At 41.2% G+C, this 72,089-nt stretch overlaps 1 protein-coding gene and 2 long non-coding RNA genes across 5 annotated transcripts in view; 2 read left to right on the top strand and 1 right to left on the bottom strand.

The window, feature by feature from the left end:
• LOC109200040 (uncharacterized) overlaps positions 1 to 60 on the top strand; it is a 5,436-nt gene extending 5,376 nt beyond the window's left edge. For both annotated transcript variants that reach the window (XR_003218148.1, XR_003218149.1), the window contains exon 2: positions 1 to 60. This exon is cut by the window's left edge and continues 485 nt beyond it. This is a non-coding gene — a long non-coding RNA (uncharacterized LOC109200040).
• Positions 61 to 9,039: 8,979 nt separating this feature from the next.
• LOC112845332 (uncharacterized) lies at positions 9,040 to 9,398 on the top strand. Its single transcript, XR_003218151.1, has 2 exons — positions 9,040 to 9,110; positions 9,318 to 9,398. It is a non-coding gene; the product is annotated as an uncharacterized LOC112845332 (long non-coding RNA).
• An 11,585-nt stretch (positions 9,399 to 20,983) lies between these two features.
• Positions 20,984 to 54,759, bottom strand: LOC102077725 (homeobox protein NOBOX-like). 2 transcript variants are annotated; one of them, XM_019355428.1, is made up of 11 exons: positions 54,666 to 54,759; positions 44,528 to 44,596; positions 44,262 to 44,417; positions 44,052 to 44,177; positions 37,730 to 37,880; positions 37,507 to 37,612; positions 37,167 to 37,303; positions 35,963 to 36,099; positions 34,573 to 34,834; positions 33,753 to 34,045; positions 20,984 to 21,972 (listed from the first exon to the last, which is right to left on the bottom strand). In XM_019355428.1, the coding sequence occupies exons 6-11, from the start codon at positions 37,507 to 37,509 to the stop codon at positions 21,650 to 21,652; spliced, it is 1,155 nt and encodes a 384-aa protein (XP_019210973.1). In that variant the 5' UTR covers positions 37,510 to 37,612; positions 37,730 to 37,880; positions 44,052 to 44,177; positions 44,262 to 44,417; positions 44,528 to 44,596; positions 54,666 to 54,759; the 3' UTR covers positions 20,984 to 21,649. The 2 variants fall into 2 exon arrangements, with proteins under 2 accessions (XP_019210973.1, XP_019210974.1); XM_019355429.1 differs by having other exon boundaries at positions 44,307 to 44,417.
• Between the last annotated feature and the right edge of the window lie 17,330 nt (positions 54,760 to 72,089).

The raw sequence follows: 72,089 nt of genomic DNA, 5'->3' as shown, positions 1-72,089 counted from the left end.
TGTAATATCAGTACTCTCATCACTTGCAACAGAAAATGCCAGAAATGACTCCACTTTGCGTTTCAGTTGGCTGTCCAAATCTGCCGCTTGTTCCGAAATCCTGTCTGCCACGGTATTTCTCGTCAAGCTAATATTGGCAAAAGCTTGTCGCTTCTCAGGACACACAATTTCAGCAGCCTTCAGCATGCAGTTTTTGACGAACTCCCCCTCAGAGTACGGCTTTGATGCTAATGCTACTTGGCTAGCAATTACGTAGCTGGCTTTCACCGCAGCATCACTGACCTCTCGGCTCCGGGTGAAAACAGATTGCTGTTTCCTCAGACCAACCAACATTTCATTTACCTTCTGTTTTCTCAGTTCTCCGTGCAAGCTGTTGTATTTTTTACCATGTTGAGTTTCATAGTGGCGCCGAATATTGTACTCCTTAAGCACCGAAACTTGCCGCATGTACACTAGGCACACGGGTTTCCCATTCACCTCCGTGAACATATAGGAAGTCCATTTTTCTTGAAAAATCCGACACTCTGTGTCCACTTTTCTCTTTTTTGACAAAGACATTTCGCTGATGAGGGTGCCCGTTCCAAGAGAAAAAGCGGGTAAAGCGATTGAACTGACTAAAACACAGCGCCCCTAGCGAACAACATAGGAACTGAAGATTTTAAAGAAAATGAAGTTTATTCTTTTTTTTAATAATGCAAATTTATCCCCGGGCCGGACTAAACCCCCTGACGGGCCGGTTCCGGCCCACGGGCCATATGTTTGACACCCCTGGTATAAAGGCTGCCAGCAAGAATAGATCTAAACAATATTATCAATTTTGGTTGAAATAATGGTAGATGCCTTTTCAATGATGCTTTTGACAAGGAAAGTCTTTCCGCAATTACTCGGTCCACTAATAACTAAACTAAAAGGGTGCTGGAGCCTCCCATCTAAGGCTTGATCCTGATCAGTATCCATAAGGGAGTGTTGTATAGTCAGGCAGCACCCTTCTCTTGTTATAGACCACCTGAAATTTCTTTTACAACTGTTTCATTCCCAAGATGAAACCTCTTCATATTGCGTTTGATGGTGTCGGACTCTGCAACTAAATGCGCATCCCTGTTGTCAACAAATGCCCGGACTAAGCCTTTCAATGATTCGTGGGTAACAACTTTAGACTTAACATCAATGAGTGTTACACCTTTACACTTAACCTGAGTCTTGCCCTGTTTTGCGTAATAAGCATAGCATTTTGGACCTCCAGAGACAAACTCGGTAATGGGATCATCCTCTCCAGACCTGCCATCATTGAGCTCATCAGTCAGGGTCTGTAATCAGCTCGCAAGATGGCATGTTTGTTCGCATGGAGAATCGACCCCACAGAGTTCAGAGGTCTCACGGTATATTTTACAAGCCATTCTCAACACCTCGCCATCATTAATGCAGTACTTATGCATTTCTGCCTGTAAATCAAATGGTTTCTTGCAGGCAGGCTTGTACCTTGCCATATTTTTCTCCTTTTCACTTTCAGGCATTTTATCATACCTGTAAAAAGATGGGGCAGGATAAGGGCCTACATAGAATTCGTTAGCCCTTGTGTTAAATGTGTGTGGGAAGAAGCCTTTTTCAAGGTCCTGGAATCCCAAGGCAGAAGGTGTTTTGGCCAGACGCATGGGCAGAAAGCTAAATGAGTCTATCCATCTCTGATCATAGGATTTGTCATACATTAGAACGACACAACTCCCTCTCATTGTTACACGCGGAGCAATACCTTTTTTAACGAGGTATTCCAAGAGAATATAGCTGTCAAAACCCGAAGAATTATGGGCTATAAATGTATAGCCACGGAATTTAGGCCTTCTGTAGTGTTCGACAAATGCAGCCACACACTTTAACGTGTTGAAACAGAATTTCTTCCCATGAATATCCATCGCACACAAAAAAACTGCCTCATGCTTTCCGTCGTGATACTGGTTCTCAAAATCATATATTATGTAATTTTCATGAGGTTTTTTCATTTCAGCAGGTTGAATGAAACACTCATGAGCCATGCCACTGTCCACCAAGTGCTCTCCACAGAGTGTACACACACGGGGTACATTTGTGTTCTGCTTTGTCTGACTTCCTGTATACCTTGCCGCATGTTTCACAGTATTTTATACTGTCACATGCGGCAAGGTGATTGTAACACGCATTGTACATCAGTTGCCGCAGTTCTCTGGAATTAAAATGAGACATGTCCCTAGTCCTAATCCCACCGCTACCACCACCAATCTGCACAGTGTGACTTTCTTTCACGTAATCTACAGCAACAGCTGCATCAAAACCATCACTAGAAGGTGGAAGCTCATCAATCTCAAAATGCCCAACAGAGAGGGCTGCATCAAGATTATCAATTGCATAAGAATGGTCAGTAAGGGGCGATTGGAGGCCATTAAATGTCAAAATCTCAATATGACCAGCAGAGGGGGCTGCATCAAGACTGCCAACTGTATCAGAATGCCCAGTAAGGGGCGATAGGATGTCATCAAATGTCAAAATCTGTATATGACCAGCAGAAGGAGCAACATTAACACTGTCAGTTGTGTCATACCAGTCTACAGAGTGTGAAAGAAGCTCATCAATGTCAAAATGCCCAGCAGAGGGCATCAATATCACCAATTGCATCAAACCAGTCTATAGAGGATAATCTGTGATTACATTCACCGCGACCATCACCATCATCACCAACATCATTAGCATTGCCAACATGTGAATTACCAATCTAGCAAACAGCTGAAACAGGACCCGAGAGATACATCTGGGCTTTCAGTTGATCCATCTACTGTTTATTGAAGTTTCATCAAAAATGGTCTCAGTGAAAGGGAAGGCCACTTATCCTTCCACCTATTCAATTCAGGTTCACAGGGGGCCTGGAGCATATCACGGCTGCCACAGAGTAATAGGCATTAAGTGTGAATGTGAATGGTTTTCTGCCAGTGTGTAGTAGACACACTGGCAGAAAACCATTCACATTCACACTTAATGCCAATTTAGAATCACCAGTTAACCTAACCCCACTAACTGCATGTCTTTGGACTGTGGGATGAAGCCAGAATACCTGTAGAGAACATGCAAGCTCCACACAGAAATGCTCCAGCCAGGTTCAATTTGGATTTGAACCCAGGACCTTCTTGCTGGGGCAACAGCGCCTAACCAGCCCCATTGTGCTACTCTAATGATGAATCACGCGAGTGGTGTTGAACCTCTTTTCAAAATTAATGTAATTATGAACACAGAAAAGTGCTGTCAGAATTTGATTCACCATGCAATACCATCTGGAAAGCATCTGAATGGCACCAGCTTCATTTTTCAGCGTGACAATGATGCCAAACACACTGTCAATGCTGTAAAATCAAACCTGGATAGAAAAACACACAATGCAATGCTATCAGGAGTTCAGGTTGTGTTGAAGAATGATAGCGGTCTGAACAAATACCGACTTTCAAGCTCATTAGTATTGTACAAACTCTGTTTTTCCCTTATATACTGTATTGCATCTATATAAATCACTGCACCTTAAGCAGCTTGAGGTTTACTGCACAGCTAACAGCTGTATAATGTTTTTCCCATTTTCTTTTTTATGAACGTAATTCCTCAGATCACAAACTATGCCTTTCCTCAATATGAAATAGGTAATTATTATTATATGTATAGTATGTTGATAAAAGTGATTTCTGGGATTACTTGAAATATTTTTGCTGTAGTAGGTTAGATGGGACGTCTAAAACAAAATCATTCTGTGTATCATGTAGCTTATTTAAACTAGATCATAAAGACAAAATGAATGTTTTAATATAATCACCAAGGCGCTGTAGTTTAGATGCAGATTTGTTACACCTCTTAACATACTAAACTCTAAATGCAGGAAAACTAAAGCCGTGGCTTTGCGGGGGAACCATATGTAGTTTTTAGTTTGAGATCCCGTGCAATAAAGACACATGTCGCTGCTACACATTGTCAGCATTTGCAAATGTATCTGAAAGATGTTTTATTTTTTTTCAGCTTAAATTAATAATCATGTAATCTACGCTGGGACTCCTCATGGTTAACCCAACCCTACAGACTGTTAGTTGAGGATAAACAGCCCTGATCCCTTGAGCTTCTTATTCCACAAAGGTCTAAAAAAATAAGCCATTGTAAAATCAGACACAAACGCACCACAGCCTGCTATCTGTATTTTTGTAGTATGTAAAATTACAGCTGAAAATAACCAGGTTAAAACTGGGTAGTAAATCAGGTTGTCTCTGCCATGGTTGTTCCTCTGTTACCCAGCAGATGGGGTACTGGTTGGACCCCAGGCACATCAGCCTGCTTCATTCAACCCCAACTGTATTGTGCAGCTTTGGCTCGGCTGTTCCACCCCTCCCACAGGAGGCTCACACAAGGAGCACTCAGCCTCTGTGCAGAGGCATATTTCCTCATCAGCAGCCCGCTCTCCAAGGCCAGAACAGTTTGTGAGCTTTGCTGGATGATGGCCAGCTGCAAACCCACTACTCCTTCACATCGGGTGACCTTGGTCTCATCTGGTCTCATGCTTGAAGAGCAGGAATAATCTCCTTTCCTGTGTGTTAGTTTGTACTCACAAATCCCCACAGACAGTTTAACTTTCAGTGAAGAGGGAAGGGGGAAAAAAGGATATTTTTATGTGTTGACTTAAGAAAAATAACATCTCTGTCTGTTTCTCCGTTGTGGGCCCACAGAGTTAAACAAGTGTAAATGAGGTGCTAAGAAGCTGTGATCATGCAAATACAAATACAGCATCTCTCTTAGATTAAGCACAGAAGAGAGGAGAGCTGCCTCTAGTGTCAGCGGGTCGAAAAGAATGGCACACAGGCCGAGCTAATGCTGGCTGGTGTGTGATAACATGGAGGCAGACTTTGTGTCTGCATGCAAGCGCCTTTAAATGCATGTTACTGAAATATATTCATCTCCTGTTTCAAGTGTTTCGCTGCTGAGTCATGAGTGGACTCAAGAATAAAGCCTGGACCTCAAGTTTGAACAATCTTCTGCCGCCAAGGGAGCTGAGTCACATTTAAGACCAAGATATTAAAGGAAAAGTTCACCCACATTACAACACTACATGTGATCACAATAAACTCATTTAAGCTTCCTGGTTTGAGGGGATTATTTGGGATTTTTATGCATCTCCTGCAGCAAAATGGATACAAATGGAACTTCATGTGCCCGGCCCACAATGTAGAAAAGAATTACATCTAAATAATTCAACGGTAGCCCGTCTTTCGAGCAACATTGTCTTGGTGGGTAATCCACAGACTACAGTGACAGTGTTCACTGTAACCAGAAGAAAGAGCAGTTTGTAACCGCTGTGAGCACTACAAGCTGCAGACCGCATTGAGATGGAAGTGAAGGGTTGGGAAATCTATAAACCTGGATCAGAGGAGGAGAGGGCACTAATAATGAGGTCAAAACACTTAAACATTACTCTGGTAGAATCAGAATTAGCTGCGCCGAACAGTTAAAAGTTTATAATTACATCTTCTGAAAGACTTTTCCAAGTAGCAGGTACATTTGATGGCAGCCTGTCCTAGCCTACAATGAGCGAGAGGCGGGCACAAATCTGCGGCCCAATTTATAGGTGGTGAAAGAAAACTGGACGAAAGGAGGGAAGCCATACAGTCACAAACCGCCCCAAAGTGTCACAAACGCCTCACCGGAAGAGCCGATTCAACCCTAAACCTTTTTGATGTGATGTGCATTTAAAATACTTCATTAACTGAAAGCAGACTTGCTGATTGTGGAATGTGCAGAGTGTTTGCTTATGAGGGAAGATGCATTATTACATATAAAACCAAGGCTGGATTACCTCGACCCCGAGGGACTGGGAAATTCCCTGGTTCATTGAATGTTAATTAGTTTTGGTGATTTGATTAATGGTGCGTTTGTTAGCAAATTAGCACAGCTAAAGTACAATATCTAAGAAAGTGGGGGGTGGTAAGAAAGTTCACCTGTATGCACCTTTAAAACTAACGAACCTGACCAAGAAGAGTACCCCTGAAACTACTACTGGTTGTTTTTACACTCTGTAACTTGTATTTTTAATACATATACACAACGTAATAGTTTGTGAACTTTACAGGTGCTGGTGTGCAAACATTAAGGCTAGCTGTGTCACCATTTCCAGTCACAACTATAAGCCCAGTGGCCTATAGTTTCTTATTTACTGTAAGAGAGCGTTCTCAATCTTCTCCACTAACTGAAGTGGTTTCTTCCTAATCTTAAATTGACCCTCATGCATATTTTACTAAGATCTGAAGGCAGGGGGTCAAGGACGTAAACAACATGAAAGCACAAATCCATCCTGCCTTGTATTAGTGGTTCAGGTTGTTGGTGGTGTAATGGGGTGGGGGATATTTTCTTGGAACACTTTGGACCTCTTCAGTACTAAATGAGCATTGGATAACCTATAACCTACATTTATCTACAATAAAGAGCAACAATACAGCAACACCTTGTTCATCCCATTATAACCATGGTGTACCATCTGCTTTCAACAGGATAACACACCATGTCACAAATCTTAGATTATCTCAAACTGGTTTCTTGAACACGACTGTAATCAAACGACCGCCATAGTCACCAAAATCTCAATGCAGAGAGCACCTTTGGGTAATGGTCGAACAGGAGACATCATGGATGTGCTGTGTGATGCTATTTTGTCAGTATGAGCTGATGACTTTGCAGAATCTATGTCACAAAGACTTAAGCATCTCTGAAGGCAGAAGGAGGTCTGGTACTAGCAAGATGTACCTCATGAATCAGTTAGTGAGTGTATTCATGTGTTGTTGCCATAGTTTTGTCCCATCTGCATTTTTTATTATTACAGCATAGATTTATCCATTTATAGCAGGTTATTTTTGTGTCTCTTGACTATGGGTCATTGACCTTTAATAAACCTCAGGTTGAGAACCACTGCTGTTGTGAGATTCTAGATCATTACCCATCAAAAAGACAGCAAAGGAATGAATTGCACAATTTTAATGTCACACAGTTATGTAGTTCCTTGGTTGTTTGTGTCATTAGTCACAAATTCTTGAGAGGAAAAGAGACAGTTTTTTTTTTTAATCTATTTCAGTTTAAAAGAAGACAGGAGAGGACACATTTACCCAATCAGGTTTTTTATTTGGAACAGAGTGGAAGAGAAAAAAAAATCATAAGGTGAGGCATGCAAAAGGGTGTGTGCATTTATGTGTGTGTGTGAGAGGGGTGGGGTGGGGTGGAGGGGGTTTATTGGATGATGGTGGGACGTGGAGTTGTGCTTTTACACAAACAGACCAAACTTTAAACCAACCGGCAACTGATCAATAACTAATCAATAACATTGAAACCACCTGATCTTGCTGGAAATCACAAATGATGACTATCACTATGACGACGATGATGATGGCGATGATGATGGTGACAACGACGACGAGGGATTCGATATGCGCTCGTGTGATATGATTTACAGTCTACTTAATGTCGGCGCGGTGTGTTTCAGTGCGCTGCGAGTTTTATTTCAGCTGTTGTGTGTTTGGTGTGTGTGTGCGTGCGTGCGTACGTGTGTGTGTGTGACAAGAGCACAGCTCATCTAAAGGGATGACGTGATGTGATGGATAAAAACTCTTCATGGTCATGTAGATGGTTAGTGACGCCAGAAAGGATACGCTGATATTTACATATAAAGCATAAAACTCCTCCTGCTTGTCCGGTTTCTGGTAGGTGACGGTGGCCTGTTTTGGTTCCTCCAGCGTGTAGCTGCCCTTGTCCTTCTTCTTCATCCTGTACACCAGCAGCATCACCAGGAGGCAGCGAACAGGGCGCCCACCACGCCTCCCACTATCACCGTTGGAGCGAGATGGAAACAAGAGTGTTAGTTGTGTCAAATTTGCAGCAGATTAGATGCTACAAACACTCAAACACACGCAGAGACAAACACTAAAATGCCATTAGAGCCGCTGGCACGTCTACGGCCGACTATGACACAACACGGAGCTGCTTTAGAATAACTTCTAGCAAATCTACCACAGCATTACTACCACCTTCCTGCTAAGTGAAGACGGATGAGCCCGAATGTGCCAAAATACATTCTGTGCTGCCAACTGCTTTGTGTTAAAACTGCAGCCCTGCACTGCCACATAGCAGTTTAACCCTGTGGGGGCTGCCGGGGCCAATCAACAGCAGCTGCTTTTTTCCCCACCGTCCTTTGCTTCCTCTGCTTATCTTGTCGAAATGGTTAAAAACGCCCTCATTACAGTGACTGGCATCCACGCCAAAAGCGGGAAACAAGTGCTTTGTTTCCATTCTTTGCGTCGGGAGAATTTACTTTGTTTATCTCCGTTTCTGCTGAAGGGATTTAATTAATACAGTTTTTCCACCGCGCACTTTCACCGCAAAACGTATTCCCCTCGTCTGCCTCGTCGCACCGTTTTACGTAATTAAATCTTCTATAAGATTTCAGTCGGTTTTATCTTCTTTTGCCCAATCATCCAGTGCGTAACTACAGTCTGTGCGTTTCACCGTGTCTCTTTATCTCACCGTCTCTGATTTTATTTATACTCAGACTTAAGGAATGTTCACTGTACCATTTCAAGTTGCTGTCAAGATAGCACATAATGAACCACTTGTCCGTGAATTCCTAATATCAAGTAATCATTAAGACGAATGACTAAATCAAGGATTTTAGTCATGCTGGTGGGGCTGGGCCATGGATGGCATTCTCATTCAGCCCATCTGTCCACTGCTTTTATCCAGAATTAAATTGGACAGAATGCAGTGGCGGAGCGGGGGGGGGCTTACTGGGCTGAAGCCCGGGTTGTTTTATCAGAAGCCCGGGGTCTTTTGGAGTGTAATTTTTTTCATAGTTAGATGCCTGGCTAACAACTGTATAAAACAAAAAACTACACACAATATTCGAAGCACATAGTGCACACTGTGGGAATTTACGACTGTGCGTAAATCCCCCCTAATATTGGTATGATCCGAGCTCAAACACTAAGCACTGAGCGAGGGGGCGGGGGCAGCTGCTGCCTGCAAGTGCGCTGTTGGAGAAACGCAGCCAGGCAGACAGAGGAGAACTGAAGTTTGACCAGGTACCAAAGCAAATCATTCGTACTGTACAAATAATGTAAATATGACGGTGTTTCACAAAAGATTGATATCAAACTGATCACTTGACCCATGTTACGTTACTTGCTCTTCAAGTGAATCAACAAATGGCCAAATGAAAAGCCGAACAACAACAATGCTGTTTCTTTAGAGAGTCTTAGCTTACATGTATGTTTATTTCATATTTTCAGTTGTTACCCTCCACGGCTAAATAAATCGGTTTCAGTAATGTACTGATATACAAGAATGGACATAAGGGACTCCTTTCAAAGAAAAAACTCTGGTAGATGTCATTTTATATATTATGCTTTGTATGTTGTTCAGTATATTTCTATGCAAAACAAGAGGGATTTCAATACACGGCAGTATATTCACAGTTGAAACCAGATATTTACATACACTTTTTTTACTGTACAACATCAATTTAGAGTAAACTTGTTTTGTTTTGGATAAATAAATATTGAAATATCTTTTGAATTTGTTAAATGTCACAATGAAGAGAGAGCTGTCTATTTTTTTTATCACTTTCATCAAATTTAGGAGTACAGATACACTAAGTTTATTGCGTCTTTAATTAATAAGAAAACTCCAGACGATTCCTTTCTGAGCTGAAGAAGCTTCTGATAGGTTAGTAGAGTCCATGTGAGTAAATTGGTGGCACACCTGTGGATGCATATAAGGCAAAACACAGAGCCTGTTTCTTTGAAATGGGAAAATCAAGAGATGTCAACTGTTACGTCCCACCCGAAGGGGTCTAGGCATGCGAGTGAGGGGACCAGTAACAAATGAGTCCAGAACAGAATGAAAGGAGAACAGACAGGTGTTTTCAGTAAATAAAATAGTCTTTAATAGTCTAAAATCTTTCAAACATGCAGTAGTGCAGCCACTGCTTAAGAAACCTGGCCTTGATCACACAGTTTTAGCGAACTATAGGCCTATTTCCAAGCTGCCTTTAGTCTCCAAGGTTTTAGAGAAAATTGTTTTTAGTCAACTGAAAGATTTTCTAGATGAAAATGGCATCTTTTGAGGTTTTTCAATCAGGTTTTAAAACCCTTCACAGCACAGAATCTGCATTATTAAGGGTTTTTAATGACATCCTTCTGGCATGCGATTCTGGTAACCATGTTGTTCTTGTCTTGCTTGACCTAACTGATGCCTTTGACACCGTAGACCACAATATTCTAATTTCTTGATTACATGATGTAGTGGGTATTGGTGGCACTGCACTTAATTGGTTTAGGTCTTATTTGTCAAATAGAACTTTCTCTGTCAGCCTTCTCGGTTACGAATCGTCTTCTGCTCCTCTGTCATGCGGCGTCCCACAGGGCTCAATTTTAGGGCCACTGCTCTTTTTACTGTATCTATTGCCTCTGGGTTCTATCCTTAGAAGGCATGGGATCTCATTTCATTGTTATGCCGATGACTGCCAAATTTATTTGCCACTAAAGCACAAGGATGGCATCTCCATAAAACCTCTCTGTCTAGATGACATTAAAGCTTGGTTGGCTCTAAACTTTTTAAATTTTAATGAAAAGAAAACAGAAGTGTTGGTGTTTGGACTCAGCGGTCCCTGTGAGTCCTCCTCTGTTGATTTAGGATCCCTGGAAGTCTATTTCAAACCTGTTGTTACTGACCTTGGTTTTAAGTTGGACAGTGATTTTAAATTGGACAACCAAATCAGAGCAGTGGTGAAGTCCAGTTTTTATCATTTAAGGCGACTGGCAAGAGTAAAATCTTTTCTTTCGAGGCAGCACCTTGAAACAGTGATCCATGCTTTTATTTCTTCCCGCCTGGACTACTGTAACTCACTTTATGTGGGGGTCAGTCAGTCATTGCTCTCACATCTGCAGCTGGTTCAAAATGCGGCTGCACGACTCCTAACAGGAGCTTGAAAAAGAGAGCATATAACCTCCGTGCTAGCCTCTCTGCACTGGCTGCCTGTGTCTTTTAGAGTTAATTTTAAAATTCTTATGTTTGTTTTTAAATGCCTTCACAGTCTTGCCCCGCCTTACCTCTCTGAGCTTCTTCATCCCCACATACCCTGTCGGTCTCTCAGGTCAGCTGACCAGCTGCTCCTGGAGGTACCGAGATCCAGGAGGAAGCTCAGAGGGGACAGTCCACCTAGTTTTTGAGTTACACGACGTTTTGTAACTCCAAAAAACGGCGCTCTTTGCCTCTCACCGCGATCTAATTCTGACTGCTCATCACCCTGTTTTCCAGGCACTCGTTCTCTTTCCCAGTGGCACAGTTTGTAATGACACAGGTCTGCAACCCAAAGGTCGTGGGTTCAATTCCACCTTGGTCAACATGTTTTTTTCCCTACAAATTAATACACTGTCACTGACCACTAATTCATATTGATCATTTATTACAATTCTGCAAACTTTTATGATTTTAGCAGCTTTTCTAATATTGACCTCAGATCCTTGTTAACACTCCATGGCACAAATACTCTTCCCTTTTTGGCTCTGTGTATGTGTGTGTGTATCAATATTTCTCCCATTTTAAAGTATTACTCCTCCATAATTGTATTTCTCTTAAATCAAAGTACTTTTACTACATCTTAGTACTTCTGCTCAATCATAGTATTTCTGCTAAATCATAGTATTTTGCCAAATTATGGTTTTTGTGCCAAATCATAACATTTGTTTTATGTTATAGTATTACTACTAAGTGGAGGAATTTCTGTCATGTTACAGTATATGTGCTGATTACAGTATTTCTGCTAAATCATAGTATTTCTACTATATTATATTTTTCTTTCTAAATATAGCATTTCTGCTATATAATTGTATTACTGCTATGTTATAATATTTGTGCTAAACCAGAGTATTTCTGCTGAAACATAGTATTTCTGCCAAATGATAGTATTTCTGTCAAATTACAGTATTTGTGCTAAAACATAGTACTTTTTTTTTAAATTTCAATATTAATAGTAAATTACAGTGTCTCTGGTAAATCGCAGCATTTCTGCTATGTTGTACTGTTTTTCTAAATCATAGTATTTCTGTAATGTTTAAGAATGTTTGGCTAAATATATTCTTTCTGTTATCTTATACTATTTCTCCTAAATTCTTGTATTTTTGAGAAGTTATCGTGTTTCTGGTAAGTTACAATATTTCTGCTAAGTTCTGCTATGCTATTGTATTTCTGCCAAGTATTATGTTTCCTCTAAGATATTACAGTTCTGCTAAGTTACTACATTTTAGCAAAGTTCCTTTGCTTCTGCAAAGTTTTTACAAATTCTGCAACTTTTCAGCTTTTTCTGCTAGTTTCAGCAGACAGCTTCAGCATTACAGCATTCACACTGCATTTTCGCAGGAAATGCAAATTTTTCTAGTTATATAAACTTTTCTCAATCTAAATAGTTTACTTTGGTAGAATTAAAAAATAAGTGTAGTGCAGGTCTATGATGATTTTTAGTGCTACTATCATCTAGTTCTGATTCTGGTTCTGTCTTGGTTAAATCCTAAGTAGTCCTGATTTTGAACTGTTGTAGTCCTGTTTTAATTCTGGATCAGTTCTGTGTCTGGTTGAATTGGGGTTTAGTCCGCGTGTCTTGATACAGCCCCGACTTTGTTCTGCCTTGCTGCTTAATTAAAAAACTAGCTTAAGGTGTCCTGCAGATGTGATATATATTTTTCCCTATATGAAGTCATTCTTTTTTGAACAAAACTCAAAACAGAGCCTAATAATCTTTCAGTCATTTCTAACCCCCCCCCCAAAAAAATCCCACATGCATACTACCCTTTAGGGCTAAGCCCCGGGTGTTTCAAATGTCTGCCTCCGACATTAATAGAAATAAAGAGTTGTATGTTGACATGTAGCCCTTTCCTTGCTTAAATCATTGTTAATATTTTTGAAAAATTAACCTGTGATAAGACATAGCTTATCAAGATAGAATATGCTAGATAGAACCATATAACTAAAGATGAACCAAACTTCACAATTTCATATAGCTCTCAGTTTTAAGAAAGGCTGGTGACCCCTGTTATAGAGTCTGACAGCTGCAGGGATTATATACAAATATTCAACTATACCAGAATTAAACCAGGTCTAAATAAAAAAAAAAGGAGTGAGTATCACTACAAAAATTACCAACAGTGGTCCTCATACCACAGTTTGATATCAGCAAACACCGAGAGCATACATTGATAGACACCACAGCCATGCTATCATTGCTAACACTGATAACAGCATAAATCGAATTAAATCGGGACTTGATGAGACCTTTCGAGTATCACTAGAAATACTAGAAAAATTTGCATTTCCTGCGAAAATGCAGTGTGGATGCTGTAACGCTGAAGCTGTCTGCTAAAATTAGCTGAAAAAGCTGAAAAATAGCAAAAGATTGTAATAACAAGACACGCGGACTAAACCCCAATTCAACCAGACACAGAACTGATCCAGAATTAAAACAGGACTACAACAGTTCAAAATCAGGACTACTTAGGATTTAACCAAGACAGAACCAGAATCAGAACTAGATGATAGTAGCACTAAAAATCATCATAGACCTGCACTACACTTATTTTTTAATTCTACCAAAGTAAACTATTTAGATTGAGAAAAGTTTATATAACTAGAAAAATTTGCATTTCCTGCGAAAATGCAGTGTGGATGCTGTAATGCTGAAGCTGTCTGCTGAAACTAGCAGAAAAAGCTGAAAAGTTGCAGAATTTGTAAAAACTTTGCAGAAGCATAAGAACTTAGCAAAAATGTAAATACTTAGCAGAACTACAATAATGTAAAGAAAACATAATACTTGGCAGAAATAAAATAACCTAGCAGAACTTAGCAGAAATATTGTAACTTAGCAGAAACATGATAACTTCTCAGAAATACAGGAATTTAGCAAACATGGTACAAGATTACAGAGATACTTTATTTAACCAAAAATACCTAAACATTGCAGAAATTCTGTGATTTAGGACAAATACTACAACATAGCAGAAATGCTGCGATTCAGCAAATATACTATGCTATGGCACAAAAAGAATGAATTTGCTGAAATACTATGATTTTGCTCAAATACTATGATTTAGCAATAATACTAAGATTTGGCAGAAATACTATGGCACAAATACTATAATTAATTACAAGTACAATAACATAGCAGAACTATCAAGATTTGGCAGAAATACTATGTTTTAGTAGTAATACTATGATTTGGTAGAAATACTATAATTACGCAGAAATATTATATTTACCTCAAATCCTATAAAATAGTAGAAATAGTATGATTTAGCACAAATACTGTATTTAGCACAAATACCGAAAAGTAGCAGAAGAACTATAATTTAGCAGAATAGTAATAACTTACACAATTACAAATATGGACGCATATTGAAACACAAATGCACAGAGGGGCACCCACACACAGGATCTAATCCAGTCAACCAGTCTAACTATATTCAAGCTAAATCCTACAATAAGTTGCTGCCAAAAAAGGGTTGGGTTCTCTCTCTCTCACTAAACACACACACACACACACACACACACACACACACACACACACCCCAACAGCAGCAGCAGGGGCTGTACAAACAGTGTTTCCTGTATGTTTCTAGGTGGGTCAAAAAGTCTGGAGCTGCACAATTTGAATCCACCAATCAGAGAGGCTGTGTACTTTTTCCCGCCAAAACAGGTGCACCCTTACACACATGGAGGAACAGAGAGAGAGACCGTTTTTTGCTGTCTATTTCTCATATTGAGGATTCCCCTCAAACAAATGACAATAATTTCCCAACCGTAGGGGCTAGAGCAGTCATTCTTAGACTGTTTTGTTCAGAAGAGATGGAGGAATCGTCAAGTGTTGTCTATTTAAAATAAAAATATGAATTTTTAGAGATATATGACATGTATGACTGGTTGGTTTACAAGCCATGAAGGCCCCAATATGCAAATTTGAATGTCTCAGACCTCAGATATGATTGGCTGGCTGGGAAGCCGTGCAGGCCCTGATATGTAAATTTGAATGTCTCAGCCCTCACAGAGGATTGGCTGCCTAGGGACCTGGCAGAAATATATAGAAATAGTATGATTAAGCATTAATACTACATTCAGTAGAAATACTATGTTTTAGCACAAATACTATAAAATAGCAGAAATACCATATTTAGCACAAACACTGAAAAGTGGCAGAAATATTGTAACTTAACATAAACTATATGATTTAGCAGAATAGTAATAACTTACATAGAAATATTGCAAAAGCAAAATGGAAAGCTGAAAAAAACCTGAACATGGTTAGGTTACAAAACTACTTGTTGTTCAACTGTGAAAAATTGGCACAAATGAAAAAAAAGCAAGAAAGAAGAGCAAGCAGATACACACAATTACAAATATGGACAAATATGTAAACACACATGCACAGACAGACACACACAGGATGGATGCTAGTCAACCAGTCTGAATATATTCAATGTCATTCCTACAATGAGATGCTACAAAAAAAGGTCTCCCTGTCTCTCTCTGTCACACACAAACACACACACACACACACACACACACACAGCAGCAGCAGCAGTAAGTGAACAAACAGGGGCTGTACATACAGTGATTCCTGTACTTTCTAGGTGGGTCAAAAAGCCTTGAGCTACTAAGTTTGAATCCACCAATCAGGGAGGCTGTGTACTTTTTCCCGCCAAAACAGGTGCAGCCGTTTTTACACACACGCAGCACAGAGACAGGATTTTTGTAGTCTATTTCTCATAGTGAGGATTCCCCTCAAACAAATGACCATAATTTCCTAACCGTAGGGGCTAGAACGGTCATTCTTACAGCGTTTTGTTAAGAAGAGATGGGGAAATCGTCAAGTGTTGACTATTTAAAATATAAATATGGATCTTTTAGAGATATATGACTTGGATGACTGTTTGGCTTAGAAGCCACAAAAGCCCCAATATGCAAATTTGAATGTCTCATCCCTCATATATGATTGGCTGGCTGGGAAGCTGTGCAGGTCCTGATATGTAAATTTGAATGTCTCAGTCCTCAGAGGATTGGCTGCCTGGGGACCTGGCAGAAATATATAGTAATAGTATGATTAAGCATAAATACTACATTTAGCAGAAATACTGTATTAAGCACAAATCCTATAAAAAGCAAAAAATACTATATTAAGCACAAATCCTATAAAAAGCAGAAATACTATATTAAGCAATATAAATATCCTATAAAAATCCTATAAAAAGTAGAAATACTGTACTATGATTTGGTAGAAAAACTATAATTAGTCAGAAATACTGTAATCAGCACATATACTGTAACATGACAGAAATTCCTCCACTTAGTAGTAATACTATAACATAACACAAATGTTATGATTTGGCACAAAAACCATGATTTGGCAATAATACTATGATTTAGCAGAAATACTATGATTGAGCAGAAGTACTAAGATGTAGTAAAAGTACTTTGATTTAAGAGAAATACAATTATGGAGGAGTAATACTTTAAAATGGGAGAAATATTGATACACACACACATTCACAGAGCCTAAAGGGAACAGTATTTGTGCCATGGAGTGTTAAGAAGAATCTGAGGTCCATATTAGAAAAGCTGCTAAAAAGTTTTCAGAATTGTAATAAATGATGAATATGAATTAGTGGTCTGTGATAGTGTATTAATTTGTAGGGCAAAAAACATGTTGACCAAGGTGGAATTGAACCCACGACCGTTAGGTTGCAGACCCGTGTCATTACCAGCTGCGCCACTGGGAAAGACAGTGAGCACTTGGGAAACAGGGTGATGAGCAGTCAGAATTAGATCACGGTGAGAGGCGAAGAATGCCGTTTTTTGGAGTTACAAAACGTCGTGTAACTCAAAAGCTAGGTGGACTAGAAGCATAATTCTTGTACTGGGTGAATCAGCGGACTTTGGTGTACTTTGACTGCGATTTTCATTGCTCTTTGTACATCCGTCACGGAGATATGACGAGAGAAGAAAGGGCAGACCTCAGATATGATTGGCTGGCTGGGAAGCCGTGCAGGCCCTGATATGTAAATTTGAATGTCTCAGTCCTCAGAGGATTGGCTGCCTGGGGACCTGGCAGAAATATATAGTAATAGTATGATTAAGCATAAATACTACATTTAGCAGAAATACTGTATTAAGCACAAATCCTATAAAAAGCAGAAATACTATATTAAGCAATATAAATATCCTATAAAAATCCTATAAAAAGCAAAAATACTGTAATATGATTTGGTAGAAAAACTATAATTAATCAGAAATACTATATTGGGCAGAAATACTATATTTAGCACAAATCTTATAAAATAGCAGAAATAGTATGATTCAGCACAATAGTAATAACTTAAACAGAAAAATTGGAAAAGCAAAATGGACAGCTGAAGAAAAGCTGAACATGCTAAGGGTCCTTCAAATGTACTTGTTAAATGAAAAAAAAACTCAGCAAAAAAAAGTATAACAGTCACACAATCACAAATATGGACACATATGGAAACACACATGCACAGAGAGACACACACAGGATCAAATTCAGTCAACCAGTCTAAATATATTGAATTTAAATCATACAATAAGATGCTCCCATAAAAACTCTCTCCCGCCCTCTCTTTCTTTCTCTCTCTCTCTGTCACACACACACACACACACACACACACACACACACACACACACTAGCAGCAGCAGCAGCCAAACGGCCTCGGAGCTGCTGAATTTGAATCCACCAATCAGAGAGGCTGTGTACTTTTTCCCGCCAAACCAGGTGCACCTGTTTTTACACACATGCAGCACAGAGACAGGATTTGTGCTGTCTATTTTTCATAGTGAGGATTCCCCTCAAACAAATGGCTATAATTTCCTAACCGTAGGGGCTAGAACAGTCATTCTTGCACCATTTTGTTCAGAAGAGATGGGGGAATCTTCAAGTGTTGACAATTTATCTTGAAAATATGAATTATTAAAGATATTTGACTTCTAATGCACCATAACTGAGTAGAGGCAAAGCGAAAACTGCCTTGACTTGCCCTCAAACAATGCTTTCTAACTCTAAATCTATTTGGAGTATCGATATCATTCTTTCACCATAAGAGACAGCAGGCTTTGGTGAACAGTCATGGAAATTTTCAGGTCTCTGTGGAAATCCAAAAAAAAGATATGACGAGAGAAAAAAGTGCCTAATTTCCAGAGTTTGAAATCTGAAGAAATCTGAGCGAGGGACGAATTTCCTACCCTCAAACAAACCCAATTCATGGCCAAATGGTAATAGGTGAGAAAGAAATTCTTGAATTGTGAGCGTCAGGAGTGTCTGAAGATATATTGGCACAAGCCTCATGTCTTAACTTCGCTGCGTTAAGGAGATATGACGATTTGAAAATGCCTCTCATTAGAGAAATCCAGCGGTGATTTTGAACAAGCTCTCCATTGACTTTCTATGCAGTTTCCAGACTTTGTGTTGGTCTGAGGAGATTTGCCAAAATTCTATTATACAGAAATACTGTAATCAGCACATATACTATAATATGACAGAAATTCCTCCACTTAGTAGTAATACTATAACATAACACAAATATGATTTGGCACAAAAACCATGAATTGGAAAAGCTGCTAAAATCATAAAAGTTTTCAGAATTGTAATAAATGATCAATATGAATTAGTGGTCTGTGATAGTATAGTAAATTGTAGGTAAAAAAAACATGTTGACCAAGGTGGAATTGAACCCATGACCTTTGGGTTGCAGACCTGTGTCATTACAAACTGTGCCACTGGGAAAGGGAACGAGCGCCTGGAAAATAGGGTGATGAGCAGTCAGAATTAGATCGCGGTGAGAGGCAAAAAACGCCGTTTTTTGGTGTTACAAAACGTCGTGTAACTCAAAAACTAGGAGGGTTAGCGGCATAATTCTTGTACTGGGCGAATCAGCGGACTTTGGTGTACTTTGACTGCGATTTTCATTGCTCTTTGTACCTCTGTCGCGGAGATATGACGAGAGAAGAAACGGCTTCATTTTCGGAGTTTGAAAACTGAGAGGAGGACAGATTTCCACCCCTCAAACAAACGTAATTCTTTGCTCAACGGTAAGATAATTGTAAAAACTGCTTCAACTGTGAGTGTCAGCAGTGTCTGAAGATATATTGGCACAAGCCTCATGTCCTAACCTAACTTTGCTTTGTTTAAGAGATATGACGATTTGAAAATGCCTCTCATTAGAGAGTCCCAGCGCTGATTTTGAACAGACTCTCCATTGACTTTGTATGGAGAGTTTTAAGACCTTGTGTTGGTCTGAAGCGATTTGATAAAAATCTGTAACTTCCACAACAGTGATGGTGACATTTTCTGAAAGCCAGCAAAAATACCTACGTTTTGATGTATAATTTGTCGGGGTTGAGTGGAAATTGAGCGAGTAGCAAGAAGTTGTTTAGACATGAAGAGAAAATTCAGAACGGACCAGCACTCACTCTGACTTAATTGCATAGCAACCATAGCAACGCATGTATTTTCTGAAAAATCACAATTTTGCAACTGAAAACTTAAAGAGAGATAAGATTAAAACGGTAGAAGATCTGAAAAAGCTGAATCAGACAGGAATAGCCCAATAATCTGAGAACATTTTAAAGTTTGAATGGAGTTTCTAGGTGAAAGCATGAGGAAGTAGTTAAGTTTCAAAGACAAGCAAGTTTTAGCAGAATTTTGGAAGTTTCCCATTCATTTCAATGGGACACAAAAAGTGTAATATTTTAAAAAGTATAATAGTAATAAACACCAAAAGATATAGCCGGAATTAGCAGAAATAGCAGAACAGTTTAGAGTTTGAATGGAGAAAATCGGCTGAAAACTGTGGGAGTAGATCCACGGCAAAAAACGGGGGAGCAACTTGAAGAATAAAGTTTAAAGAGAAACAGGATCTCAATAGTGTGGAAGCCCTTTAGGGCATCCACACAATAAAGAGAAACAGGAACTCAGTAGTGTGGATGCCTCCAGCATCCACACAATAAAGAGAAACAGGAACTCAATAGTGTGGATGCTTAATCAGCATCCACACAATAAAGAGAAACAGGAACTCAATAGTGTGGATCCAGCATCCACACAACAATAAAGAATAAAGAGAAACAGGAACTCAATAGTGCGGATGCCTTAAAGCATCCACACAATTATAAACAGTCGTCTCCATACCACAGTTTGCTATCAGTAAACACCGACGGCATTCACTGTTAGCATACCACATCCATGTTAGCAGTGTATAAACGGATGGTTTAGCATATATTAGCACAGGTATCAATAAAGGACTACCGTATTAAACACTTTTACTAACGCAGATGGACAGGCGCTCTGCAGGTGGGATTGAGCGCCTGTAGTTGGTGTCTAGGCGGGCAATTCTGGGACCGACACGGGACAGCAGGTCCTCAAACTGGGCAAGTGAAAGACGGTGATATCGGTGAAATTGGCCGTCATCCAGGCGCAGCTGCTGGAGCAAGTGGTGAAACTCACCAAACTGCTCACGCCTCTGGAGAACCGGACCCAGGTACGGCGAGGACATCCTTAACGGGCTGCTCTGCTCTCCACAGTAAATAGAGAAGGGAGACTCTCTCTTCAAGCGCTAGCTCGACAGCTGCCATCTAGCAAAGATACCGTCTGGCACAACTTCCTCCCACATTTCCGGTTCACGCACGTCAAAATATGCAAATTTGAGGCACGATGGATTATTCTTGGACACGCGTCGAGGTGCGAATGTGCACGCGTCAAATTAGGGGCGTTTGGGGCGTTTTCGCGATAGACACCGAATGTCTATCGTGTTCGGTGTGAATACACCGTAAGGGGTGATTAGACGCACAGGACCAGGAAGACATGCTCAAATTATATGTGGAAAACCAGAAAAATCCAAATGGATCATGGTTTAATGCAGAGTTTATTTGATTAACGAAAAGCACATGTGTCAGAGAAATGCCTCTGGTCTCGAATAATGAAGAAGCAGTCAGAAGAAGAGCTGGGGATCAAGTAGTTACGGTTTACTAGACCATAAACTGTATATAAAAGATGGAAGAGCAGTAACAGCATGATGCCACATAATGTTTTGAAGCCTCAAGTTGAGCATTTTGGTCTTTACCGTCTTGATTTTAGGAAACTGAATGTGACAGTCTGAATGAGGGAGATGACACCTCTTCCTTTCTGACTCTAAAATTGAACCATATTTTAGAAAATTGGAATCATATAACATTTAACAAGCTGTTCAACCAGCAATTGATGTGATAAACTCATCAGTAAAGTGTCTATTGAGCTCACAGATCAAGTAAGCATCTCACTGATGTTGTTGATGCCGTTCTTGTTTTTTGAGTCTGAGATGAGGACACTAAGACTACTGTTTGTTAGATTTGGCAGCTTGAGCCCAGAAGTAATTGGCCTAACTTTGCATAAAGAGTGGAACCAGCAGGAACCAGCATGGGTAACTCTATACAGGTTTAAATAAATATCACGAGTCCCAAAGTTCACAAATGAATATTTTCATTTTCTGTGGGCAGGTCGTTCTCTCTGTTGGCACCGCCTGAGTCGTTGTCATCATGGGAACCCTGGGCCTGAAGTGGGTCTTGGTCTTGACAGTGGTAGCAGTGGTTGTTGCAGCTGTGGTGGGCTCAGGGGTTGACTCTGGTGTGATGGACACCCGGACTCCCTCTCCAGGTCCCTATCCAAGAACATGCCGCTCTCTCCCTCAGCCTCAGTGAGAAGAGGGGTGGTCGTTGGGTCCTCTGGGTTGGGGCTAGGCTCCGCTGCAGGCGGTGCAGAGGGAGCGAGGTCGGTTGCTTGGGTGGTGGAGAGAAGTAGGGGTTCCTCTGTGGTGAACGTGACAGCTACTGATGTTGGCCTCATACCGATCTCAGGAACTGAAGAGGAGAGAATTACAACAAAAAATGAAATAAGACAAGAAGAAGAGTCAAATTTGACAGTCACTCCATCACACAGTTTTGTAAGCCACCACCCGGCCACCCACACACACACGCAGATAACAGTAGATCAGAAACTGAGCCTATTGCTGGCTCATTCACTTTACACTCAGTAGTTTACTCTCTAGTGACACTTCTGACACTTAATCTGATTAGCCTTACTCAGCCAGCAGATTGCATTGTCCCTAACAGGTGTCCCCGGTGTATACCCTAATACCTAAAGTTCCCCTGATGGCTTACTTGATGGTCTGCAGTAGAAAATAAGAAGAGATGTGTAATGGAAGAAAGAGAGGAGCATACAAGGTCTGATACAGCTGTGCTGTTCTTCATGCAGCATCATTAATCCTGTCATGTCTAAGAATGGCAAAGCATGTCATCACATCTGAAAATCACTGAAAGTCAATGCTTAAATGCTGTATGCCTCATCACTGCAGGATCCACTATGATCACAGAAGTTGCACCGAGCAGAATGATGTCTTTAACTATCTGTTATATCTGAAGCTGCAGCCGCACAGGTTTAATTCTGCTCAAAGGCAAGAGGTGTCGGGATCGATCCAAATATCCATAGTACCGATATCAAATATGCATCAGTACTGGACTGGATTGATACTTTGTTTCTATCGTCTAAGTTCAGTATGTAGCTCAAAGAGCTGTATGATTAATAAACTATTTTCTTGGAAGAGAACGGAAGTTAAACCGAAATGCTTTAGAGGAAGGCACAATTCCACTCCTGATGTCCAAAAAAGTTTTAAAATAGTTTCAAAATACAAGCTGAAAGAGTGTTTTTTTCTTTGTTAGCTAAGTATTGTGGAAAGCACAAGTCACAGTGGTTTACTCAGCATTAAAGCCTGTTCAAAATTTGAAAATTGATGCTAATTCATCTCACAAATCATTAAATACTCCTCTCTCCTACTTGAGCTGCCTTTATAGGATAAAAGTATTGCTATCGGCAATACTGGCCCTGTATTTAATTGGTATTGGATCGATACCAAGGTTTGCAGTATGTGCAGCAGTACCGAGGACCATCACCAAAACAGACAGCTTTCACATTTTTGTATTTTTTACAGCTTTTAATAAGAGAATATGGCACAAGTTGCCTTCAGAGTTTTCTGAAAGGCGTCCTAACAGGTGGGGAACATGGGAAAAAGGGCTTACTTTAACCTAAACTATCATTTTGACCAAATCTAAACATGAGTTCTTTTGCCTAAATTAAACCAAACTGCAAGCAAAAACTGAAAATAAATAAATGAATAACCCAGCTAACTCTGCACTGGTAACTCACATGGGAGATGAGCCCCAGTCTCCTGGATGAACGTGTTGGTCACACTAATCAACCTACAGCCATCCCCATAACTTACAGTCAACAGCAACCATGATCCTAGAGCAACATTTATTATGACGTTGCAGGAACAAGTCAACATGGTGACATCGTGTCTAAACTTGTAAGGCTTCCACATGAAGCTGGAACTAAGCTCCTCAACCAAAGGCTTTCCATAATGCAGCACGTTACTGGTAATTAGGGCTGGGCGATATGGCCTAAAATTTATATCGCGATATAATTTGTAGCACGTGCGATAACGATATATATCGCGATATATTAAAACTGACTGCCAGATACATTCCCGAATAATAAACACACTTCAAAAAAGTACAGAATGCCATTTAACATTTATTGTCTAAACTTTTATAAAAAGAAAAAAAATGTATAAATTACAAAACTTTTTAACTTTTTCCAAACAACGTAACACAAAATTCTTAAATAACAAATAAAAATAACAATATGCAAACATTTGTGAATAAATAAATGGAAGTAATATATCAGTAAAACACAAAATTCTAAATTGTGCAAAATGTTAATAAATAAACATTAAATTTCTCCCTGCTGTCCTGATTACGTATTTATATTGCACAAAAAACAAAGATGCACATATCTGAACTGAAAACCCTTCAAGTTTAACAGGTTTCTTTTCTGTTAAATATAGAACAGCAAATTTCAAACTTACAATATGTATTGGACATACAACACAACATCAGTATTTATGGCTCTTGCATGCAGGACCATAAACTAACTTTCTTGCACATTAGAGGTTGTTCGCCAGGAACACAAGTTTGTCAACCGTCTCTGGCTTTAGTAACATGCCAACGATCTGCACTATGTTGCCACTGGTGCTGAATGCCCTTTCTGAGGGGGCACTCGTGGCAGGAATGCAAAGTTATTTCCTAGCTAGGCTTGCCACCCTGGGAAAATTAGCCTGGTGCAGCCATATTCTTCTCCACACAGAGCATCTGTGAACTCAATCAGTGGATTGAGTGTCTTGTTCACAGATTCTAACACGTCAATGTCCTGCCAAGTTGGTACCAGGTGCCTGGTTTTTCTGTCTGCCTTCAGGACCTGTGATATGGCCTTCTCCTGTTCAAGTACCCGCTGAATCATCTGTTGTCGAGACCCCCATCTTGTTGGCGTTTCAGTGATGAGGCGGTGAGGAGGCAGGTTTAGCTCAGCCTGGGCATTAGCCATTTCTCTCTTCCTTTTCCAAGTGTAAGAAAAGGCACTCACTATTTTCTTGCACTTGCCAATTGCACGTTCAACACAGGCGTCTTTCATGCTTCTCTCTAAGAACAAAATTGGAAGATATTATTATTAGTCCCATTACGCATGCACAAGATAACAAAACATCTGTACAAACACATTGTCAGCATATACAAATACCACTGGTATTTATCTAATCCTAGATAAGACTGAATTAAGTATTTTATTTGATGATTAAAAACACCACACCATACTTAGTCATTAATATGTAGTATTACTAATATAGAATGTTAGAAGTACTTATATAATGTATAATGATGTAATAATAACACACGCATTGTATGTGTGCGCATGTTTGAGAAACCCTGTGATGGGTCATAAATAATCAGGGGTTGACTCTTTTTTTTTTTTTGCTTTAGAACTCTAATGAGTACCTACATTGGTACTTGGTACGACATAATTGGTACATACCAAAATTAAAAATGTTTTATGTATTTCGGCCAAGTTGGGAAGTGCGCACCGGGCTCCTGGTCTCAGTCATAAATTAGGTACGCATTTGCACAGTAAAGCCTGAAAATTGGTGCGCATTTTTGCACACCACTTATGCGCATATTATTGAACTAGGACTAAAAGAACCGTTTAACTTACCGATGGCGAGGTGGAGCCTGTGGCCGAAGCACTGCAGTCTTGTCCAGCCGCTCAGTTCCACTGCTTTCACGATATTTGCGCCATTGTCGGTTGTTATGCAGACTTGAAATTCTTCTTTCAGTCCCCATGACTCCAGCTTCCTTTAATCCCTGAGATATACGTGTGATCCTCGGGGAAATAAGATGTCTGTAGACATCTGCTGCACAACTTCCACTCTTCGTTGATGAAGTGGACTGTGAGGCTAATGTAAGGCTCCATTGTGCGACTCGATCACAAGTCCGTAGTAGTTGCATAGTGTTTTATGCTCCGGAGTTCTTTCTTCACTTGCTCGCGGACTTGGTCAAACAGTTTGGACATTTCAGTTCGGCTAAAATGTTTCCGGTCAGGTACCTCGTAACGTGGATCAAGTGTTTTAACCATGTTCTTAAAGCAGCTTTTCTCCACTGTGAGAAACGGCACCATGTCCTTGCACAAGTACACTGTTATGGCATTTGTGATGTCAATCCACCGCTGACTCGTTTTGGCATACGGAGTGCCTTTGGAAAAGGCTTGGAAAATATTGGTCTGCTGGCATGTAAGGTCACCTTTTTTATTTCCACTCGACTGATTGGGCGTTTGTGCAGTGCGCAGTTTTTGGCTTTCCTGGTACACCAAAATGTGCTTAGTCTTGAGGTGATAAAACAAATTACTGGTATTTCCTGTCTTTGAAATCACTGTCGCTCGGCATAGTTTGCAGATTATATTTTTCTGCTCAGTATCTGATTGCCTAAAACCAAACCAGTTCCATATGACAGACGTCGCACTGGTCTTTTTTACGAGCACCTCCTCCTCCTCATCACGTGTAAGCTCCATGCTTGCAGCCGCTGCCATGTTTTCGCCAGAAGGGATTATTTATTCATCAATAATCCCTTCGGTAATTTTTAAACACTAAGGAAAGATTTTCTGCAGAACTACAGAAAGCATCGTTCAGCTTTTTTTTTTTCACAGCCAGCTAACAAACAAACTAACAAACTGGGATTTATGAGTACAAGTCTCTCCGCCTCCATCTTTCCTTTAAATGTCAGCAACACAGAAGCACACACAGAGAGTGCTTAACTATGTGTGGTTTGGGGGTTTTTTTGATTGCTTTTTTAAATCGCTTATAAAATAGTGAATGTAATGACAACCAGTGTTGGGTGTAATGCGTTACTAAGTAACGCGTTACTGTAATTAAATTACTTTTCCACTGAAAAAGTAGAGTAACTGATCACTGTTCATTTTTAGGTATTTTAATTACAGTTACTTACAATGTACTTGCGTTACATTGTAAAATAATTAAACTCGGTGAATATCATTATTTAATTTCAATAATTTATCTCCTAAACGTAGAAGTAAACTCTGCCGCTTTAACATCGCTGTAGTGCAGGTGCACGTCATTTCGCGCCAGTTTGCAGCATAGTCGTATTCTAAAGCGGAAGCTGTCAGAGTCGGCTGAAGCGAGTGGCTGTTTTATGAAATGGACATATTCCCGTCTCTTCACTTTTCTGAAACAAGCAGACAAGAACATTACAGTAATATGTAAAAACTATCGGCTGCTGGTAGTAGCATGAGTAATCTATTGTTTGTCCAATCAAGGTTTATAGGGATTTTAAGAAGTATTTAGTTAAATTACTTATTGAGTAATTAAGTTACTTTTCAGACACAGTAATTAGATAAGTATTTTAAATACAATATTGACTAAGTAATTAGTCAATTAGTAATTAATTACTTTTTTAAAGTAACTTACCCAACACTGCACTGAATGACCTGGTGGTTTTTGTCCATAAAACTACTCATCTAAGATTACCACAAAGCAAAAGATCTCTCAGCAAAATTATGCAACATTTTAGGCACACTATTGCCCCTCTCAAATCAGTGAGCTGGGATTTTTTATTCTAAACATGAACTACTGTTACAGCAACAGACATGGACTACTGGTGTCCCACACAACAACTCAATGTCCACTATGTGAAGGAGCCAAACACATGCCTTCTCCTCTCGTTAACTGAGATGAACTGCTGGCACATTTGTTTTACATCTATACAGTCCAGTCTCTCCTGGTGGACATGGCAACACGTTATTCATGGTAACATACGATTTTAGACTGATGTGGGCCAAAGCCTAGCACATACTTGCCAACATTGAGACCTCAGAATTAGGGAGACATTCAAAAGGGCTGTTGGTGAGGGGAGTGGTATACATATACATATATATACAAAAAACTTGAATCTTACAGTGTTTATTTATCGCATAAAATAGTCAAGTCAAGTCAAGTCAAGTTTATTTATAAAGCACATTTAAAAACAACCAAGGCTGACCAAAGTGCTGTACAATAAAATACAAATATAAAATAGTATAAAACACAGGAACATAAAATACCTCACTGATAAAACAATAAACTAAAACAATAGGTTAAACCTTGCTAAAAGCCAATGAAAAGAGGTGAGTTTTAAGAGCAGTTTTAAAAGTTCCTAGGCTTGTGGAGAATCTGATATGAGGGGGTAAACTGTTCCACAGTCTGGGTGCAGCCACAGCAAAAGCCCTCTCTCCCCTAGTCTTTAATCTATACCTGGGAACATCTAAAAGCATCAAGTCTGCTGACCTCAAAGATCTCCTGGGGCAGTAAATGCTAAGAAGCTCTGCCAAGTAAGGAGGTGCAGTACCGTTAAGAACCTTAAAAACCAGCAGTAAAATTTTAAAACCAATCCTAAAAGCAACTGGGAGCCAGTGAAGAGAGCAGAGGACCGGAGTGATGTGGTCTCTCTTTTTGGAACCGGTCAGCATGCGAGCAGCAGCGTTCTGCACCAGTTGGAGGCGATGCAGACAGGAATGATCTAAACCAGGGGTCGGCAACCTGCGGCTCCAGAGCCGCATGCGGCTCTTTAGTCCTTATATTGCGGCTCTGCATGGTTTGGAAAAATAAATTATAAGTATTTAACTGAAGTGTTTTTTATTTGTGTTAGTTCTTTTTTAAAACGTGTAGTTCTAAATTGGAAGATTATTGCGATCTTGAATAATAAAAATAAAGTTATATTTTATTATTTTCGTTGTTCAAAATAAGCGTCACAGTCTTTGAAGCCGGTATACCCGCCGAAACGACGTGCGTTTACCGAGACTTTCTGCCCCAGGTAGGCCTAGTATGGAGAAATGTAAGAAAAGAAAAATATCTGAAGAAAATACAACAGCCTGGGTAGATTCATTTGTATTTACTTCTGACGAGAGTGGCCTACCAGTATGTCTAATTTGTGGAGTGTCAATCTTCGGATCCACATATGTATGTGAGCATCTATTCTCCACCATGAACTATGTTAAAAACAAACACCGCACATGCCTCACAGACGACAGCTTACAGTCCTGCGTAAAGATGAAAGTGACTTCGTACAGCAGACGCTGTGCGCAGAGGTTCAGGAGCAGAAGTCCGATTGTAAACACATCACGGCAGAACCAACGATGTTTACATGAACATGCTCTTCAGCATCTCTTTATTGACCACTTTTCACACACAGCCGGCTGTAGCTTTCCAGCGCACAGCCCGACACATACAAACAACAGCAGAGAGAGCAAGCCGGTGAGGCGTGATTGCGGATGCCACTCAGGTACGTCTGCCTCTCCTGCAGCGTCACTGCGGGCCACGCGCCGCGAAGCACATTAACCCGGTAAAATAAGTAATATGCAGATATGATGAAAATATTTATTTTTTAATTTTTTAGGATTATAGTGCTTTTTTCCAATAATTTTTTTAATTCTGGTCAAGGCTATATAAGGATGACTGTTTTTCTTTTGCTACATGGATAATTTAAGTTCAGCTTTTTAATTCATTTAAAAGACACTTTCAACTGGTTGACTTTATTTTTAGTTATTATTTTTTAAGGGTTGACAATGTGTTCATTACATAAATAAAATTTAATTTTCTCCGTAGCACTTCAGGGATTTCATAAGCAACACACCATAGTTGTTTATACAAAGCACAAAGGTAAAAAAAACAAAAAAACAATATACACAGTGTTATCTTCATTCTAGATGTCAAAAAGTATTTGCGGCTCCCAGTGTTTCCTTTTCCATAGAAACCGGGTCCAAATGGCTCTTTGGGTGTTAAAGGTTGCTGACCCCTGATCTAAACCAACATAAAGGGAGTTACAGTAGTCCAGCCGTGAAGTAATAAAAGCATGGACATGGTAGGACTTGACTTTAGCTAAAATCCGTAGGTGATAAAAAGATCCCTTGACTACGGAGCTGATTTGTTTATCAAATTTAAAAGCACTGTCAAAAGTAACACCGAGGCTCTTAATGGAGGACGTACATTCAGAAGTTAGGGGTCCCATAAAATCAAAGGAAGGGTTGGAGTCTTTAGGAAGCCCAAACACAATGACTTCAGTTTTACTGTCATTTAGATGTAGAAAGTTAAGAGCCATCCAAGTCTTAACGTCAGACAAACAGGAGAATAACGGCTGCAGAGAGTCCTTACAGTCTAACCTCAGAGGGAGGTAGATCTGAATGTCATCAGCAAAAGAGTGGAAGGACACATTATGTTTGCGCAGCACATCGCCCAGAGGGAGCAAATACAGAATAAACAGCAGGGGGCCTAGAATGGACCCTTGAGGTACACCACAAGTTAAAGGAGCTCTGGGAGATGACAGTTCACCGAGGTGAACAGAGAAACTCCTGTTATCCAGGTAAGACTGGAAAAACTTTAAAACAGTACCTTTCAAACCGACACAGTGTTCTAAGCGGGATAACAGTATGTTGTGATCGACAGTGTCGAAAGCTGCTGTCAGATCTAAGGTTACTAGGACAGCAGCACGACCAGAGTCAACAGTTAAAAGCAAATCATTGAAAACTCTCAGTAAAGCGGTTTCAGTGCTGTGACGAGGTCTAAAACCGGACTGAAACTTCTCATAGAGACTGTTGTTGTCTAAAAATGACTGGAGCTGCCTGAAGACAACTCGTTCCAATACTTTGGACAGAAAGGGCAGATTGGAAATGGGCCTATAATTAGAGAGTATAGATGGATCCAGGTTAGGCTTTTTGAGAAGAGGTTGAACAACAGCATGCTTAAAAAGTGTTGGGAAACAACCAGAGCTGAGACAGGCATTGATCAGGACCAGAAGGACAGGTCCAACTGAGTCCAGGACCTGTTTCAGAAGACGAGAGGGGATAGCGTCAGTGGAACAGTTGGTAGACTTGACCTTGCAGACTATTTCATGCAGCTGAGAAAGAGAAATTAGCTCAAACTGATTAAAGGCAGATTGGCACGGGAGAGAAACACAGGGATTGAAAAGAGAAGGTGGAATGGCAGACTGCAGGGAGGAAATCTTATTAACAAAGAAACATAAAAAGTCATTACAAAGGGTGGCAGAAGGTGTGAGGCGAGTGGACGTATGAGGATCAACAATGGAATTTAGAACACGAAACAAAGTCTGAGGTTTATGAACATTACTGCTAACCAGGTTAGATATGTAGGAGGACTTAGCCTCTTCAGCAGCTTTCTGATAAGTTAAAAGAGAGTCTCTCAGAATATTGAAAGAGATTTGCAGCTTGTCCTTTTTCCACTTTCTCTCAGCACACCTGCAGGAGCGCCTGAGAGCGCGAACAGTCTGTGATCCAGGGTTCAGCGTGAGCTTTAGGACGGAGTGATTTTAGGGGAGCGATGGAGTCCAGAATAGAAGTGCATGTTGAATTAAAAAGAACAGTTAAATCTTCTGCACACAGGGAGTCAATCCAGTTCACCGTGGAGAGCTCAGAGTTGTTAAAAGCAGCAGAAAACTGGGATGGTACATGAGTATTGATGATCCGGTGGCGACGTGAAGGAGCTTTAACTGCAGCAACAGAACAATGTACAGTGGCAGAAAACAGAACAGGATGGTGATCAGAGATACACGCACTCTCACAGATTTCAGAGACGTGGATACTCAGGCCATGGGACATGACAAGGTCCAGTGTGTGACCTTTCTCATGTGTGGAGCCAGACACACACTGAGTCAGGTTAAAGGAGTCCAGCAATGATACAAAGTCTCTGACCAGAGGTTTAGATGGACAACACACATGGATATTCAGATCGCCAACAATAAGAAAATGATCAAAATCTACTGAAAGTCCTGATAAGAATTCCCCAAACTCACTAATAAAGTCCTTATTGAATTTGGGAGGACGATACACTACTGCACACAGTAAAGGAATAGATGAGTTCAGTTTAAAAAGCTGTAGTTCAAAGCTGGAAAAGGAGAAAGATGAAATCTGATGACAGTCATAAACTGATTTAAAAACACAGGCAAGGCCTCCACCTTTACCAGAAGACCTGGGAGAGTTGAAAAAACAACAGCCTGGCGGAAGAAGCTCAGAAAAAGCCACAGTCTCACCAGCATGAAGCCAGGTCTCAGTCAGGAACATAAAATCCAGTTCATGAGAAGAGAAAAAATCCTTAAGCAGAAACGTCTTATTGGAGAGGGAACGAGTGTTGATCAAAGCCATAGATAAAATGAGATCAGTAGCTGTCATCGGGATTGATGTGCGGCTGAGTGGGCGGAGGTTTGAAATAACGGTACCAAATCTGCGGATCCGTGGCTGAAGAGGAGCCGATGACCCAACACCCGGAGCAGGAGCAACCAGCGACGTACTAGGAGAATCACGCAGGAGAGGAGCAGGCATCAGGCGCGGGCCAGAGGTGGAAGAGAGTCGCTCACCTGGGCAGAACGCCACCGCCGGTATGGCGAGGAGCGAACCAGACGACTGAAGGAAGCGCGGGCCGAAAAGCGGGCCCACCGGTGAAACAGGAGCAACACCAGGCGGAGTTGGAGAGACAGTGCGGACCCAGGGTCCTCTGGGTTGGAGTGAGCCTCTCACGGTAGCAGAGTAACAAAAACCCATTTGTACAAGGAGAGGATCAGCCAGGCAAGAAAGTGACAGGAATGCCTTTGTACGAACCAAGAGACCACTTCGCTTCCCTCGTCTTCTCCAGCGTTTTCTCCGGTATAGCTTGGGAAGGAGGAACCAGGTGCGACGTAGATAAGGCGGAATGCCATCAAGCGGTGGAGGGGCACTGCTTGTTTGCCCATCAAAAACAAGGAACAAAGGTGCTGTCACTGCTGAGTCTCGGATAGTAAGAAGAGTTTTTCGGTCATAGATCCGGAGCGAATTAATTTCCACAGTTAAGGCAATGAACAGCAAAGAGAAAACCAAAAAACAGGTAGAGTGACGGCGAGCCGAACATACTGGCGCCATCTTGACTCACCTTAAAATAAGTTAAATGTCACCGTTATTATTGTCCAGCCGGAAACAGGCTGGGGGTGTCCAAATTCAGAGGCTGTGTCCACCTGAGGACCTTGCCTTCGCGATCTAAGTGGGCCGGGTCCTCCGACAGCCGGGTAAACCGGAAATGAGCAACTGTGAAATTGGACGGGAGATTTTCGGGAGGGGCACTGAAATTCGGGATTCTCACAGAAAAATCGGAAGGGTTGGCATGTATGGCGTAGCATAGCCTGTAACGTTATTATGACTGACACATTTTATGAGTGAACTTAACTTTAAGTGACTTACAGGTTTCTTTGAAAAATACTTTCTTTTATCCACGTTCTTCCTTTTTGCTGCCATCATCCTCTCCTCCTTACAGGTCCTCGCAGCGCAGGCTTGCCGCTGCTAAAACTAAACAGAGCTCCCTGAAAGGCACAGCCAATCACATTGGCCATATTTGTCACATGAGGTAGGACTCCAGTAGAGAACGTAATTTAACTCTTTCTGCACCACTAGGTGAATGAGACGTTGACAGATCGTTTTTTTCTTTCTATCGGGTTTGTTTTTCTTTACTCGAAGAGATCAAATTATTGGTGGGGACATGTCCCTTCCATCCATGCCAAATCTAAGCCCTTGGACTGGACATAGGTTTAGTTTTTATTAGCTAAATCTGGTGAAGTTGTGGTAAAATGCCAACATTAGCCCATTAGAGGACGTGCAAACGTTACCGCTGCTGCTGGGTTGAGATTCACGAGTCCGGAGCGGAATTAAAAACATGACATTCATTTAAGGTTATCGCGTGTTTTGTGAGCAAATGCTTTTGCATATTCGTAGTGTTTCCTCCTTTAAATTAAATATCTACTTTGCAAGTATTGCAAGTTGCCCCGCTGTCATCCGTTCTCGTAAAGTATAACCAAACTTTTGAGCATTTGAGCCACTTAGGCGCCCTGCCAGGTAAATGACGCTCCGCAACGTGGTGACGTCTTTCGGGGCAACTGGAATCGATAAGGGAATCGTTTGCAAAAATGGCAAACAATTCCAAGAAATTGAAACAGTGGGAACCGGTTCTCAACAAGAACCGGGTTTCGATACCCATCCCTAATGATGGTGCAAACATCTGTTTACATAGAAAGCACCAAGTAAAACTTTCTTTTGACTTCTGGGTTAGTTTACACTGATGTAGGGTGTATAGTTTTACTTTCCATTTGCTCCTATAGGATTCTTTTGTCAGAGTAAAATTTTCATATTTTTTCCAATACTTAAATTAATGCAATCTCATTTTACCCCAGTGACTCACCGTGGTGCAGTAGGATTTGAATTGCACTCTGGGACTGAAAGCAGGCATGACCCGTGGTGGAATCGGTCACCACTCCTGTCGAGTTTCCTCCAGGGCCAAAAGTCAGGTAGGAGGTAGGATTAGACTCTGGAGGGTTAAGGGTGAGGTAGGGAGGTGGTGTGAGGTAGGTCATGTGGGGCAGAGATGCTTGAGGTTGGAGCTGAGGCTGGCTGGTGGGGTAGGAGGTTTGGAGCTGGTAAGACAAAGTGTTGCTCTGCTGGCTAGACGTCAGGTAGTCCAAGTCAAAGAGCAAACTGAGGACAACGCAAACAAGAATTTAGTCACAAAAACAAACATCTTTGATTATTGCTCCATCTGTAGGTTTTTGTTGTTCTTATGATTACTTCTAGTGATATCGAGCCAGACAGACACAATCAGAATTTCATTCTCAGGTCTCAGATTATTTATGTGAGGTTTCTGCCACTATCTCTATGCAGTGCATCTGCGTGGCTGAACATGGATAGATACTGCCAACCGTATTAAAAAATAAACATATTTTTGTACAAAGTAGAAGTTTTAGTGCTATAGTCATACAACATCTAGCATCTATAGTCATACAACCATAATTGTATAAGAACAAAGTGACTAAGTGCAATCTCTCACAGCATATTTTAGCTAAAACTGACTCCCTGCTACTACAGACAATGTGTGAGCCATGACTACATCAGTTTTTCACAGATTCCCTCTCTGCCTACTCTGTCCTGCTGTCAGCTCTTCTACTCATCCATATTTGAAGTATCCTCTAGTATTCATGTCACAGTTTGCTGCGAGTGGAGCTGACCTGGTGTCAGTCGGCAGAGACTGGGTCTCATGGTGGGCCAAGGTAGAGCCACCCTCCAGAGCATCCAGGAAGAGGGGTGGGGTGTGGGCTGGTGTGTTGAGGAGAGGGGGAGTGGGGTTTGCAAAGTTAAAGGTCATGGTGAAAAGAGGAAGGCTGGCTAGCTGCAGAGGGGGAGGGCTCTGCATGGGACGGGGGGGATACTCCACCAAACCCTCCTGAGATGAAAGCTGGTGCTGGCCTGTATCCATCACTCTGCTTTCACCTAACAGATAAAAACCAAGCAATTAGAAAGCAAGATTAGACAGAGATACTGTAGTTTGGTTTCTATGTAATTTTACTTTCTCTACCTGCAGTGTGAAGGTTCGCTGAGCTGAACAAAGATTTCATTCTTCTGTAAACACTTCCTCATATGTAGGAAAATCCGTTAAAAATCAATGTTTGTAATGCCATGAAAGCCACAAATTTTATTGAGGTCAAATTTGCAGCTACTTTACATAACCGACCCTACAACTGAAGGAGTTTTGGTGGACAAGCTTTGTCCTCCTCTCTTCCAGTGGCTTAGTTATTTTTACTTTTAAAAATAACTAATGTTAACAGAGGGTCCTAAGCAAATGTAACGAAACTTTTCAGCCATGATGGAGGTGGGGAGACTGCATCGCGGCTTGATCATCCAGATATCAAAGAATTTAAGCTGGTCCGGTTTGAGATCATTTCCTTTGGGATTAATAAAGTATTCTGATTGTAATCATTCATCAGGGCCTCACAAAGGAATGATAATTCAGGTTGAAGGGAAACTTGATCCCAAATCCAAGTTTACATATTTTCCTCTGACCTTTAGACTTATTTAACCATCTAGATTGTTTTGTTGTGAGGTTTCCGTTTTCATCAATGGAACGAGATGGCCTTCACATTGCAGGGCTCTAAGAAGACAAAAAAACTTAACAGCTTTAGTTTTGTTTGATTAAACAGAAAAGCAAAAATTCAAAAACCTCGTTATGAGCAGTTTTATGTAGGACCTATTTTCTTTCCAATGCTACTTTCAGCTGTTCACTTACACACAAGGGCTCGCCACAGTGGGAAAGCGTACATGTTTGATTTGGCAGATTCTTTTTAATAATTATTTATATTTATTTTAGCACTGGATGTCTTTTCTCGCTTATTAGGCAAATGTGTAATAATGTGCAAAACAAAAAGGCACAGAGCTTGCTAACATCATAGCTCAGCTGAAGGGTGATGCGATCTTTAACACCTTTGTATGCCATTTTGAACTTGGGTTGAGTCGTTTATTTTAATAAGATAAACAGAATTCCTCACAGACAGACTGAATGCTCATCAAGCTAATGCATTAAAAGCAGGGTGTCGTAAAATGTGCATGTGTGGATTTTCACACCTGGGCTGCTGAGGCTGGACAACAGGCTGCTGTGGGAGGGTGGGCTCTGAGTGGTTATGGTGGGGAATGAAGGTGGCACAGGGGCAAGCTGGGGTAGCTTGGGAGCATCATAACGAGACAAAGAAGCGGCTCCCTTACTAAAACAAAGACAAAGAACAAAAATGCACTTAAGCATGAATCAAATCAAAGTACAGAGATAAAAATCGAGAGAGGTGGGGGGGATTCTGTTCATCTGGACGTAGCGTTTTGTGAAGATAATTCACCTCTCATCCAAGAGGCTTCATCAGTTCTAAAAACAAAAGAGTCCCAGGTATTTAACGCCTAGTGGGGGGCTGTCCCCTTTGGAAGTGGTCCTGAGGGTCATTGACCCACTATTAACCCAGAGCTTCTTCACATGAGCCAAGGTGTGAGAAAAAAAAGAAAAAAAAAGACAGTGGGTTATTACCATCACCAGGGGTTATGGGTAAAGTCACTGTGAGGGCTTGCCCAACCTCATCATGTGACCTTAATAGCTCAGTTGAGGCAGGGTTTGAATCAGCACTAAGGTACCTGACTACACTGAGTAAAGACACTGCAATAACACTTTCAGTACCTACTCGGCTCCGGTTCGAAGTGATCTGAGCCTATCCAAAAATGTGATTTCAACAGACGTAACTCAGTCATGAGAGCGACTTAATCACAAGAATCAAAACTACCATTTCTGAAAGCCAAGAACGAGGGAAATCCCCCCCACACACACACACACACGCAAAAAAGCCACACACAGAGCAGCAGGTACACCATTGTCTCGACATCCATTGTCACAGTGGATGTGGATTTAATTCTGGATTATTTATATAGTGCCAAATCACAGCAGTTGCCTCGAGGCACTTTGCATTGTAAGGTAAAGGCCCTACAATAATGCAGAGAAAGCAATCAAACAACACCCTAGGAGCAAGAAACAGCAAGAAGGAAAAAACTCCCTTTTAACCAAAGAACCCTTTGCAAGATCAAATGACCTCCTTTACATCTCTCTCAAACCATCTTGTCTTCTTAGTCCAAAATGTGAGCACTGGCATCCTCAAAAGAGTGACCTTTATTCTTTAAGTGTACAGCCTTCAAACCTAAAGAAGTCCATCTACCTTATTTTTTTTAGTCTCTCTAGACTACCATGACCTGGATGACTGCAAACCTACACAGACACACAGGAAAGAAACAGAAATACCTGTTGTGAGCCAGTGTGGGAAAAGTGGGATTGATTTGGTGATGTGGACTGTATTCAGCTCTACTCTGTCCGTGTTCCACCTTTGCTGTAACACCACGTACTTTCCTCCACTTCGCCCTTCGGTTCTGAAACCAGACCTGGGACCCAGAAACATTCAGGGGGAAACAAATAAAAGACTGAGGAAGCCAACAAAAAAGGTAGAAACTGCTTTACAGAGGATGAGATGGGATTTTCAGGAACACAAAGAAAAAAATGCCAGTAGTAGATCTTCATAAGGAAAACATCACAAAATAAGCCTTCAGTAAAATTTCACAGAAGATGAACAGAGTAAGAGTCTAACCATAATTCTCTGAGGTGTGACGCCGACTGAAGCAGCAATCACTTTTCTTTTTTCACGTCCGGATAGTGATCCTCTTGGAACAGGGCCTCTAAATGCTCTAACTGATCTGTACGCAAGAGTACGTTAGTGTACACACACACACACACACACACACACACATATTACAGGGCAATAATTTGCATAGCAGTCAAATGTGAGCACACACAGAGACGTTTCCCCTCACCTGTGCTGTAGCCAATCCGTGTTCTCTTCTTCGGTGCAGGTGGCAGCAGGCAGCTGTCCACAGACTCTATCCCTGGCAGCAGTGGGAAGCTGAGGGCTCGACCTCGGCCCCTGGTGCTATGCTGGGTGGGGTATACCTGTGTTATCTCCATCTGCCATGAAGACACAGTACCTCAGCACAGATGTTCTCAGTCAAATTCAGTAAAATGTCCCAATGTTTTTTTCCTCTTTCAAAAAGGATTTTAAATAATCAGGTATCAATTATCACATTTTTAAAAGCTGAATATAATTTTGGAGAGTCGTCTGGGGGGGGGGAAGAAAAAACCTTTGAGTGCAGTGCAGAGTTGAATGTTTCAGCCCACACAATGCAATGCAGCAATCATTTCCAAAAATAAAAGTTCATTTAGGACTTCCAGGACCAAGTAATTAATTTCCATTGTTCTATCCCATATGTGATATTAACACGTCTGTTCCAGGTCTGCAGCCAGCAGGTAATGATTTTTCTAATTTTCTGTTAATTGCTTGGTTCATTAAATCTAGTGAATATAAAAATGCCCACCGCAGTTATCCAGGACCTGATGTAATGTCTTCAAACTGTTTACTTTTTCTGATGACAGACAATACTCAAACATATTGTTACGAAATCAGTTTCACCCTGGTTCTTTTTTATTCCTTGAGCATCCAGAGATGGCACTGGACTCAGTAGTTATTTCACAAAACCTTTATTCATCTTTTTTCATCTTCATTTAAGCATGCATCTTCTAGAATGGAAGACGTGCAAGGCCGGTGTCCCTCTGCAAAATCTTCACTCCTTTGTCTGTGAACCACAGTTTTGTAGAAGGGACCCTATCATAAAATCCCATGGTGTGCTGCAAACTCTGTGTCGGTGTGTGTATGCACGAGCACGTGAGTGCCTGTGTGTGCGCGTACCCGTATGTCTATTTGAGTGCATGTGAGTGACTGTGTGCGCGTACCTGTGCGTATGTCTGTGCACGTGAGTGAGTGTGCATGTAGGTGTGTCGTAACAGTCAAAGCACTGTTTGTGTGTGTCTCTGCATACGTGACTTCCTTCGGGTCATAAAAGTAATCTCCTCACCCAAGCTTAACCAAATTCCTCTACACAACATAGAAAACAGAGTTAACATATTACAAACACTGAGACCCCCACTCTGCATCCACTGGGCCATTGGCCTCTTGTTGTCTTACATTTACAGATAAGGTGGAGAGTCTCCTGCAAACCTACTTCTAAGTTAGAACAATTAAGAGTTTTTATTAAAGGTACAAGCATCAGCATCAGCAACCCCCGACTGTAGCTTCCCGTCTCCTTTTATGACAGCAGACCCCCAGTGTCCATAAATTCCTTTCCCTCTAAACAAGTACACACACTCAAGCCTACAGCTAAGCCAAACTGAAACACACAGACAAATCCTTTCCTATTCATCTGATCTACTGCTGGACCCTCTCATCTAAGCAAATTTAACACATTACATTCTAATAATTACTTTCTTGTACTCACAATATCAAAACACCCCAGAGACAAGAAAAACTAACAAATAAATCACAACTGGGAAAGCTGCAACCGCTAACTTTGGATTTTTTGGGGGGGAGGAAAAAAAGGGTTTTAAAGATTGATCAGTTATGAAAATAAACAGTTCTTCTCCTGCCAAACTGGTAACTGTCTGACTGTCCCAGCTCTACCGAACTCACATTTCAGTTGTCAGTCTCTGTACAAATTTGTCTTCAGGCCAGCGTAGTTCAAAAACAAACAATCATTTCTGATTTGATCTGGTCTGAAGTACAGCGCTCGCCAAATTGAAACGTCTTGCTGTCGTAGAACCCGTAACATTATCTAGTAAACATTAAAAGTACCGATTACTAGCACAGCGCATGCTGTGGGTCCAAGAGTGTCATCCTGGCAAATAACAGTAAAGAACAATTTATTTACCGTTATCACCTTACATAGCTTTTCAGTGAGATGAGATCATTCTCCACACGCTCAATGTGCTTGTTAATGGCTTCAAAGAATCTGTCACCTACGGATATCACACGACATTACACACTGAGACAAACATTCAAATCCAGGATGCCATTTTCACAGCTGCATCATTAATAATTCAGAGGACTCTAGGTGTGCATATTTCATACACACTAGACTGTAATTACACACTGAATGAGCCATTATTAGAAACCTGTTGAGATTTACTAGAAAATGCAAAACTGTTGGGTTAAAGGTTAAACTTCATGATCAGCAGCCAAGTATAATGTGTTTATTTTTGTCTTTTCACACACTGTAACCCTGAAATTCTCTCGACACAAATGTCCAAATCATTCAGATAAACTGTCTTTGCGCTGCTTAATACAGAATCATTTCCACCTGAACCCATATGAGGATGCTACAGGTAATTATCCAGAGTATTCACAACAAGCGAGTGGGCGTCATGTATCCTGCATCCTCCATGCTTTACTCAGACAGCATCTGGCAGGTTTGTTGGAGAAATTTCTCCAAGCACAACATCCCAGTGCACTTCAGACACAGCAACACCCTCACAAAAAACTACCTAATCAAAATACTCCGACACATGCTAAAGAACGCATTGTTCACCCTGCAATGCAGTGAGGAGTGCTCGGACCTTTACATAGGAGAGCAGAGATCTTCGATCAAGAATACAGACAGAGGCACTGTGAACAACCACCACTGAGTGGAGGTAGTGACGCTAACTATCAGCCACCTATAATGCAGTCCTGAAATCCTCTTCCCAACCCCCACAGCTTGACTCATGTGACCTTAATAGCTCACAACAATATGGCAGGGCAATGTCTCACAGAGGAGTCACATCTTGACTCATATGACCCTTAAAGACTGACTGGAGATTTATGATTCAGCAAGAAATCTATGCAGTAGCTATTAGTGTGTACCTGAATAAATAGAATAAGTGTTTTTAATCTGTACTGCCACTGTTGTGTATTTTTGACTAGCTAAATAAGCTATACACAGAGCACTGGTCAGGTTCAATCCATGAATGTGTTTTTATCACTAATAACTGTTAAGGTTCATTTTGAGGACAGAGAGATGGTGGAGATCGGAATGACACACTGACCCTGTCAGGTGGAGTCAACGAATGATTTAATGACACATGTGGAGAGATAAATCCTGTACGCAGACAGCATTGATCTCTATCTCCAAAACTTCAGAACACAGTTTTATACATCGGGGTATTAGAACGCCCCCTCTTGCATAAATTACATGGATACGTCAACTCAAAACCACAACGACTTTTAACACAGTTTAAAAAGATCATTCTCTTCTCCTCGAAGCCAGGTGCTTCCTGTCACTGCCGGACGCTCGCTTATCGTCTGGAACAAACTGTCACGTACGCAGGCACTCTTGCAGTTGTAGCAGAATTAAATCTGAACTCTTTACTAGAGATGGCACGATACCACTTTTTTATGTCCGATACCGATACCGATATCATAATTTGGATATCTGCCGATACCGATATGAATCCGATATAGTGTGTTTTTTAATCAATAAAACTGTTTTTTTAATATCTTGCTGCATTTTGTATAAGTTCATACTCAAGTTTAAATAAACAACAACACTAAACCTATTCTGTTATACCTGTATGTAAAAAATACACTGCGCCCAAAATATTTCATAGTTCAGCAATACTGATCAATCTAATGAATTTAAACCTACTCCATCCTTCCTATTCTGGTATTTTAAAGACTACTTAGCAGAAATATTAAGCAACCTAACTAATAGGGTTGCAAACTCCCAGCAATAAAACTTTGGGTGTAAGATTCAGATAATTATTTATTAAAAGCTAGACATTTTAAATGAGAATAAGAAAGAAAAGTATGTCTTTGTACCCCCCTTTTCCCTGTTAATGCCCTATCGGCCCCCCTGGCTAAACTTTGCTAGATCCGCTCCTGCACAGTTACCAGCCGTCAGCTACGTAGAAAAGGATCCTGGTGTAGAAAGTAATATTAAATAAATTCTAATGACAGCTTATCAAGGTTAAACGTGCTGCTGTTGTTCAGCCGCTGGTTTCCTCTTTCTGGTGAAAAGTGGGCCAAAAACAAAGAAGAGAGACGGACTCGCAATAGAAAAGCCGATCAGCTGATCATTAATAAGTTTCACGACTGAAGTAGCAGCAGGAGAGGGACAGAGAGGCAGTCGCTCCATATATCGGTTGTTAAGCTTAATGTGGGAATGCTTTACAAACATTCAGAGATGAACTTACACACTTGCTTTACTTCTCTCTGGGATAACTTCCTCGGAGATGAAATGCTCGTTTGGTAGCGAGGCTCCAAATACACACAGCCGCTCAATCACGTGAGCACACTGCTCCGATGTGCTACGGTTATGAGCCGAGTTACGCCGTGTCGCAAGTTTTGTGAGGTGCTTTTTTGATATTTAATGGATCGGATTACATTTTTAATTTCTCTCCAATATCCGATCCAGTAATTTACGTCAGTATCGGACCGATACCGATACCTAATATCGGATCGGTCCATCTCTACTCTTTACCACAAAATGAGCCTACTACTATGTGTATGTATGTGTGTGGTTACGTGTGTGTCTATGTGCTAACCACAATCACACCCTATTTCACCTCGCCGACTAGCTCCTCAGAATAACTCGCACTCAGACTCTGGTTTCGGTTTCACTTCCTGCAAAGCATGTAACTTCAAAAACATGTAACTTCCTGTCTTATTTTGGCACAGAGTTACTCTTTCACAATGCAGTCTGCATATAAACATTTAAGATTATAAATTCAACTCAACAGTTTAAAGTGGTTATAACTGCACCTGTAATAAAGCTTAATTGGGTGCCAATATGTTTAAACATCTAAATGCAATATCACTATTAATAAATGCGTCAATGCAAATGCTTGTTATATGATTATGATGCAATAGCAATAACAAAATAATGAAACTACAAATAGTAAAAGGAAATAATAAAATGGCAGAAAAATAACACCTCATTTCCTCACATAACCAAAACAAATCCAGTTTTTCCTCACTGTGTCTGGAACGCACCAACTTCCAACGTGTCTGCAAATGTTTATATAAATATACACATATAGGTCTTATAGCTCAATGTAGCCCACGATTATTGTGATTGGCCATTTCAGCACCATCGATTGCCGCTTTGCTCTTCTTCTTCTACCCCCCCGCCCCCTTTTCACTGCAGTTTTAAAATTTATCAGTGAAAGTAATGATCATCTCCTCAATATAAGGAACATTAATAATAATAGTATCAATATAAGTACTCACAAATGTCAGCAAATTTCTGGAGGGAGACTGTGGAAACTATTGGAATGAATGTAAGGGAATGTATAAAGAAGTGAAAAATCTTGAGGAACAGATATCAATCCCTACTCCCAGGGTTTTATTTTTTCCTATTGGCTGGCACTACATATAAAAGACCAGGACATTAGCACATTGTAATTAACACAATGCACAATAAATGCCAGCAATGACGTTGGCCATTTACGTAGGTTACATTGCAGGCACTACAAAGATTCCCAGCAGAAGTCTAAATCGGACATAACAGGCTTGTCCACATCTTTTAGGACCACATTTAAAGTGACAACCCCATCAGGGGTTAAATACCTGGGCCTTCAGACATTTAAGAAGTAAAGAAGCATCTTATGTGAGTGGAGACACACCTTTACAAACCCCAAAAAATGTAAGTCCAGTTAGCTTCAGTTCAAGTAATTAGGGCTATTTTGACGTGGGTCGGCAAGAACCTTACAAAGACACTCAGAGAGCATCCTTGACAAAACCCAGCAGAATATTAGTGGTGAGAATGCATCCAAAGCTCTTACATGTGAAAAAGAACCACTTCAAGGAATGTACTGACATGATTTCCTAACATTCTTGGGGTTTGCGTGTGAATATCCTCCATCACTACATCCACGAACTTCTTCTATGGCTTCTTCTTTTCCTCCTGCCTGCCAGCTCCATATGGAACAATATATTCACTATGCCTCTTCTACATATGTCCAAACCATGTCAGCTTTGCCTCTCTAACTTTGTCTCCAAACGGCTCAACATGAGCTGTCTCTCTGATGCACTCATTTCTAATCTTCTCCATCCTGGTCACTCCCAAACAAAATCTTAGCATCTTGAGCTCTGCCATCCCCTGCCTGTCCTTTTGCACTGCTTGTTGCTTTGGATGCTTGACTCCAGGTATTTAAACTCATGTACCTTCAATACCTTTACTCCTTGCATATTTCATATGAGCTGACCATCTGACGTAAAAGAATACAAAGACATATTTTGTTGAATGCATTGAAACAGAGGACAATATTTACCTTTTCCATGGCCACTTTGTGAATCATTTGTCCCAAATGTTCTGCTTCATCTTTTGAATCATCTTTAGATTCATCCTGTGTGGGTCTGCTATCATGTGTCCCATCCTCTTCAGATGCTGCCGCCATCTGTTTTAAGAGAAGACAACAATATGTTTGGCTCATTTTTGATAGATAGATTGTGGAACCACTGAAACTGAGGATGAATTTCACCTCTCTTTGTGGCACAGGACACCCAGTTTTGTTTTTCATGGCTACCTTAGGAATCCTTTTACGTTCTTGTTCTTCCTCCTCTTCTGAATAGCCTTCAGATTCATCCTGTGTGGGTTTCCAGTCATCTGTCCCATCATCTTCAGATGAGCTCACAGACTGTTATTAGAGCAGAAAAATATATATTTTGCTCACCTTCCATGGATGTGTGAAAACAACATATTTACATCGTTAACTACAGGAGAAGAAGCTGGATATTTCTTGCCCACCTTAGGAACCCATTCTCTTGCTTCTTTCTCCTCCACACCTGTCCTATCGTTTTTAGAAAAGATCACCATCTGTTTTTAGAAAAGTAAAAAAACAAAACAAAACATAAAAAATAAAATAATTTCCAACAGTGCATTTTCAGGTCTAAGCATCCCAGGAACTGCACAGACATATGTCAGACATAACTTAAAACCACCAGCATAGGTATATAAAGGCCCTGAGGGGGAAAACTACGTTTCCCACGAAATATTATGTTACTTCCGGTTTTGGCAGGTAATGGCAGACATGCATCGTTTTTGTTTTTTTAAATTTTGGTCACCAACGGAGAGTGTTTGGTAGCGCTGTCCTCAGAAAACACCGTTTGTACTGTTTCTTTTGTTTTGAATCATAACTCTGGTTTTACGTGGCCTATTAACACAATTAAGAAAATATCATTTGAAGTCCGCACTTTCAACACAAGTTGAAATGGAGACTGGGGCTGTGTCCCAATTCAGAGACCGCACGCTTGAAGTACGCATTTTGAGTGCGATTACGTCACCGCCACGTGACAACTCGAAGTGTACTTCAATTGCGTACTCCAAATGCGCCGTCGATTTCCCCAAATATCAAGCGTGGTCCGGTGCACGCTTTGTGGTCCCATATATCCCACAATTCATAGCGCGGCGGTGGGTGTGGATAATTTTGCCGCAAAATACGGCAGAAGGCAGAAGGGAGCGGCCGAAGAGTAAACTGTCAAAAGTAAGTACTGAATATTATCTCACTTATTTATGTGCGAATGTTTAATAATAAAGAACATTAAAACATTACTGTTGGTCACATGTCGGTAAAGTTGTGTGACATTAGTGATGTTTGTACTTTCAGCGTTAACTTGGTTTTAAAGCCTCTACTTCAATATATTTACATAGTCGACCTTAATCTTACAGAGAATGTGATGATTTTATGGATAATTAAAGTCAGTCATATATCAACAAACACAACAAGCTGAAAGTCAGTGATGCTGCTCGGTTTGCAGTCCTGAATATCACGGCACAAGCAGGATTCACTGCACTGTTAATGTTAGCTATGTTATATTGCTGCCTCTGTTCGGTGGTGTCGAGCCAAACGTACTTTAACGTGTGTTTGAACGAGCTGACGGTTCACTCGTTAAGCTGAAAGAAAGATGCTTTAATCGCAGGAGTCACACATGTGTCCACTGGACCATCTGGGAACTCTTCTTGTTTAGCACTCGTAATAACACAAACACTAAATCCTCCTTCTCTTGTGCTGTTTTGTAGCAGTGTGTACACCTGAGACTGTCACCTGTCTGTCTGTCCTGCACTCTCTCTCTTTTTCTTTCTCTCTGATTGTGGAATAAAAGTATGAACATGTATTTATAAGTTACACTTGTGTTTGAATCCTGCAGCTTATCACACATTTGATTTCCATGTGTGGCAACTGCAAGTGTCCAGAGTGAGGACAGACTGAGGGACCCACTGCTGCACATCATCTGTGAGGCTTTGCACCCCTGATGATCCACCAGGACAAACTCAGCAGTGTGTGAGGAAGAGGAGGAGGAAGAGCCAGCAGCAGCTGACAGATGGAGAGAATAGACAGACTGTTCCCGATCCGATATTACGTATCTGTATCGGTCCGATACTGACCTAAATTACTGGATCGTATATCGGAGGGAAATAAAAAATGTAATCCGATCCATTAAATATCAAAAAAAACCTCAGAAAACTTGCGACATGGCGTAACTCGGCTCATAACCGTAGCACGTCGGAGCAGTATGCGTCATGTGATAGAGCGGCTGTGTGTATTTGGAGCCTCGCTACCAAACCAGCATTTCATCTCCGAGAAAGTTATCCCAGAGAGAAGTAAAGCAAGCATGTAAGTTCATCTCTGAATGTTTGTAAAGCGTTCCCATGTTAAGCTTAACAACCGATATATGGAGCGACTGCCTCTTCTCCCTCCCTCCCCTTCTTGCTGCTACTTCAGCTTAATGATCAGCTGATCGGCTTTTTTGTTGCGAGTCCGTCTCTCTTCTTTGTATTTGGCCCACTTTGCACCAGAAAGAGGAAACCAGCAGCTGAACAACAGCAGCACGTTTAAACTTGATACGCTGTTGTTCGAATTTATTTAATATTACTTTCTAGACCAGGATCTTTTTCTACGTAGCTGACGGCTGGTAACTGTGCAGGGGCAGATCTAGCAAAGTTTAGCCAGGGGGGCCGATAGGGCATTAACAGGGAAAAGACATACTTTTCTTTCTTATTCTCATTTAAAATGTCTAGCTTTTAATAAATAATTATCTGAATCTTACACCCAAAGTTTTAATCTGATGTAAAATGTATATTAGTCCATTACTGTATATAGTAACTGTTAAGTCTAATATACCCTAGTAAGCTATAGTACTTTTTCCTCTGGGAAGGTACCATCTGTGAATTCTGCAATTCTGTTGAAGAAAGATGTTGAATCTATTTAATTATTCTTGAAAAATAATTTATTTCTGTGCATTTTTTTTCACCCTGCACAAACACATCCTCCAGCCACACGCACCCATATTTTGCTCCATTGCGGTTTCTTTCACACCTCAAACATTTAGTAAACAATTAAACAAATACAAGTAATCTGCAATAAATTACAGGTAGTAATAAAATAAACTACTAACTCTGTTACGCTACATCCACACCTACACGGGTATTTTTGAAAACGCAGCTGTTTCGTCCGCACGTAAACGGCGTTTGGAATCACCGAAAACTGAGATTTTTTAAAACTCCTTTTTTCCGTTTACGTGTGGACGAGGAATACAGAGTTCGTCACGCAATGTCAAAGGTATGTGCCTTTTTTCACGTCACGCTGTGCACACGTTATTGTTTACATGAGATGAATTGCAGAATGGGAGATAGCAAGATTAACAGTATTTTGTCTCTTCAGGTTTTACACGCTTACATATACACACACGCAGTTACTGTCCCTTAATTTACAAAGGCACAGGCATCACGGTGTGATTATTTTACTGTAGTCGTTTTTTTTCCCTGTGTAATAATATTCAACATTGCTATCAATGCATTTTTCAAAAAATGCCTCTCTGTGCAAAATGGGTTTTAAAAACATAAACAACTGTGGGATCCTGTTAGTCGTGATTTGAACAGCCCAGCGCTGCTCCCGATGCAGGGAAAACCAATTCTGCAGGGGAGACCTACCTCAGCACTTGTGCAGGTGAAACCAAGGGGCAGATATGCTTCACCATATTTTCTAGTCTTTGGCTTAGAATGAAGTTGGTTTGGAAACATTCAGCGATGCATCATCTCCTGCTTTGCGTTTCTGTGGGCGCCCCGTGCTAGCAATGTCCAAGCATTTTGTTAACGCCCCCCCCCCCCCAAACCCTCTTTTCATACCGCGCCCCCCCTGCAATGGCCCTGCCCACACTTTGGGTAGGTCTTATCTATAGTGTTACATCATATTCTATAAGGATGTTCTGTGTTTGTATACTTTTCTGCCCAGTTTGACGCATTTAGCAGAAGTCAGCCTGTTTAAGGCTCTGATATCTGTTCTGTATGACTTAAAGCAGTTATGACATGGTCTGAGTTTCTCACCCAATAAAGGAATATTTCATATATCAGTCTACTCTTCATTCTATCAGAAACAGTTATCACAGCTCGTACATTTTCTTTTTACACATAAAAGTAAGCATTGAGCCAAATGTAATAATGCCAACATATTAAACGAACAATATTTGTCTCTTATGTATAATACATCTTAGTGGTGCAACGGATCACGGTTGATCCGAAATCCGAACCGATCCCACTCCACGGTTCGGTACACACGTGATCCAAAGATTCTAAAAAGAAAAAAAAAGTATGTGTATGGTGCGCGTGGTCAGTCTGTCAAGCTGTAGTTATGGTCAGCGCTAGCGGTCCAAGTAGCAGAGCAGAGGAGTTTGTGGCATTTAAGCAGCCTTTTGCTGCCCAGTCCGACCGGGCTAAAGCCATTACAAAAGCTACTGGGGTGTTTAGCTGCAGACGGGAGGCCGTATTCAGTTGTGCAAAACAAGGGGTTTAAACTGTGATGAACGTGCTTGAGCCATGCTATGATATCTCGTTGCGCATCCACTTCAGTGACAAGATCGTTCCAAGCATGTATGAGTTATGGCTGAACTGTCCCAGGCATCTTCTGTTGCTCTAACTACAAATGGGTGGACCTCCAGGGCAACAGAACGCCACGTGACCGTGACCACTCGTTATATCACAGCAGAGTGGTAGATACAAAGCCCTGCACTGCCCTATATATTACATTAGATTAGATGAAACTTTATTTATCCCTCGGATGGGTTCCTCCGGGAAATTCAGTTTCCAGGAGCACAGCACCGACAGAAGTTGCAGAATGTGAGCAGAAATATACCATATATACACATATATAAATACAGAGAATACAAAAGGGATAAATAGAATAAATAGGAATAAGAATACAAGGGAACGGCACATTTCAAGTATTGTGAGTCTAATACACCGTTGGATATTAACAAAAACTATTGCACAGTGAAATGGCACTACAGCTTACTTGTCCCCCCCCTCCTTTGTCCCCGTTTCCCCTCCCTCTCTCCTCCAGCGAGGAGTTAAACAGTTTGATGGCGTGTGGGACAAAGGACTTTTTAAGTCTGCTGGTCCTTGACTTTGGGAGAAGCAACCTGTCACTGAACAGACTCCTGTGATGTCATGGCCGTGTGCAGAGGATGCAGAGGATGCCCAGCATGGTCCATTATGTCCATATTGCACCTTAATTAGTTTTTAGATAAGTGCGTGGAATGATTCTTCAGTTGAATGATTTTAATAGGCAAAAAATACTTAGATCTGAAAATTGATCCGATCCGTGACTTAAAACCGTGATCCGATCCGAACCGTGAGACTTTTGATCCGTTGCACCACTAATACATCTGTATTTACACTGTCAAAGATACTTGTCTTTGAGTGAAGCTTTAAGGTGATGGGAAATATAAATAACTGCAACTTGAATCTTTGACCCAGAGTTCAAGCTCACTGCTGTAATATATCCTGTAATATGTATATATAGGGCTGTTCGATATAACGATATATATTGGATGACGATATAAAAATGTCTATCATTTCATTTTACGCTATTGTTTGTTTCGTGGTGTCGCAAAATAAACTGTTTACGGCAATATTTTTTCATTATTTTGATGGTCACTGTAGCGGCTATATTAATTTCCACATAAACCTTTCACAATAAAGCTCAAGATCCTGTTGAGACTTTTCAAAATAAACTGAATCACATGAAAGATGCAGAGTATTTACGGATGAGAAGCAAAAAAGAGCTGTCAGGTGCTAAAATATAAACCTTAGATTCAAACGTTAGAACAGGCTTTTCCCCGCAGCACGCTGTGTAATAAATACTCACAAAGAAAATGGCGGCCATTACAACTTATGTCTAAAAATGTATCGTTTCATGCATCAGTTAAAACACTCGACTCCAGGTACACGACGCAAACCACGCAAACCTGAAATCTGTCCTGCCTGGATTCTTTAAAAACGTGAGCTTTCCGACGAGGGAAAACAACACACTAGACCAGGTCTACACCAACATCCCAGATGCTTACAAGGCCACCCCTCTGCCTCATCTCGGACTCTCTGATCATCTCTCTCTGTCCCTGACCCCTGCTTATAAACCTCTAATTCAAAGACAAAAACCACCGGAAAAATCAGTAAGAGTGTGGACCGCGGAAGCCACCACGGCCCTACAAGACTGTTTTGATAACACGAATTGGAGTGTATTTGCAGAAGGATCAGACTTGGAGGGCCACACATCTGCTGTACTCTCATACATCAGCTTCTGTACTGAGAGCGTAACAACAACAAAGACTGTTAAAGTGTTCCCAAACCAGAAGCCATGGCTCAACAGTGAGGTGAGAGCCCTACTAAGAGCACGTGACAGCACCTTCAAATCAGGAGACCAACAAGTCTACAAAGAGGCACGCCAATCTCTGGTTAAAGGCATAAAAGAAGCCAAGCGCAAATACAAACAGCGCATCGAGGAACACTTTAACACAAAGAACTCCAGAAACATGTGGCAGGGGATCAAGACACTCACTGGCTACAAAGACAGTTGCACACAAACCAACTCCCCAGACATCACCTTACCTGACACCCTAAACCATTTCTTCGCCCGCTTTGACCAAGAAAACAGAGACACCATCACCCATCCTGCCATTACAGAGAGGGATGACGCTCCCATCCAGCTGGAGCAGCACCAGGTCAGAGCCACACTGCGCAGAGTCAACACGAGGAAAGCAGCTGGTCCTGACGGTGTAGCCGGTAGAGTGCTTAAAGCATGTGCAGACCAACTAGCAGAGGTTTTCACCACCATCTTCAACCTCTCACTGCTACAGTATTAGTACCATCCTGCCTTAAGTCAGCCACCATCGTTCCAGTGCCCAAGAAGAACACAGTGAGCTGCTTGAATGACTATCGTCCAGTTGCTTTAACACCCATAATTGCCAAATGTTTCGAACAGCTCATCATGCCACACATTAAAGCTGCCATCCCTGCAAACCTCGATCCATACCAGTTTGCATACAGGGCAAACAGGTCGACAGAGGATGCCATAATAACAGCTCTTCACACAGCCCTCACACACCTGGACTCTAGTAACACCTATGTGAGAATGCTGTTTGTGAACTTCAGCTCTGCCTTCAATACAGTTCAACCCCACAAACTGGTTAATAAACTAAGCAACTTAGGACTCAGCAGCTCACTGTGCAGCTGGATACTGGACTTCCTGAGAAACAGACCCCAGAACGTAAGAATGGGAGAGCACACCTCCTCCACCCTCATTCTGAATGTGGGTGTCCCACAGGGGTGTGTCCTCAGTCCCCTCTTATACTCACTTTTCACCCATGACTGTTCATCAATCCACACCAGTAACACCATTATAAAATTTGCTGATGACACCACTGTCATAGGACTGATGGACAACAACGATGATTCAGCCTACAGAGAGGAGGTTCAGCATCTGAAGCGATGGTGTGACGACAACAACCTGCATCTGAACACAGCCAAGACCAAGGAGATGGTAATCGACTTCAGAAGAACAAAGCGATCTGAGCACTCTACCCTCTACATTGATGGGGAGGAGGTAGAAAGGGTAGAAAGCTTTAAGTTCCTTGGAGTCCACATCTCGGCCGACCTTACCTGGTCCACAAACATCTCCCACCAGGTAGCGAAAGCACAACAAAGGCTGTACTTCCTCAGGAAACTACGTCAGGCCCAATTACCCCAAGGACTGCTAGTAAACTTCTACCGCTCCACCATTGAGAGCCTTCTGACTTACTGCTGCACACTCTGGTTCAACCGCTGCACCGCGGGGGACAAGAGGAAACTGCAGCGGGTGGTGAGGGCAGCAGAGCGGGCAATCGGCACTTCACTAACCCCCCTCAGAGACATCTATACTGGCAGACTTCAGCAGAAAGCCAGCATCATCATCAAAGACCCCTCACACCCTGGACACTCACTTTTTTCCCCCCTTCCCTCTGGTAAACGCTACAGGTCCATCAGGTCAAAGACAAACAGACTCAACAGAAGTTTTTACCCACAGGCTGTCAAACATGCCCTACCTCCACCCTAATTGGAGGATAACTGCACTGCCAACACTCATGGACATTATACCTTATTTATAAATCGTATTTCTGTTCATACTTCAATGCAACCAACACCCATCCATCCATCCATCCATTCGCATCTGCTTATCCTTTTCAGGGTCGCGGGGGGCGCTGGAGCCTATCCCAGCTGTCATAGGGCGAGAGGCGGGGTACACCCTGGACAGGTCGCCAGTCTGTCGTAGGGCCAACACACAGGGACAGACAACCATTCACACTCACATTCACTCACACATTCACACCTAGTGACAATTTCGATTATCCAATTAACCTATTCCCACAAGCTGCATGTCTTTGGACGGTGGGAGGAAGCCGGAGTACCCGGAGGGAACCCACGCAAACACGGGGAGAACATGCAAACTCCACACAGAAAGACCCCGTCCTGATGGTGAAACTGAACTCAGGACCTTCTTGCTGTGCGGCAACAGTGCTAACCACCGTGCCACCGTGCTGCCCCAACCAACACCCTTACCTCTTTAAACTGTATTTATTATAACATTATTCAGTATAGTTCCAACAGCACCCCCCCCACTCAATGTGCAATATCATCCCCTCCCACACACACACACACTCAATGTGCAATATCACTGATCACACTGCACCTCTCAATGCACCTGCTAGTTAGATGGCATGTATGTGTATGTATATAGATGTAAGTGTGTATGTGGAAATATGTGTGTGTACGCATGTACGGATGCAAATATGTATATATACATATATGTATGTATGTGCGTGTATGTTTGCAGGTGTATGTATAACTTGTACATATCTTTTCTTGTGTAAATGTAAATTTGTCTGTTATTGTGTAAATACATTCGCTATTGTGTACTCCACACATATGGAGAGATGCCAAACTGCCTTTCACTGTTCTTGTAACAGTGACAATAAAAAGCTATTCTATTCTATTCTATACATATATATATATATATATACATACATATATATATATCATAATAATCTGACAATACATATATTATTGGCCATATTATATTTACATTACCACAGTGAGATGATTTTAGTCTCATGAACAACATTAGCTAATTGTTATTTACTAACTAATCTTAAAATGACTGTTCAGTACAGAAATGAAGCCCAACAATCATGTTTTACAGTCCCGTGGTCTCAGCCTCAGATACTCAACTAATCAAAGTGATGTCATGACAAAAATGAATGACCAACAAAACATTTTTTCTCCTTCATTTCTGTCAAACAAAGCTGTATGAAACCTTTCTCGCGGTTAGTATCATGGTTGCTAGGCAACCTGAACAGCACGACGAAGGCTAGACCGTCCCATTTCACAAGCCTCTCACTTCCGCACTTCTCGTACTTATAGTACGCACCGTACGTAGTAGTACTGCGCGTACTTCAAGCGTGCAGACCCTGAATTGGGACACAGCCTGTATGGCATTATTTTTGTGACACTATTCTGAGCGCACGTAAAAAAAAAAAAAACTTTGAGAGCACATGAAAAAAGTTTGCAGGTACAAATGTTGCATTTTGAGGAGAAATTTATTTTGAGCGAAGAAAAGCTGAATTTGCATTTGCGCTCGCTCGCAATGTGTTGCTGGCGCTCTCAACATTTCTGCCCGTGCGCGCTCAACTCTTTCTCTATCTCCTTAAAACTTTAGAGCACTTATGGAAATATGTGATGTCTTGATGAATCAAGCAGATATTTGAAGTTTACACAGCACCATTCTCACATGAAAATATCTTAAAAGTTTATTTTGTGACCTAGAAAGAGTAATATTTCAAACTCCGCCACTCTGTGGTCCTCCGCCACTGCCTCGTTTGAGTTTTGGATGAAATGGATTCTGGGATATTGCATTTCGTCACTTCGAGCTGATTGGAGACCAGAACAGCCAATCAGATTTTTTTGCATCCAAGTCTGTCAGTTGAGCGCGCACGGGCAGAAATGTTGAGAGCGCGAGCAACACATTGCGAGCAAGCGCAAATGCAAAAACTGAGGGAGAGGGGCTGCAATTGTGTGTGTGTGTGTGTGTGTGTATGGATAATAGCAAACACTGAAATACATTTTTTGCACGCAGCAATGAATTTTGTTCACTCAAATTCAGCTTTTCTTCGCTCAAAATAAATTTCTCCTCAAAATGCAACACTTGCACCTGCAAACCTTTTTTACGTGCGCTCAATTTTTTTTTTTAAGTGCGCTCAGAATAGTGGCACAAAAATAACGCCATAAGCCTGGGTCGCTCCATCTTTTTGCTGTGACGCCTTAAATTGGTCATGTGATTTTGGCGCCGGCACGTCTGTCAACCGCAGAGGTTATTGTGTTAATTCAAATTCACTAAGAACACAATGACTATACATTCAGATCACAAGTCTGATTGCAATACCTGCCACACAGGACAGGGTTAAAAAAAGAATAAGAAAAAAGCAAAAAAAACCACAAACAAAAACACAAAAACAAACAAAAAAAAACCGGACAAGGTACCTGTTTGCATTCATGTAACTTTTGAAAGTTATCTTCCTACCTGAGAGCTGGTACCTTCAAATTCGTCATCCATCGTGCTTCTAAACTCTCACTACAACAATCCGCTTCCTGACTCATGATCACATGACATAGATGATTATGACTGGCTGCTCAAATGCTCATTAGGGGCGGAGCATTTCTATAACATTAGTTACCATAGGGCTTTGGAGCGTGATGTCACGGGGGTGGGGATGGAAAGGATTTTGGCCTGATGCACCATTTTCGTGGTCAAAATAAAGCGCAAGCGAAAAAGGAGCGAAGGTACTGTGAGATTATTATGCTATCATATGTTACCGTATATCTGTTGAATTAATATACTGCTGTAGTTCATATTATACCCCTTAGTATAGAGTGTGTGATTAGTATGTAGTTTTAGTTTGCATTATACTTCTGACTTAAAAGAGTGTGAAAATCATTAGATCTATTGGATTGACCTGTAGTACTCGATACTGTTGAATGGGTGACACTGTTGTTTGGTATTTCATGGTGCTGAGCTAAGAAGAGAATATTGTGTGCAGAAGGCCTTGTCATGCTGATAATAGAAGAGACACACCACATTCAATACCCCCACCTTTACAGAGAACCGAAAGACAGGGAGCCAAGGCCATAAGTCAGGCTCGCTAGGAGTTAGAAAACATGTGAAGGTTTAGATTTTATGACTAGGTGGGGACCAACGGAGGTTATAAGAGCTTGTGAAACCCTCCACCATTTTGAGATTTGCTGTGACCCTCTGCATGCATGTCTCCCCATCCGGATGGTTCATGCTCATAAAGTGTTGAATTGTATGGAATAAATAATTGTTGATTGAGCATTTATACACCGAGTATTGTCCTTCCTTCAGCCCAAAGATTAAAAGAATTGGGAGATTTTAACAGTACACACAACAGCCATGGTTCCTATTTGCTGTGTGGTCGGCTGCAATGTTCGATCGCACAACCGGCAAGAGAATAAGCTTGAAAGTGGTTTATCTTTTCATTCTTTCCCAACCTGGAAGCAACATGAGGCAGCTTGTGTATCAGATGTTACCAAACGAAGGGATCTAGCCCAGTGGCGGAGCGGGGGGGTGGGGGGGGGGGGTGGCTTACTGGGCTTAAGCCCGGGTTGTTTTTCAGAAGCCCGGGGTCTTTTGAAGTGTATTTTTTTCATAGTTATGCCTGGCTGACAACTGTATAAAACAAAAACTACACACAATATTCTTAGAGAGTCTTAACTTACATGTGTGTTTATTTCATATTTTCAGTTGTTACCCTCCACGGCTAAATAAATCGGTTTCAGTAATGTACTGATATACAGGAATGGACATAAGGGGCTTCTTTCAAAGAAAAAACTCTGGTAGATGTTATTTTATATATTATGCTTTGTATGTTGATCAGTATATTCCTATGCAAAACAAGAGGAATTTCAATACACAGCAGTATATTCACAGTTTAAACCAGATGTTTACATACACTTTATGGAAAACACAAGAACATTTTTTTTTACTGTACAACATCAATTTAGAGTAAACTTGTTTTGTTTTGGATAAATAAATACTGAAATATCTTTTGAATTAGTTAAATGTCAGAATAAAGAGAGAGAGAGCTGTCTATTTTTTTATCACTTTCATCAAATTTAGGAGTACATATACAAGTGTATTGTTAATTAATAAGAACACTCCAGACGATTCCATTCTGAGCTTAAGAAGCTTCTGATAGGTTAGTAGAGTCCATGTGAGTAAATTGGTGGCACACCTGTGGATGCATATAAGGCAAAACACAGAGCCTGTTTCTGTGACATGGGAAAATCAAGAGATGTCAACCAAAACACCAGGAAAAGAATTGTGGAGCTCCATAAGTGTGGCTCATTTTTAATACAATTTGGTGCCGTTTACAATTAAGAAATACAGATAGTTTCTCTCTGGGGTTTTCCTGCTATTTTCATTTTGTCATCAGTGTCTAGTACTGCTCCGTGTTTCAGCCATTGCTTCTGTTTGTCCTGCAGTACAGATAGTGGAATGGTGTGATTTTCATGAGTTGTTAATAAGACTGTGGTTGCTATGGCTGCTGCTTTTGCAGCTTTGTCAGCAAAATTGTTTCTGTTAGAGTAAATTGTTAAATGTTTGTCATTTTTATGCTTACCATCCATCTCTACATTGTTTAACTGTGGGATGAAAGGAATTCCACAGTCCCCTCCCTAGATTCTCGAGGTTCTGGGTGAGGGGCTGTAGTCTTTTATTACAGACACATCCTTGTGAAGGTCTTTTTGATGTAAGCTTCCTGCCCAACAGGAGGCCACACACACACACACACACACACACACACACACACACACACACATTCCTACTTACATATAGAAGTTCACACATATACATACAATGCCTTGTCTTAGAACCATGTGGGCGTTGCTTTGCTGTGTGAACTGTTTCTCAATAAAAGGCAGCGAGAGGAGGCCATTGTTGGGGTCATTTTCGTGTTAGACACAGACGATACCTCCCTTGCAAGTAAAAATGATCGATCGCAGCCTTGTTTTCTTTCACGGGAATAAGTCTCTAAAACCAGCGGGGCTTGTGGAAACACAGACCCAACATTTACTTGGTCCTTTGAGCCGGAAGCCTAACACATCGCATCCACCGCGAGGAGAGGGAGAGGACGCCACCGCAATGTCTGGGATGATTGACGGAAAGCCCCAGTGTTTTGCTTTGTCACCAGGCCGGAAAGTTCGCGTCTGAACTCCCCTCGGGATGGATGGCGATTGACGGGCTATAGAGACTCTTCCCATGAACGGAAACAACACGAACAGTGAGTACAGAAGGCCTTAGAGAGCGGCTACGTGACCCTGCGTTGAACGCAGGTACGGGAGACGCAGGCTTCTCCGCCGTGTGGGGCGTAGAGACAACCTAGGTTCGGTGACTCCGCCGTGAGGAGAGTTCGGAATCTCCACCATTTGGGGCGTTAGGAGAGTGTCCGATGGTTGAATTCTCCGCCATATGGGGCGTTTGAGAGCTTTCAACAGAGAGCGCTAGCTGTGCGTGTAGACGCAAGCGATATGCCTATTGTGTGTGTGTGTGTGTGCGGGCCAGACGTGGTCTGCGTGAGTGTGGCTGATTGTTGTCTTGTAATGGAGAATAAACTGTGTAAGTCTGCCTTGAAAGAGGATGAAATACACTGCAAAGTTTTTATTGGGCAGCACGTGGTGTGTGGATCGTTGACAAATGAAGTGAAATTGTGCTTTAAGCAGAAGCGAGTGTGAGTGTGTTTGACGTCACGGTGTGTGTGTGAAGGTATCCAGCTGGGGCAGACGTGATTCTGCAGGTCACCTGCCCAGTGGAGAAAAAGAAATAAAACAGTTGTGTTGGTGAATGATAGCACGAAGAGTGTTTGGTGTTTCTCAGCCTGAAACAGCTGTAATGCTACTTTCTTTTTTTTTTGGAGAAAAGGACAGTTTAAAAAAAAAAAAAAGAGAGAGAGAGATGTGTGTTGTTTTAAGCAGTGATGACAATAATGAAAATGTGATGAGAGAGGAACACAAAAACATACAGAAAATGCATTAACTATACTAACCCTACATGCATACACAATAAATGATACTGATGAAGACCAGACAGCATCTTAAGCATGAGATTCTGTTTGTCATCTTGTCCAAGTCACTAGTAAGATGAAATTGATACATAGACTAGTGGACTGAATATTATTAGTAGGACAGATGACTGCATCATAGAGGAAAACAGAATGCTGATGAGGGGTCTTAAATGAGTGAGCTGATTGTGAGTTTCTGGTGTGTGAAGAAGTTTTAACATGGCACACATTTGGTTACATGAGAAGAAACATATTATGTGATGAGACAACAGGGTTATGCTGTATGTTGTGTGTGGCTGATTGGATGAATGTTTCAGATTAAACTGGCTGTTGATTTGTCTTTTGTTACTAAGTTGAGCCTGCCAATTGGGTTGGTATGATTTATCCCCCTGGCATGAAAAACACGTGTCATGCCTTAAACAAGGCCTTTCTTTCCTTTGCTTTCCTTTATTTTCTTTCTTTTCTTTTTATTTTGTTACTTTCATGGTGCACTGAAGGTTTTGTTTGATAATTTTTCTGTCATCTAAGCAGATCTGAACATTGAATAGGAAGAACTACACAACATGTGGCTGTAAAGTGAGCTTCTCCAAAATTAAAATGGGCTCAGGAGAAAGTCACTTATTTGGGACAATTAGGAAACAAGTTCCTGTCCAAAAGGATTCAATGAGGAAATCCAGTCTAAAATTCTTCTTTTACTTTTTGAAGTGTTGTTGTTTTGCGGATGTATCTCTGTGAGTGACAAACTTAAGGAAAGTCACTGATTACAATGTGGAATGACGTTGAGATGTTAAATGATTTGGAACGAATTATGGAAAAAAGTATGAGTTTAATGAGTTTAGAATAAACCTGCGATGATACTTGTCTCTGTGATGCTGAATACTTTATTACACTTATGAGCTGCAGTTGGTTGCAAATGTGAAGTTGTTTTAACTTTAAGACTTTGTCTTCTAGGATACAGGCTGGAGCTGGGAGTTAAACAAGCTAAACATTTAATTGCTGACTAATGTGTTTTTACACAGGATTACAGGTTGAAGTGAAGCGGCTCCAAGGGACAAACCCTGGAGATTGTTTTAGGGAGACTGTGCAACATTCTTGTACATGTCTCATTGGGGAGTTGACACATGGCAAAAGCCATGTGGCGATAGGAGTGTCATTTTTTTTTTTTTTTTTTTTTTAATTTGTAGATGTCGTGAGGTGCCATGACGAGAAGGAGTGACTGAGAGGATCATCCACAAGATGGGAGCTGAGGCCTAGAGAAAGTCTTCAGGAGGATCAGAGATCACCTTCAGCACAGAGAGCTGTGCTACTGGGCTTCCAGGAGATTGTCATGTGGAGACTCTGCACAGCAAAATCTTAAATAAGATAAGAGTTTCGACGTTGACGTTGAGGAAGACAACTAAGCTGTACGACGTGCTCTGTCTTAAAAATCTTCAGCACTGTTGGAACGTGAGAACCTGAGGGAGCGTGCCAAGCTCCAAAAAGTGACAGCGCAGAGGAGGTCCAGCGATGGACTTGTGGTTCTGTAAACAGCACAAATACCAGGTGACTGTGAAAAACCTAACAGCACTTTTTCCACAGGTGAAGCCAGTAACTTACTATCCTAACAGATTAGCTCTAGTTGCTTGTGCTTTACCTCCATGCGTGAGATCAGTATGTGCTTCTTTCGTTTTGCCAATGAAAGAAGAGGGCACTTCTCACGAGTGTAGAGAGCACGTGGAGAAGCAGTGTGAGCCAGGGATGACTTAACAGATGTGCCACTTGTTGAGGGAAAGGTTTGGTTTGTTGATGGGTTGAGTTTTACAACAGCAGAGGGACAGACTAAAACAGGTTTTACTGTAGTAGATGGTGAGAAAGTTATCTGTGCAGGACAACTAGCATGTTTCATATTTGCTTGGGCAGCAGAGATAGTAGCTTTAACGGAAGCGTGTAATGCTGAAGAGAGACAAAATACACTGATAGCCAATATGCATTTGCTACATTACACTTCTTTATAGTGCAGTGGGTGAGACGAGGTGTGACAACCTCTATAGGGAAGCCTGTAGAACACGCCAAACTCTTGCAAAATCTGCTGGAGGCAGTGTTATTGCCCTGTAGAATTGCCATTTGTAAATGTGTAGCACACATGTGAGGGAAAGATCCAGTTGCATTAAGGAATGCTTTTGCACATAGGATCGCAAGAGAGGCAACTTTAGGAAAACATGGTGTTAACATTTTAGCACTGCAACACCAGTAGACGTTGCCTGTTATGCGAGATGCACTGGCAGACATGCAGGCCCACTCACCTACCTACTGCAGGAAAACAGTTGTAACTTACAGAAGGAGCGAGCTTGCAGGATGGTGTTTATTATCTGTGTGATAAACCAATACTGTCTTAGAATTTGTATAAGACTGCTGCTATTTTGAGCCATGGGCTATGCCATGTCTCCACAGGGGGGAGAAGATGATGGCAGCAGTAGTTTATACTCTAGGATTAAATACCTTTTAAAAAAAATTTTGCAGGGAGAGAGAACTAATGGAACAGTAATGCTAAGACTCAGGAAGTCAATGGAAGAGACAGGCAGGACATGGTTAGACTGTGTAGAATTAGTTAAGATGTACATGAGGATTACTCTAACAGAGAACGGTCTGACTCTTTGAGATTATATATGTTAGAGCATTTAGAGTTCTAGTCTTCTGTAGTGATGATAGAAGAGCAGAAGAGAGAGCATATTAGCAGATTAGATGCTTAAAATGTTTAAAAATAAAGAAGTCTTGAGAACAAATGATCTGCCAGATGATTCTGTTTCTCCGCAGGAGCAGAGTCTGGAGATTGGATGTTGATAAGGCCATGGAGAGGAAGTGCTGGTCCAGTCCACGGTGGGAAGGTCCCTATCAGGTGCTGCTGACGACGCTCACAGCAGTGAAGATTGCTGGAAGAAACACTTGGATACATCAAGCGCACTGCAAGAAGGTAACACACTTCCTGGCCGACTCTGGGTGATGGTGAAAAGGCCAGCGGTACAAAAGGGGGGAGTATATCTCTAGGACCTCTCGTCTCAATCCTGGTGAAGAAACCAGCGGATCCAGAACCCAACTTAGAATGGCTGGGAATGTGCTGTTCGCCTTCTTGACCCTGTGGACCCCGAGTGGGATGACAGGGAGCGCACTGGGACGGAGCAAACCACACCCAGTACCCGCATGGGTTTTCAACTAACTACTGGTGGCAGTTTAAGAACAAAACCGCTCACATAAAGAACGAGACCAATTGTTATGCTAGTGATGCCACTGGCTACACATTCTTCTGGACTGTGGCCATATAGCATCACTGAGAGCGAGTTGTTTGGTTGCCTTAGCAACACATCCAGGAGTTAAAGTACTTGGAACACTGCCAACTTTTCAACTCCTCTGAACCTGAATGGAAGGTTGATTCACCAGTAGCTGGGAAGGTGAACTGCTCTGGTAAGACAGACCTGCTAGTCTGACTCCAAGAATCTGACTTGCTGCAGGACATTGAACAGCTAAACAAACTGGAAACAGGCCAGTTGCCTATGTGTATGAAGGGCAATGGATTAGTCCAAGTTGGAGATTTACCATGGAATTTGTGCAAGATCACCTATTCTTTGTGTCCTCTGCAAGAAGGATGTAAACAGAGAAGCTTTTGTCTACATTTACATCACGAACACTTCTCTAAGCTGGTTGAGGTTTTGAACCAAGAAGATCAAAACACCTTGATCCAATTTCCTTTACAAAGCTTTTCCTGCGGCCACAACAGTTTCCCTTTGTAATTTCAGAGCTGCACATTTGCAAATTGCTAAATGTCGTATCACATGAGGAGTTTCCTCCCATGTAAACATATGTGTGCCATGATAGAACCTTCCTCCACACACTAGAAATAAGAAACTAATTTCAACCCTCTGTTACATCTTATTCACTTATTTTATAATCAAGTCATTTTTTCTAATCTAGTATCAGTCAACTAATTTGCATATCAGCTCATAATGCGTTAAGTTGATAGGTCAACAGAAATGTACGTTCAAAATATTATCACAAAAGAGAATTTCCTTCATACAGTAAATTACTTGTGTTGCATCAATCAAACAGAAAGCATCTCACAATTTATTGTATTACCAACTAAATTTATTGTCTGATTACTGCTTGGTCATACCAGACTCTCTCTGTCTTTATTTTTTTCTTTTCTTCTCTATTTTCACAAATGTTTCACCTATCGTTCTGCAAGCTGGAGAGTTAAATGTCAGCAGTGGATAAATTCAGTATTTGATAACAAAACTCTGTTAAGTTTTCCCTGCTTTAACACCAATGAGAGATATAGGCACATGTATAGTGTGTGTTATAGTGTAAGCTGTTCTTCATTGCATGTATGTGTGTTAGTACGCTTGCATGCAGGGCCTCTGGGCCTGTCTCACCAGATCAATCAGTATGTAGTTTTATTTTGCATCATACTTCTGAGTTAAAAGAATGTGAAAATCATTAGATTTATTAGATAGGTTTGTTTTATCCTATACTGCTGATTTACTGTGAGTGAGTTACACTGTTTCATGACATTTCATACTGCTGAGTTATGAAGAGAATATTGTGTTCAGAGAGTCAGGGCCTTTTTTAAAAAAAAAATTTTTGTAGGACGTGCGGCAGCCCCGCAGCACACTTTCAAAGTAGAGCTGAAGGCTGAAGGCTACTAATAAACGAGGTATGTTCAACATAAAACCTGAGTTCTCTGTGTCACGAAGGTGTCTCTCTTTTACCCTGGCCACATCACCATGCTAGCTGGTGCAACTAATCTGGTCTGGAGAATAGTAACAGTTTTAGATGGAAAGCATCTTAGAATTGCCTCTTTTTTTCACTGAACATCTCCTTTGAAAGTAGCATCATGTGAGTCACACTTGTTAAGGTAATACATGCTAAATGAGCCGTAGCTTTCAATGCATCACCGGATGAAGCCTTGCAGTTACAGTAGCTCACTGCGGGTATCACGTTGCCAAGGGAACTAATAAAGCATACAGTGATTGGAATGATTTTGTATTGATGCAGGTTGTCATTTCTCATACTGATCTACTTAAACTCCAAGTAGACAATTGCTCCATTCCTGATTACCATAGATAATATCTAAGTAATAAAAAAATCATTATCAAATTCTGATTTGCCATAGATAAAGTGATTTTATAGGTAGGCTATCATGTAAAAATCTGCTACATAACATTTATAACTGAGTGTAAAAATACTAATTTTTCTAAAAAAAAAAAAAAAAAAAACGACGGAAACGCCTGTTCGAAATAGAAACTGAATTAACACAGTTAGAACAGGACCATAAGGTTTCTTCTTGTCCCTCTTTGTTTCAAGATATCATTAAAAGGAAGTTTGAGTATAACACAATTTTATCTAGTCAAGTAACAGATCAGCTATTTAGGATCAGACAGAAGCATTTTGAGTTTGGAGATAAGCCCCATAAACTTCTTTCTCGGCAGCTGAGAGGCCTACAAGCCAGTAGGGCTATACATAAAATTAAATCAAGATAGGGTGAAATTTTTATTAGCCCTAAAGCTATTAATGAGCGATTTAGAGAATATTATGAAGAGCTCTATATGTCAAAAGCTTGGGGCAATATTTCTGATTGGTTAGGGAAGTTGGATCTCCCGAAAATGAATGACTCTGCACGAGAGGCTTTAAACTCAGATATTACTATTGAAGAAGTTTCGAAAGCTATTAAGTCATTCCCCAATGGAAAGTCCCCAGGCCCAGATGGGTTTGGCATTGAATTGTATAAAAAATATTCTGAAAAGGTGGCCCTGCTTTTATTGAGAATGTTTAAGCATTCTTTCCATACTCAAGCATTTCCCCGTACGCTATATGAAGCTAATATTTCTTTGTTATTGAAAGAAGGAAAGGATGAAACAGAATGTTCCTCTTGTCGACCTATTGCTTTGTTGAATTTGGATATGAAAATTTTCACTAAAATTTTGGCAAACAGATTAAATGGACATGTTGGATCAATTATCCATCCGGATCAAACTGGGTTTATTCCTGTTACGGGTCCGAAATTGAGGATGAGAGTAAAACAATGATGGTCCAGAAGAGGTCAATCAAACAATTGATTTTAATGAATGCACGCCGCGTGGAGAGGTGCAAACTGCAAAACAGTTGTACATCTCTACCCAAAATACACTCTAGATTGCTTTTATAACATCAGGGTATTGTAACGCCCCTTCTTGCGTTTACAAGCACATAATTTGCATGTACAGAACATTCATGTATTTTAAGAATTAACTGCAACATAGAGGTTCCTCCTTGTGGCATACTCTTAAGAATATGGTGATGATCTAAGGCCTTTGAGATCACCATGGGCTGGACATCCTTCCGTCACCTGTAACTAGGCAAACTCAAATGCAACAAGAAGTTGAATACATTCAGGCCTTTGCTCAGCTACTTTTTTACTGTAACAATATACTCAGCATATGAGTTATGATATATATATATATTTAACTCAATCATTTTAAAGTAGTTATACTGCACCTGTAATAAACATGTTAATATTTGATTATGATAACCCCTATAATATAAATTATAACATAATGCCAGCAACTTCAATAAATGCTTGGATGAAATGATAATTAATGCAATGATAAAATGATGGTTATGTAAAATAATCCCTGTAATTCCACATTCCCCAGAGGTTTTCCTTCTTTAATGTTCGAAGATTGATGAATATTATGTATCATAGGCACTGGGGAGCTTCCAAGATCGCAGTACTGAGTTTAGATGCTGAAAAGGTGTTTGACCAGGTCAAGTGGGCCTATATGCTCCGGGTACTGGAGAAGTTCCAAAATTATTATTATTATTAACATTGCTATAAGTTAACAAAACCCTGACAAACATCCAAGCTTTAAGTCAGTATTTTCACATCACTCACAGCAGAAGTTAGGTCCTCTCTTTTTTTTTGTTGACAACTTTATTTATGATTTTCCAATATGACAAAAGTGCAGAAAAATATAACTCAAATTGCGATTACAAATACTGCCCTTGTAAAACTGGTTGCACCACGCACTGGCAAACCAGTTGGACGCAGGAGAATGTGTAATCTATGGGCACAAAAAAGAAAAAAAAAGTACTACCATGTGAACAAGGCAAAAAAACCAAAACCAAACACCCCCCCCCCCCAAAAAAAACCCCAAACAAACAAAAATAGAATAAAATAAATACAGAAATAAAAGGGGGAGGCTGCATTGTGCGCAGTTCTTTTTGGCTTGCTACAGATAGTAGGTGGCTTTAAAGAAAGAAGGAGAAATAAACCCAAACACAGATAAAAGCAGTATTACATCATACTTCAGTAAATGACAGCTTCTCCACATATTCAACAAAGGATGACCAGGTTTTGTAGTATTTACTTTGGGACCCTCTCAAACTGTATCTCAAGTGCTCTATCTGCAAGCACCTCATCACCTCTCTCACCTACTGAACAAACACTGGCAGACCTGAAGCCTTCCATTTAAGAAGAATTAGTGTGCCAGGAGAGATGAGAAAGCCACTGCATTCATTTGATAAGAAGTTATACCGTGTTGGTTTGGGAGTACACCAAAGACTGCTGTCATCGGATTAGGATCAATTGTTTTCCCACACACATATGAAAGAGCTTTAAAAACTAATTTCCAGAACCGGTTCAAATCAGAGCAGGTCCAGAACATATGGCTCATAGTGGCTGGTGATTGCTTGCACCTCGGACATCTATCATCAGAGGTATTGTATATTTTGGCTAGTTTAGCTTTGGTTAGGTACGCCCGGTGAAGAATTTTAAACTGTATTATGCAATGCCGCATACAGATTGAGGATTCATGGATCTTGCTAACACTAAGATCCCATAGGTCGTCTGGGATCTGGAGGTTTAAGTCCAGCTCCCAGGCATTTCTGGCTTTGGACACAGAGTCTGCCTTTATATGCTGCAATGTGCTATATATTTGAGAGATGTGGCCTCTAGTAATAGATCGAAATTGCAGACAATCCTCAAGTGAACAGTCATTAGGTAGACTTGGATATGAAGTGAAGTGTTTAACTGCAAAACTACGCGCTTGTAAGTATCTAAAGAAGTGGTTCTTCGGGATTCTAAAATCTTTAGATAATGTTTCAAAGGATAAAAATGACCCTTTAACAAACAGATCAGAGAATCAGATAATTCCTCTGCTGTACCAAACCTTGAACGCTGCATCGCTCCGAGCTGGTAAAAAAAGATGATTTGACGCAATAGGGGAGCAGACAAGTGACTGCCTCAGCCCGAAATGTCGTCGACACTGAAACCAGACCTTGAGAGAGTTCTTAACCACAGGATTTTCAAAATTAACATTGTGACTGACTGGTAGACCTGAACACATTATTGCAACAGGGGATATGGTGAGATTACCGTCTAGCTCCATAGTGGACCAAGGCGGCCCTCTGCCCTCCCTAAAAGCCCGCATCCAGGTGGATAGTTTCACAATATTGGCAGCCCAATAATAATACATAAAGTTTGGTAGGGCCAGGCCGCCTTCCAACTTAGAACACTGTAACAGGGATTTACGGATTCTTGGAACTTTTTTGTCCCAAATAAAAGATGATATGAGTCCGTCTAACTGGGTAAAAAAGGTTTTAGGAAGAAAAAACCCATCTCCATTGAGACTGTGTCAGCTCCCAAAAAGACAAAAAACAAACTAAAAACCAGCAATAAACAACTTAAACATAAAAAATCACAAAGAAAGAACAATACAGTATCCACATCTGAACCAAAGAGTAAAACAGTGAAATGTGGATTATTAAATATTAGGTCTCTCTCCTCCAAGTCTCTGTTAGTACATGACTTAATAATTGATCAACAAATCGATTTACTCTGCCTTACAGAAACCTGGTTGCAGCAGGATGAGTATGTTAGTTTAAATGAATCAACACCCCCGAGTCATTCTAACTACCAGAAATCCCGAAGCACAGGCCGAGGGGCGGTGTGGCAGCAATTTTTCACACCAGCCTATTAATTAACGAAAGACCAAGACAGACTTTTAATTCATTTGAAAGCCTGATGCTTAGCCTCGTCCACCCCAGCTGTAAAACTCAGAAACCAGTCTTACTTGTTATCATCTATCGTCCACCTGGGCCTTACACAGAGTTTCTCTCTGATTTCTCAGACTTTTTATCTGATTTAGTGCTCAGCTCAGATAAAATAATTATTGTGGGTGATTTTAACATCCATGTAGATGCTAAAAATGACAGCCTCAACATCGCATTTAATCTGTTACTAGACTCAATTGGCTTCTCTCAAAATGTAAAAGAACCCACCCACCACTTTAATCACACTCTAGATCTTGTTTTAACGTATGGCATAGAAACTGAATATTTAACAGTGTTTCCTGAAAACCCTCTGCTGTCTGATAAGATAAGATAAGATAAGATGGCCTTTATTAGTCCCACAGGTGGGAAATTTGTTTTGTTACAGCAAAAGTGCAAAGTTATGTAGCAGAAATTAGAAAACACTGGAATGCAATAAAATACAATAAAATAAAATAAAATACTATATACAATAGAATAAAATAGAAATACAAATACTATATACAACTGAGTAGGAAAATACAAAAACACAACTTCGTCAGAAGAAGAATTGCACATATAGCAGTCTTATTGTACATGTGTGGGTTTGTGTGTTTGATCAGCTGCAAAAGTCTTTATTGTAGAGTCTGACAGCAGTGGGGAGGAAAGACCTGCGAAATCTCTCCGTCCCACACCGTGGGTGCCGCAGTCTCCCACTGAAGGAGCTGCTCAGTGCTGTCACAGTCTCATGCATGGGGTGGGAGATGTTGTCCAACAGGGATGACAGCTTAGCCACCATTCTCCTGTCACTCACCACCTCCACTGGGTCCAGAGGGCATCCTAGAACAGAGCTGGCCCTTCGGATCAGCCTGTTCAGTCTCTTCCTGTCCCCAGCAGAGATGCTGCCCCCCCAGCAGACCACACCATAAAAGATGGCTGAGGCCACCACAGAGTCATAGAAGGTCTTCAGGAGTGGGCCCTCCACTCCAAACGACCTGAGTCTCCGAAGCAGGTACAGCCTGCTCTGCCTTTCCTGTAGAGGGCGTCTGAGTTATGAGTCCAGTCCAGTTTGTTGTTCAGATGAACACCAAGGTACCTGTAGCTGTCCACAGCCTCGATGTCCATACCTTGGATGTTCAGTGGTTGCAGTGGAGGATGTTTGTGCCTGCGGAAGTCTACCACCAGCTCCTTGGTTTTACTGGCGTTGATCTGGAGGTAGTTCAGCTGGCACCAGTCCACAAAGTCCTGAGTCAGTCCTCTGTACTCCTTGTCGTCCCCATCAGTGATCAGGCCGACTATTGCAGAGTCATCAGAGAACTTCTGCAGGAAGCACTGGGTGGAGTTGTGGGAGAAGTCTGCAGTGTAGATGGTGAAGAGGAACGGAGCCAGAACCGTTCCCTGTGGGGCCCCCGTACTGCAGACGACCCTGTCCGACACACAGCCCTGAGTCCTCACATACTGTGGTCGGTCGGTGAGGTAGTCCAAAATCCAGGTAGTGAGGTGATGGTCCACTCCAGAGTTCTCCAGCTTGTCCTTCAGAACCGAGGGAAGAATGGTGTTGAAGGCACTGGAGAAATCAAAGAACATGATTCTCACAGTGCTCCCAGCGGTCTCCAGGTGAGCAAGGGAACGATGTAGGAGGTGAATGATGGCATCATCCGCTCCAATGCCAGGCTGATAGGCAAACTGAAGTGGGTCCAGTGATGAGCTCACAAGGCGCCGAAGCTGAGCCAGGACCAGCCGCTCCAGGGTCTTCATCAGGTGGGATGTCAGAGCCACCGGCCTGTAGCTGTTGAGGTCCTTGGGGCGTGAAGTCTTTGGCACTGGAACAACACAGGAGGTTTTCCAGAGCTGTGGGACTCTTCCCAGCCTCAGGCTCAGGTTGAAGAGGTGCTCCATCACACCACACAGTTGGTCCGCGCAGGACCTGACGACCCTCGAGCTGATGCCATCTGGACCCGCTGCCTTCTTGGCTTTAATCCTCCTCAGTTCCCTCCTAACCTGGGTGGTTGAGAGAGACAGGCTGGAGCCTTGTGTTGAGTGTGTATTGGATGCTGTTGTTGGGGGTGGGGAGGAGTGAGCAGGGTGAATAGAGGAGGTGTGAAGTGTCTGAGGTGTCAGAGGTGGAACAGCAGCAGTGGGGGTGGGTGAGTCTGCAGCCGATGTTGGAGACTGCCTCATGGCTGAATCAAATCTGTTGAAGAAATGATTCAGTTCATTTGCCCACCTCACATCCCTCCCAGGCAGAGAGTTCTGATGTTTGTGGCCTGAGATGGTTCTGAGGCCTCTCCAGACTTCACCACTTCACTTCATTTCCTGATAACATTTACATTTACAATAATTGATTACACAGCAGTGGAGAGTAGACTTTATCAAAGTAGATGTCTTTCTGAAAGTGCTGTAACTAAGTTTAAGAATATAATCCACCCACTGTTATCATCTTCAATGCCCTGTACCAACATAGAGCAGAGCAGCTATCTGAACGCTACTCCAACAGAGGTCGATTATCTTGTTAATAATTTTACCTCCTCACTACGTACGACTCTGGATACTGTAGCTCCTGTGAAAACTAAGGCCTCAAATCCAAAGTCCCTGACTCCGTGGTATAATTCTCAAACACGTAGCCTAAAGCAGATAACTCGTAAGCTGGAGAGGAAATGGCGTGTCACAAATTTAGAGGATCATCATTTAGCCTGGAGAAATAGTTTGCTGCTTTATAAGAAAGCCCTCCGCAAAGCCAGAACATCTTACTATTCGTCACTGATTGAAGAAAATAAGAACAACCCCAGGTTTCTCTTCAGCACTGTAGCCAGGCTGACAAAAGTCAGAGCTCTACTGAGCCAACCATCCCTTTAACGTTAACTAGTAATGACTTCATGAACTTCTTCACAAATAAAATTTTTATCATTAGAGAAAAAATTACCAATAATCATCCCACAGATGTAATATTATCTACAGCTACTCTTAGTACCATCGATGTTAAGTTAGACTCTTTTTCTCCAATTGATCTTTCTGAGTTAACTTCAATAATTAATTCCTCCAAACCATCAACGTGTCTTTTAGACCCCATTCCTACAAAACTGCTCAAAGAAGTCCTGCCATTAATTAATTCTTCGATCTTAATATGATCAACCTATCTCTAATAATCGGCTATGTACCACAGGCCTTCAAGCTGGCTGTAGTTAAACCTTTACTTAAAAAGCCATCTCTAGACCCAGCTGTCTTAGCTAATTATAGGCCAATCTCCAACCTTCCTTTCATATCAAAATCCTTGAAAGAGTAGTTGTCAAACAGCTAACAGATCATCTGCAGAGGAATGGCTTATTTGAAGAGTTTCAGTCAGGTTTCAGAGCTCATCACAGCACAGAAACAGCTTTAGTGAAGGTTACAAATGATCTTCTTATGGCCTCTGACAGTGGACTCATCTCTGTGCTTGTCCTGCTAGACCTTAGTGCTGCGTTCGATACTGTTGACCATAATATCCTATTAGAGCGATTAGAACATGCTGTAGGTATTACAGGTACTGCACTGCAGTGGTTTGTATCATATCTATCTAATAGACTCCAGTTTGTACATGTAAATGGAGAGTCCTCTTCAGACACTAAGGTCAATTATGGTGTTCCACAGGGTTCAGTGCTAGGACCAATTCTATTTACATTATACATGCTTCCCCTAGGCAACATCATTAGAAGACATAGCATAAATTTTCACTGCTATGCAGATGACACGCAGCTCTATCTATCCATGAAGCCAGGTAACACACACCAATTAGTTAAACTGCAGGAATGTCTTAAAGACATAAAGACCTGGATGGCCGCTAACTTTCTGCTTCTTAATTCAGATAAAACTGAGGTTATTGTACTCGGCCCTGAAAATCTTAGAAATATGGTATCTAAGCAGATTCTTACTCTGGATGGCATTACCTTGGCCTCCAGTAACACTGTGAGAAACCTTGGAGTCATTTTGACCAGGACATGTCCTTCAATGCACATATTAAACAAATATGTAAGACTGCTTTCTTCCATTTGCGCAACATCTCTAAAATTAGAAATATCCTGTCTCAGAGTGATGCTGAAAAACTAGTTCATGCATTTATTACTTCCAGGCTGGACTACTGTAATTCACTATTATCAGGAAGTCCTAAAAACTCGCTGAGAAGCCTTCAGCTAATCCAAAATGCTGCAGCAAGAGTACTGACAGGGACTAGAAAGAGAGAGCATATTTCTCCTGTTTTGGCTTCCCTTCATTGGCTTCCTGTTAAATCCAGAATTGATTTCAAAATCCTGCTCCTCACATACAAGGTCTTAAATAATCAGGCCCCATCTTATCTTAATGACCTTGTAGTACCATATCACCCTATAGAGCACTTCGCTCTTGCACTGCAGGCCTACTTGTTGTTCCTAGAGTATTTAAAAGTAGAATGGGAGGCAGAGCCTTCAGTTTCAGGCCCCTCTTCTGTGGAACCAACTTCCAGTTTGGATTCGGGAGACAGACACTATCTCTACTTTCAAGATTAGGCTTAAAACTTTCCTTTTTGCTAAAGCATATAGTTAGGGCTGGACCAGGTGACCCTGAATCCTCCCTTAGTTATGCTGCAATAGACGTAGGCTGCCGGGGATTCCCATGATGCATTGAGTTCTTCCCTTCCAGTCACCTTTCTCACTCACTATGTGCTAATAGACCTCTCTGCATCGAATCATATCTGTTATTAATCTCTGTCTCTCTTCCACAGCATGTCTTTCATCCTGTTTCCTTCTTTCACCCCAACCGGTCGCAGCAGATGGCCGCCCTCCCTGAGCCTGGTTCTGCCGGAGGTTTCTTCCTGTTAAAAGGGA

Source organism: Oreochromis niloticus, unplaced genomic scaffold (genome assembly GCF_001858045.2).
Source record: "Oreochromis niloticus isolate F11D_XX unplaced genomic scaffold, O_niloticus_UMD_NMBU tig00006736_pilon, whole genome shotgun sequence".
In the NCBI taxonomy this organism is placed as follows: domain Eukaryota; kingdom Metazoa; phylum Chordata; class Actinopteri; order Cichliformes; family Cichlidae; genus Oreochromis; species Oreochromis niloticus.
Note: the sequence above shows the minus strand (reverse complement) of the source record. Positions and strands in the feature narration are given on the sequence as shown.

Bases quoted from the DNA above. Each gene is read 5' to 3' on its own strand.
- LOC102077725 (XM_019355428.1), bottom strand. The intron at 36,100-37,166 runs GTATTTCTGTTT...TCTTTGTTTTAG, and splicing joins CCCACACTGGCTCACAACAG to TAAGGGAGCCGCTTCTTTGT. The intron at 21,973-33,752 runs GTGAGTCACTGG...TCTCCTCTTCAG, and splicing joins TCAAATCCTACTGCACCACG to TTCCTGAGATCGGTATGAGG.